This window comes from Hoplias malabaricus, chromosome X2, assembly GCF_029633855.1.
Source record: "Hoplias malabaricus isolate fHopMal1 chromosome X2, fHopMal1.hap1, whole genome shotgun sequence".
Classification (NCBI taxonomy): domain Eukaryota; kingdom Metazoa; phylum Chordata; class Actinopteri; order Characiformes; family Erythrinidae; genus Hoplias; species Hoplias malabaricus.
Genome location: NC_089819.1, coordinates 15210797 through 15282009, shown reverse-complemented (window position 1 = coordinate 15282009; position 71213 = coordinate 15210797). Strand labels below are relative to the sequence as shown.

The window sequence follows — 71213 nt, the reverse complement described above, 5'->3', positions numbered from 1 at the left end:
ATTGATTAAGTCATCTCATGAATTCCTATTCCAAAACACAACACACACACACACACACCAGCCATATTGTCTCTTCATCTAAACAAGTGTGGCCAACTCTCAACGGGACATTGCCAGACTATTTAGACAATGAAATAATGTCTTCTTGGCTGCATTTCCGAGGCATTCAATAGTGCTTGTTATGCACTTGCTTGTGCTTTCAACATCTAAATATTTCAAGAGCTGCTGATGTGAATAATAGTAAATATCTGGCTAAATTCACCTTAAATTCAGCTACAAACTTAAGCCTCTTTTGCATGATGTTGCCTCTGGATAACAAACCCTTTTCTGCGCTTTACAAATACACGCTGCATTTTTAATGTCAATCCAATGATTAAAATTAAAGAAATAAAAAGCAAATAAAATGCTTGTGCTGGGTCAAACAATACTGCTGGGCATTTAAATCCTTTTCTGTCAAGGTACATCTTTTGTGACATATTTATTCAATGATTACCATTCATCCTCTGTTCAAGTGTGAAATGTATTTTTGTAACATTTAGCATATTTTAAAGGATTTCATGATAAACTGCTGTAAAATGTTATTTGTCAAAAGCAACATGTGACAACAAAAACGCATAGAATGGATTTACTACTAGCAACCGATATTTTTTACTTCCTTTCACCCTACATTTGTTATTTTTAATTTTAATTTAATGGTTATTTTTATATTATTTATTATTATTTTAATAATTGGCTCAGTTCTATGGAGGGAAATGCAAATTTATTTTTGCTCTCATAATCTATGCATTAGATGACTAATTTGTTGTTTGTTTTTTATTAAAATGATTGATTACATATAGAATTGTGACAACTCCAAGACTCATTTGAGCACATCTTTGAATTGATCTCGTCCTCTTTATGATTTGTGTGGTATCTCTATTGAACTTTTCTGGTACTTTTTCCTGTGAAAATGTTTGATAAGAATGTAATAACAGGAAAATATCTTTTTGGAGCAGTAGATATTTTAGTGAGAAAAGCATGTGAAGTACTGCAGAATTTTAGCATTTCATGCCAATGATAATTTTGTCGGGCAACTTCATTCTGGAAAGAAATCTCTGTCAAACATTTGAAAGGTGCAAACAATGACTATCAAGACCTGTCAAGAAAAGAAACAATTGAAATGGTAGCCTTCTATCGCCAACAGTGTCCTACAGATCTGATTTCCTCTCATCTTTATTATGGGTGACAAGTGCAGGTTTGTACTTTCTAACTACACGTTGACTTTTCTCAAGTCAGCCTTGAGGAGCATGAAAGGTCTTTATTATGTTAATGCTTTTCGATATGCAGATTTTTTTTTTTTAGCCCATTTCACCTCTTGTAAAGGAAGTCATTTTAGTGTATAATGAGACTGAAGCACCTGGGTGGCCATCTCTCTCTCTCTCTCTCTCTCTCTCTCTCTCTCTCTGTCTCTGTCTGTCTCAGTCTCTCTTTTTCTCTGTCTTTCTGGCTCCACTCATGTATATATAGCTTTTAAAAGTGCCATTGGGTCCCTATGTAAAGTGCCTAATGAAGGGGATAATGCATTTAAAGTAATGTGACATTAATTGTTTGAGGTTCATAATAACAGCCCTCAATCATCTGGAAGATTGCTTCAGGCTTTTAATGAGAGCCGTTTTCTAGGCGATGGACTCGAATGAGGGAATGACAGAGTCAAATTAGCTGGTTTGCCATTCACACTCACTCTATTGCCTGCTATTTAAAAGTCATTGACCATTTAGGGATGGGCCATTGGTCGCAGTGAGCGAGCACGATGCTCTGGTGCTTGTGTTTGTGTTTTGCAGGGGTGGAGGATGGATGACTGGGCGGCAGCTCCACCTATAATAATGCTTAAAAAAAGCAGTAGAAATGTCAGGTCCCTTCTGTGTGGAGGAGAATGGGGCAAACAGAGGCGATTTTCAGTGGGCCCCCGTCCCTGCATTAACATAAGAAAACAGGCCAATATGGATGGAAGTCAGCCGGTCTGGGTGCTGTCAGTGGTGGCTTTTGGCCACGAGTGATTAATGTCTTTACGATACCACACGCAGCCAGTGCCACCACCATCCCATCTTCATCAGCTTGAGCCCTTTCTCTCTCTCTCTCTCTCTCTCTCTCTCTCTCTCTCTCTCTCTCTCTCTCGTTCTAACTCTCTCTCTCTGTCTTTCTCAGCTGTTCTGTGTCTCTGCAGTGCTTATATTCAAGCCCAACTTCCACAACACAGCAGGTTTATAGTATTTACAATTGCACACAATATGATCTATCCATATGCAGATTCAAATAGTAACATGCCCAAAAAGGAGCTTTGTATGGATTCCATAGAAAAGCTGTTTGATTTAAGGATTTTATAGTCAGCGTATATTTACTTAAAAAAAGGTGTGATCCCATAGTAGAACAAATTTTGAAGCAAAATTTTCATAAATGATAGATGCCAAAATGGTCATTTTTGTGAGTGAAGTAAGTGAAGATTTTTTTTTAAGTTTGATAACAATCCACCAAATATACAGGATTTATACCATTTAAAGGGACACTAGGTAAGGTTTGGTACTTTTGCTCCCGGGTCCCCCTACAGTTATAGAGTGTAAGTCACTTTTACAGCACTGTCCTGAAATCAAGATGGGAGAGAGGGGAGGTTGTTCCCTAACCTCCTCCAAAAGTTACATAATGCAGTTTCTGCCGTGCTGAGCCTGGAATATCAAAAACAGAGACTCTGTTCTCAGCATTACAGGTCAATGAAGCATCACAAAGATTTTGAAGCTGTAATTTTAAGGTAAAAATACTATGTAGTGTACATTTTATGGATATATTTCTAGAACTGAGACACATTTAAGGAACCATTACTTGCTCATGTCATTTGCTCATATGTTTGTTTGCTTTGGTCACTGGACTTTGCTACCAAGTTATTGCCTGAGTACCGTGAGATTCTTGTTCTAACAAACGTTAGCAAATGTTTTGTTTCTATGGCATTTTTTAGTCAACTTTGCAACTTCTTTATTTTTGCAGCTTTGAGAATTCCTTTACATTCAGCAGTGGTCATCTTCCCCCTCTTACTGGCTGCTTTAAAAACCTGTTGTATTGAGAATCTCTTATTATGTCCTCTTGCCAAGGCCCACTCCATGAATTGAATAGTCAGTGTCTTTATTTCTCTCCTTCTCTGACTGCAGACCTCATAATAGGTTCATTAATGCAGAAGTTGCATTTGCTTGACAATGGGCTAGTGGCCTGAGGGTAGTCTATTGGCACCAGGAAAGGGCCAAAAGTAGGAGGAGACTTTTTTTGCGGCCCTTTCAACGAAGGTTCAACAGGGGTCAACCGAGTGTCACCCGAAAGTGAACAAACATGTAATTGATGTTCGGACATCTCTGGCTGCCTCTTTTGAGGCAAGGCTGAAAAAAGGGGGCTGCTGTCTGGGCTTTGAGCATCCTTGGCGGAAAAGAAGGGAAACTGATTTGTGAAAGCGTGGGATGAAAAGAGGTGCAATCTGCCAAGCCTGGAAAAAAGGAGGGGATACGCTTGAATTTTTCTTCTCTGTCTCTCACAGAAATGGTTGTGTTTTGCCTGGTGGTTAATTGCTACCCCCCACACATAGGTCGTGAAGAGGGGAGGCATGCACGGCTGGTGTTCCTTTCTCTTCTGTACTGGGACCAGTGTCTGGTTTTGTCTGGTGATTTTCATGGTATGTTAGGAGAAAATGCGGAGAGGAGTTGTGGTCCTTTTATCATGCCATGTCTACGCAGCGCCTTTTCTATATTCACCTCTGCATAACAACAGACAGCAATTTGTACACAAGGGGAAACATCTCGTATCAGTGTGAGCCTCTAAGAAAAAAAGGTGACATTTGGAAACAAAAAGTGTTCTTTGGAGAAATGCCATAGAACAAGCTAATGTGATGTGTGAGTATCTAGATTCTTACGTTTAAGGTACAGACAGGCCTCTCTGACTTGTAAATATAATGTAACCTTGTTTTGGTGCTATATAGAAATATATATTTCTAATTGATGAATTCAAAATGCGGTTCCATGTATTCACATGGTTCTGCCAAGACCCATAAACACTCAAAGAACCATTTGAATTGGTACTTGTTTGAAGTGTTTCTGGTTTATTTTCAATCACTACAGAGTCAACTTTGAAGCCAGCGTTGTAGAGGAGTGGAAATGCTCTGCTAATTGGTTTGAAGAACAATGCCATAAAAAATTTGTTTGCTTTTAAAAGCTGAATGCCGTTTGCAATTTTCACAGAGGAACAGCTCCATTTAATTGTCACAGAATTGACCCCGGACTTCGTGAATGTGTTTTTAGCCTCTGATTTTCTTTAATGATGCTCAGGGATCATCCACCACAACCTTTTGAAACATTTTGGAAATATCTTAAAACAGGGCTGAGGAAATTACTGAGTGAAAGGTTATTGTACAAAATAAGAGGTCAGGAACATGAAGGCGGACAATTTTTTATTTTTTATTTTTATCCCTTATTTTTTGTAACAGAAAGCAAATGCATTTCCCTACAAAGCCATCCTCCTTTTCCGCAAGAACCCCACAGAACGTGTCCCATGTGCCACCCTACTTTACCCTGCGGTCAGAGCAGGGATGATGTCAGCCGGCAAGCCCTTACCAGTAATTACACATCAGATGACAACAACTTAAAATTGATGTTCAGAGCTGGAGAGCTAAGTGGGCATTTTAAAAGTTAGAGACAGGAAGCCAGAGAGAGGAGAGAGAGGGGCCATGTTATGAAAAAGGCAGCATGGGAATTGCTGGGGCAGCTGCACCGTATGCACACCACGCTAATAGACACGAAGAAGCCATTGCTAAAAGCGCATTTGGCATCAATAGCAAATGAGTATTTATTCGGTAATGACCCAGAAGGTGTCCCTTAATTGAATAGTGAGAGTGGTGCCAAGCCATAATAAAAGCAGATAGATTAGGGCAGGAAATATCTTCTTAAGTGGATCTGTAAATACATATGAACATGCATTTATTTCTCTGACCTTGAGCAGGATAACCACAGATTAAAAATTTAGCCACTGATGGGCTAAATAGGGATTTTGCTTTTAGTTCTTGAAAGTCCTGCACACAGTAGACCTCTTTTGGCTGGCTTTAATATTGAATTGTGCCTTTTAAGTGCATTAGACATTAAATTGGCCTGTGCTGAAAAACTTGGAATAAAGCCCTTCAAGTGTTTTTGTGGAGCGAGAGCTCTTTTGTTTTGAGATCACATTTGCTGCACTTTCTGTCTTCTAAATGTCACAATCACACGGATGATAAAAATTACCAGAGGCTTCCCATCTCAGATAAATGATATATAAATTGTGTAAATGGTGGTGGGTCAACCAGTGCCACACCTTTACCTTTTCCATGTAGTGCTCTTGTTATTAAAAGGTTCCTGGGCTAGTTCTGAAAAGCTTTAAAGTGCAGTTTTCTGTGTAATTTAACATGAAGGGTGTTGTTTTATTGCAGCTAACATTACAATAGATGCTACAGTTATTTTCCTCTATTATCTTCAAACTTCTTCACCTTGAATCCCCTTACACCAACATGTCATAGTTAAAGCTGTCAAACATAAAAAAAAATTATAATAAATAATAAAAATATTTGATAATAGTTTGGCTCCTTCTGCTGCTCAGTCTAGTCTAAAAGCATTCATCTTTACAAAGCTAGTTTTTGCCTACACAAAGCAAGACACTTAATGAAACCTGTTTTCAAAGACCATTAGAAATGTGGGCTGGCTGTTAATAAGATGTCCTTCATTAAAGAATTACTGATCGCTGATGTTTTTCATTTTGTTGATCATTCAGATTTGTGCAGTCAGTAGTAAGCTTTAATTAATTTCTGCTGTTTTGTGCTGCTTTATTCAAACTGTTAATTCTTCATAATTAAGTCATTGTAAATCAGATTGTAAATCAGATGTGAAATTTGAAGTCAGAGCCCATCCCAGAGTTGGTGGTAGGAGCCAGATAACTTCAAAGCAAAATTCTGTGTAAATCTTGGGCAATTACTAAAGGTGTTTAAGCGTGTCGCCTGGTGCCTGAGACATTGTTATAAAATAGGTTTAATTAACAGTTTTGCTTTTGTTGGAGCAAAATGTCTTACCTCCAAGATGCTTTTTTTTTATCGAAAAAGTCAGTGATAACTGTCCCTGCAAATCTGATTTCAATCTAATTCTGCGTATTTTTATCTGTACCCTGCAGCTCAGTATTAAAGTCGAATCTGGTGGAAAATCTACAGTTAAGGCTGAGCTGAGTAGATGCAGGTGTAAATACAGAGACGCAGAGAAACCAGTGGCACATTGTAACTCTAGTGAAACAACAGGAGGGTGGAAAATCACTTGATAAAGTACTGAAGTATTGTTCGTAGCGCACATACCACAGAGGAATATTCTGCCAAGGAAGGTTCTTTCAATTAATTGGATTCATAATTATAACATCCAAGTTTCTGTAGAACCATTCATTGAGGTTTCTTAAGGAATCCATGTGATTCTTGTCATTGCGCCGAACACGTGTGATTTTTGCTTTATTTATGTTCTATTCTGAATTACTTTAAAAATACATACTACTTTCACACAAGAATGGACACATTCAACATTTTCCAGACATCAAAAAAAAAACAAACAAAAAAGTGTGTAATAAAATGTTGTGCTTCCTTTTCAACTACACACTTAAAAATGATGGTTCTACAAGAGTTCTTTAGTGAATGACATGGTTCTATACAGAATCCTGCACAGCGAAAGAACCATTTGCATGATTATTATGTTGTTTTCATCATGAGAGTGTTCTTCAGATGGATGGGAAACGTGCTTTAGATGATTCTATAGAGCACGGTTCCACCATGGTTATGATGTCAAGCTTGAAACAATAGAGGAACCATTTTTGGTGCCATATAGGACCCTTTTCTAAAAGGTACTATCTATAGCACACTCTCCATCAGTCTGAAGAATGCTTTCATGATGCAAGGAACTCTTTAATCATGCTAAAGGTTCTGTAAGTGTTCAGGGTTCTATATAGAACCATTTCCTTTAATAAATAACCCTTTATTGTAGAACCTTTTAGAAGTTTTCAAGTGTGTACTTTTATATAGGGCTGTAAGTTAAAGGCACAATAAGCATCTACAAACTAATACAAACTAATAGAAACTCACCACTTTGAATTTATGTAGGTGTCTTATATTGTTTTTGTTGTTATTGATGTTGTTTTACATTATAATAAAACCTCACATTTAAGCTTCTTATTAGCAAAAAATGGTTCTTTAAAAAGCAGAGTTGTATAGTTTTTTGAGCGTGTAAAAATCTGGCATTTCTTTAAGGAACTGGCGCCTTTGGCAGCTTGTTTTAAAAGTATACCCATTCACTTCTCTTTTTTTTAATAAAAGGTGTCATACTGATTTTCCAAATCCGTCCACAGTGAGCTTTGTGGTGTCCACCTACTGAGCTGCTCTGTCTCCATCTCCCACTGACTCTGTCAGCAGCTGTTTCCAAATCCAGCTCCTCTACAGATACAGCCTCACCACAACTCCCACGATAAAATACAAAAACTAAACCTAACTCAGCTGCATCAGAGATTTTTCTGCATCAGAGATTCACCTCTAGTCTGTGGTCATTGAGTTCAGTTGAGAAAGAATTAAATGATCAGAGCCTAAAAGGACACACCTCAGTGTGCTTCGGTGCCATGCTGAGCGCTGGAGGTTTATGATGGGAGCTGATTGCTTAGCCTACAGGGTCATGCATTATTGCTCAATAATACTGCGTGTCAGAAATAACATGGAGCACTGGCACCAAATGCATCTAATTAGCTCCCACTTTACTAACCATATCAATTAGTCAGAGCCGATTAAACCGCCCTGGTGGGTCTTGATTAAGGCTGCTGGCTGGTGGGCTGAGGAGGAGGGGGACCAGCCGTATTCTTTTAGCCTCTGTCTCCATCAGTCAGGTATTTTTAAACATGACTTTGATGATGCACTTCAGGTTTAAGAGAGAGGGAGTGGACCTACAGCTGTGCAGGTGCAGAACAACCTTAAAAATAAACGTGCCATATAGAGGTTATTTGGAGTGAAGAACCAAACCTGTTAATAGGTGGATCTTAAAATATAAAGAACCTCTAAAGAAACAATAAGTGGTTTTATTCTCGTGTATGATAATTAAGTGGCTGCAGTTTCAAAATCAGAAACTCTAATGAGAACATGTCTTCAGTTTTTTTTATCTGATAACATTCTTATTTTTGTTCATTGAATCAATATATGGCCATTTTGTTTCGAGTTCATTGTAAACGTGCTCTGTGATGTCAGTGTGATTTTGTGAACTTTATAGCACTTCACTGCATGTAAATGTTTGTATTGGAAGAGCAAATGTTAGTAGACGTTTATGTAATATTTATGTATTTATATAATATATAATGTCATACAAACTCTCACAACTTTTCATTAAACACTGTATGGTAACTCTCACCTGCAGCTGGTAACAACATCACACAGAATACTGTGACAGAACAGGGCAGCATAGTAATAATCTGTTATTCAGATTTAATAAATGAAGGTCATGAGATAAGAACCCTTCTCTACTCCACCTCTGCCCCAATACCGTTCCTCGCTGTATTTATTTATCTGCATCACAATGCTTTTTCCTTCACCCGTTGACACCAAAATACTGTAAACCTCAACTTGCACCACTGTTGCGTTACAATATATTGATTCTCTATGGGTTCATGAACATGTATAATATTTAAAAAGGATTAAAGTGTAGACCAGTGTAATGAGTATATCACAGTGTATATCACAGTTCTATATGTAACCTTTACCTTCACTTAAACCCTTTAAACATCTTTAAAGTTGTATTAGGGTCAGGTGTTGAATTAAAAGAAGATTAATATAAACCTCATTCATATTTACACTGACAGAAATAAATATTTTTGTACAGGTACATTGTTGTTCATTAAAGTTACAGAGAGTGTAAATGAACAGTTAAAGACATACATTCTTTTGTCCTGATGAACAGGTACATGTTTATATGTTTTATAATAGAACTATTTTAAAAGCTAAACAATAAGTGGTGTGTAATAATGTAACGCAAAACCTTCTTTATGAAAGGTACTGAACGTGAACACAGGGACAGTTTGTAGCTGAATGTGAGTTAAATGCAAAGTTAAGTATCTCCAGTTTGTTACTGAAATAAGGTGATATCCATTTAATTGTTATACAATATTTACATCATGTGTTTCTTTACACCTTTACACTGCAAATATTCCCATTGTTATTTTTAAATGAAGAATAATATTCATTCTTTAAGGGTGGAGCCAAAAGTACTTCTTATGTAACACATTTCAAAAGATCCCTCTTTTTTGGCACCAACTGCACAGTAAATCTGCCATATGAGCATTATTAATAAAGCTAAACTCATTGTGGAACTTTCTTTTATATTTTTTCGTAGAGCTGTATTGATAGATCATTGCAGTTTGCGTTTAAAGGCTCTGACGCTTTGCGCAAAACCTCCTTCATCCACAGCTTCTGATGTGTTCCCAATGAACCTCAATAAAAACATCTCTTCATTAACTGATTACACGCCATTGTTTTGTTTTGAATTATTTTTATTTGTTTGTTTATTTTCTCACAAACCTTTACAGCAGTAATTAAATCAATGGAGTCACACTTGACCACCGGCCTCTCCACACACACACACACACACACACACACGCGCGCACTCGCAAAACACACACACACAGGTGCCACTTCTCAACACACACTTCTCAGCACACACACTTCATTGCTATTAAGAGAATAAACCAACACACACCCTGTTCACACTTTTATCCGCGCGCGCTTAACGGCAACGATTAAGGGCCAATTAAGGCGCGCGTTCTAGCCGGAGACCAGATGCGCTCATTGAAAGCGCACACGTGTTGCAGCGCATAAAGCTGCTCTCGGAAGCGATGCTGTCGCCTTTATTATAGTTTAAAAAAAAACCAACAAAACAAACAAAAAAAAAACTCACATGATGAATATGCATATGACTCGCGCGATGCTGCTTGATGTCCTTTTTGGCGATGAGCTCCGCACCGCCATGTGCGCGCGCTCCCAAGAGCGCACCGGACTCTCTTTCTGTTTGCTGCTCAATCCTCCACTCCTCCTCTTCTCTTTCTTTCTTCTCCATTCACTCTCTCGCTGAGTGGGCCAAACCTGAAGAAACCTCTATTTATTTTTGCCTCTTTTTTCTTTTCTCTCTTTTTCCTTTTTGTTGTTTTGGGGAGGTTTGGTTTTTGTATGCCCCCCTTTCTCTCTCTCTCTCTCTCTCTCTCTGTCTCTCTCTCTCTCTCTTTCAAATAATCAGCTGTGTGCCAAAAGTGTCCCCCTTGTTTTTACGCGTGCCAGTCACCTGCCGTCTGCCTCGCTCCTTCCCCCTTTTCTCTATAAAAAAAAGAAAGAAAAAGAAGAGAACACACACACACACACAAAAAGCAGAAGCTCCCCTTTCTCTTCGTGCTCCTTTTGACTTTGCGCGCTTTGGATCCCCAGTGAGATTCAGACTGGGTACATATTGAGCCCCCCATTGTCTTTCAAGGGCTGTACTGCGCTAATTAAATTTCATCCACCCATTAAAAAAAAGAACAAACACCACCTCTTCTCCGCGCTCCCGATTCAGCTTTTCCTTTCTCTCCCCCAGACCAGCTCTGTCCTCTCCGCTTGGTTTAGGGCTGATTATTAAAGAAATGAAAAACGAAAAAAAGAGAAAAGGAGAAAAGAAAAGGGCCGTCCAGTGTGCGATGAATCAGAGGAGCTGAAAAACATTTGCACGTCTTCATGATGGTGGGATTTCTGACCTTGTTTTGCACTCAAAGCCCCCAGCAGCGCCGTGAATACGGAGCGTTACGCACAGGGGGCTGCCCGTGCTCCCATGCTCTCTTCCCTCTGTTCCCTCTCTGTCCCTCTTCTCCTCTCCTCCTCTTACACTTTTATTCCCTAACCTTCATCCTCAGCTGAGTTTTAAGTGAAATGTGAATTGGAGTCTTATTACAATGACGCCACGCGCACTTAACGGACGTCTCTTCTCTGTCTTTGCCGCGCAACTTCTGATGCAACTTTTATCAACTAAGCACCGTTTAACAAACGCTCACTGTGGAATACACGTAACTTTAAATGTGCTTTGTTCGATGAGTTCTGGGTTCTTTGCTCTTGACATTTCTCGCGTGACTTGAAGGGGTTTAAAGCAGGTGGATTAGATCAGATTTCCCATAATAAGCTGTGATCGATGTTGTTGGAGATTTGTGAATCAATAAGAGGAAAAAGGGGCGCACGGCGTGGTCAGGGCCGTGAGTCTCGTGCTTTTTTTTTTTTTTTTACTTCAGCTCGAGACTCCAGCGTGGAACCGCGCGTTTTACGCGTCAGGAGAAGCGGTCGGATTTTTTGCTTTGGACTGAATTAATATCAGCTTCAGAATCATGAAGGAAATTATTAAATCCATTTACAAATTTGACCTGGAGCCCACTTTCATTCTGAGAACTTTCTGTAGCATTAAAAACGAGGGCCACGCTGTAGGAATTAGCTACAACCAGTGAATCTAATAATCAATAAATACATTTTTTTAATTATGTATGTACGTGCTTGCCTTGCAGATGGTCTCTTTTCAACATTTTAATCAAATTAAATTAAGAAAAATCTTTTGGACTTTTTCTATGCCGTTTTTTTTTCGTTTTCTTCAATGAAACCAAGGACACCGCAATAAATGTTTAAACTCCAATAAATATAAATCCACCTCAATGTGTGCAAATCCTCTCCACTAGGGAGGGGCCAATATTAATGGGACAAGAATAGAGGGAGCTAGAGAAACCTGAAGGGGGAACACACCCTCTCCAAAAAAGCAGCTGTTGAGTCGTATAATCTTTTTTCGTGCCCTGCCACTCACCTACACTCTCTCTCTCTCTCGCTCTCTCTCTCTCTTACTCCACATTTTTGTTTGCCCCCCCCCCCCCCCCCCCCCACCCCTTGTAGACGGAGTAAAGAAAAGACGAGTGCATGGATGTCAAATTGGCCTCAAAAACGCCGTGAAAGATTGATTTGCAGCACTCTTCATTCAGGCGACATTAGTTAGGAGAGAGTTGAGTAGGAATAAAGATGTCCTCCCTGTTGGAAAAGAGAAGGATGGAGGAGGGGTGCGCTGCCCATTTAGGCTCAGTCCATCAACCCTAGAAAGAAAGAGAAAAGAAAGAAAGAAAGAAAAAAGAAAGAAGAGGGGAAAGACGTGGGACTATTGAAAGAAAAGCCCATATTGCCCCTCTCTCACAATGCTAAAGGACTTTAAATTAATATCCATGAATATTAAATCACGTTGGCCTGAATAGGACTGAAAGAAAGATACACTTGACCCAGACGGCTTTGCATATTACCGAGCTCGAGCACATCATTAAAACCCGGTGTGGAGTCATCAGGAAAATCTAAAGATCATTAAAGTCTGCTCAGACTGGACTTGAGCTTCTCACTGCATTAAGATGAGCCAGCACACACATCGGCTCCGAGACTTTAATGCAGCGGTCATGTACTTTCAAACCAGCTCCTGTTTTTGATTGTTTTTGAAAATGGGTTTTAATTATTTATTCGCTTCAAAACAGGAAGGGGAAAATCGGAAAAAACCGCACCATAGGGAAATAGACTCATATTTCCGTTTATTGTAAGCTCTGTGTAAAATGAGAGAAACTGCAAAAATGTAAAAATGATTTCCCTCTTATTAACCTTTCATTTCTACGATCGGGTTTCATTTGCCACTTTTAATTATCGTTTTGTTTTGTTTTGTATCGTTTTTTCGTTTATTCATTTGACGCTTTCAGCAGTAAATCGTCATCTCTACACCGACTTTTATAAACAGAAAGGGTGATTTTCATATATTCTTGGTTAATTTCAACATTATATAAATCATATTCATTCTATTTCCCTTATTCATTTATTAGTTTTATGTGTTTTAATTTTGTTATTGCCTTTCTCAGAAAGTTCTCAGAAAAGCGCATATATCGTTCTCTTAAGATACATTTACCTTGGCATCATCAACATTTTTATTCCGTTTCTACAGCTTGTTTAGGCTGGGACCTTTCTTACTGTCATCGTATAAAATAATATTTAAGCCAAAAGCGTTCTAGATGTTGAGCCCCCCCCCACCCCCCAAGAGCCCCAAGGGCCCAAGAGCCCCCCCCCCTCCCTAATATGAATGGCCATTCAATAAAGAGCGTCTCTCTCTCTCTCTCTCTCTCTCTCTCCGTGCTAGAACAAGTGTATGGCACACAGGGGGTGTCTCATTAATAACTAATGACCGCAGGTTGGACCTCACGCATATAAAGCCCACCGGGACCCTGCGAGAGGGAAACGTTTCCAACTCCCTCCTTCGAGCGCAACGACAGCAAGATTGTCACATCTCAGGTCTTCTTCAGTCCCTCCTCAGTCTCTCCAGAGTTTCCCTGCTGCTCTAAACCGAGCTCTCCGTCTCCAGGGCCGTGCGCATCCATCTGCTCCGCTGTGTGTGCAGATTCTGAGAGGGTCTCCGGAAGGGTGCGTCTGTACCTGAGAGTGTGTCTGTACCTGAGAACACAACGTGTCGTGATGGGCTCAGTGCTGCCCGCCGAGGCGCTGGTCCTGAAGGCGGGACTGAAGCCGCAGAGTCTCGCCCTCTCCGACATCATCACCTCCGACATTCTGCACAGCTTCCTGTACGGCCGCTGGAGGAGCGCGCTGCAGGCGGAGCAGCTGTTCGAGGAGAAGAGCTCCAGCATCAGCCCCAAGACAGCCTTCACCGCGGAGGTCCTGGCGCAAAGCTTCTCCGGAGGTCAGCCGCCTGAACTCTCCCTGTTTTCACTTTGGTTTAATTGTTTAATTCACTTTGGTCCAGTTTAGATTATTGTGGTTTTTATAGTTGAGTTTGGGGTTGATTTAGTTTTGGTTTAATTAACTTTACAGACCACTGCTTTTAAAAGGACAGCTTTAGGACATCTTTACACTATAAGTTTTAATAAGTTTGTGCGCTCTTGGACCATTGCTTGCCTTCAGTGTAATTTGCTCTGGTTGTTCTTAAAGGTGCTGTTTTAAAACCCTGGTCTAATTTAGGTTGTCACAAATTTGAACGTGTTTTTAACACCTTTATTTTACTTGTGTTTTGACTATATATATATATATTTGGTTATTTATAAGCCTGTTGTTTTGAATGTTTTGTTACACCTCTTTAAAAACTTTAGTTTCTTTAGTTTGAGGTCTTTCATAGTTAAAAGCATGGGTTAATTTAAGTTTATTCGTTCTAATTTTTATAAGCAGGTTTTGAGCTCATTTAGAGGAAGCTCGCTCTGAAAAAAAATATTTTGAAAATCCAAGTTTGGGTAAAAATGTAGTTTCTTGAAAACACTTTTTCTCTTTGATTCTGAATTTTGAGAAGCTTTCTATTTAAATTTTTTTTAGATCAAACATGTTTTTCAGGCGCTTTTTTAATCTAATTCTTCTCAAGACATAAAGTTTTAATTAGAATACAATTCTGAAAAAAGAGTAACTCACACTATTAAATTAAAAGGATTTTGTTTTTGTAGTTAGCTATGTACGGAGAGGCCAGGCTTTAGTAATAATATATAAATAGTGTCATGGATATTTCCTGTATCAAAGTTTGTCTGTTTCCGGTAGCAAACTCTATGTTGATTTTTTTTTCTAAAACAATTTTGTTCACATGAAATGAAACTAGGCTCGACTAAATAACAATTCGCTCCGAGCTGCAGCAGTTCAGCAGCGGGAACCTGTTTTCAACAAGTTTCTCTGTGCCCGGTTTGTTGAATGTGTATCACTATGCGCCTAAAAGATCTGGCGAATCTGTCAAAGAGGATTTCAAGGTTTAGTCCTGATCCCGAGTCTAACCGGAGCTGACAGAAATAAGGGCTATTAAATTCATACGTTTGCAATGAGAGCAGGACTATAGACAGAGAAAAGCTCTATTATTCATTCTAGCCCCTCGGTGACGGAGCCGTACAGAGTCTTTTCTTTCTTTTCAGCGGCTTTTAAAGTTCGCTGCCCCGCCGTTACTGTACCGTGAAGACTAATTCTGTTTCTATTCACACCGTGTCGGCCTCTAATCTGCTCTCAAATTCCTCAGGCATCTCTCACTCTCCCTCGCTCACTCTTTTTAAGCCCTCATTTTTTTCCAGTGCAAATTCATGGCTCCTAACTTGTGAAAAGGCTAAATGAGTGTGGAATGAGCCACTGCTCTGAGAGCATGTCTGACCCGTCCTTTTCAGGCCAGAACTAATCGGCCCTTTCACTGCTTTTAAGACCTGTTTACCATTCATTTGGCTCGTCGCGAGGCGCTGGGCTCACGACGCTGATACACTCTTACTCCCTCACACTGCGCTTACTAACCCCAGCTATCCTACCTATGGTTATAGATACACTTGTTTCATTTTCTTTTAATTCATTATTTTATTCTTGTTTTATTTTTTAAAGTACTTTTTTTCCTTAGATACATATTCTCTAAAATGTTCCACTCTTAACGAACGCACACAACAGAGCGCTAGCATTGCTACATCAACTGTAGCTTCCGGCTGGATCTCCAAAAACTTTTATGCAAATAGTGTAAAAGTACAAAACAATTTTTTGTTTGAAAGACCACATTGTAAAATAAAAGTCCCCCAAATTTTCTCTACGCAATTTTTAATTCCCTGACAAAAAACTTTCAACGAGCGGAACCTTTTTCGTATTATGGGACCGTGAAGAAACTCATAAAAGTTTGAAGAACATAAACATAAAGGTTTTAGGAAGATGCCTTACATTTATAAAGGACCTTCACTTGTTGTAAACCTGTAACAGCAGAGTAGCTCCCAATCACCCAAAGATAGAATAAACCTCACAAAGTCATTTTAAAGTACTTTTTCTTTTAACAATAAATCTCTATATAATGAGAAATTGTCTTTGTTTCTCGAAAAGCCATGTTTGGAATAAATTATATATTTCAACCACCCACTAAACCCAATTATTGTTTTGTTTGTTATTTACAGAAGTGCAGAAGCTGTCGAGTCTTGTTTTACCCAGTGAGGTGATCATTGCTCAGAGCTCTATTCCTGGAGAAGGTCTTGGCATCTTCTCTAAGACGTGGATCAAAGCAGGTACTGAGATGGGTCCCTTCACTGGCCGTGTCATTAGTCCAGAGCATGTAGACCTCTTCAAGAACAACAACCTGATGTGGGAGGTGAGAGCAGGGCAGCAGGTGTCTCGATCAGTTCCTCACAGCTTTGTGTGCCGTCTTCATATGTGAAGGTCACAGGTTTAACCAAGGCTGTGGTTTCTTTTAGGTCTTTAATGAGGATGGGACAGTGCGCTACTTCATTGATGCCAGTCAAGAGGACCACCGCAGCTGGATGACTTACATCAAATGTGCCCGCAATGAGCAGGAGCAGAACCTCGAGGTTGTGCAGATTGGAAGCAGCATATTTTACAAAGCTGTAGAGGTCAGTCTGATAACAACATCAAGAAGAACAACTAAGTATTGATCAGGAAATAAATACTAGCTTTTAATCAGGAAATTGTACTATATTCCAGTGTTAATTTTTTTTATATATTTATAAAATGCAGATTTTTTTTAAGGCAGTGGATAAACTGGAGATTCATGACAACTTGACTTAACTATTTGAAAGCTTGATAGGTTTTTGTATTGTTTTGTGGCGATTTAAAGAGCTTTTGAATGTAACATATATATATAGATCCACAGTTGTTAAAAAACTTTCTTAAATCTTAAATATACAAATAAAGTACATTTTTCTTTGACAGTGTAATAATACGTAAAATAATATAATAATGATCACAGCACTTTTTCTACGAATGTTGAAAATGACAATTCTGAAACTATTTCTCCTCTTCAGACAATACCCCCAGATCAGGAGTTGCTGGTGTGGTATGGGAATTCTCACAACACTTTTCTGGGTATTCCTGGGGTTCCTGGCATTGAGGATGAACATCAGAAGAAGCATAAGAATGGTAAGTTGCCTCAGGCCTACTGGATTAAGAAACAGATGTGTGTTACAGAGCTAAAGCTGAGCCTCAGGTGACAGTAAACAACACCTTCTGGCTTTTCAGATCTTTTCACTCTTATCAGTTAAGGTGCTACAATTGGTTCATTGAACTATGCCAAAGAACTTTTAGTTCCATAAAGAACCATTATTTGCTAATAGATGTTAAATTGAAAAAGATCTTGTATCAGATGAAGGTTCCTTAAACCTTTAAAATGTTCTTCCCACTCACGTCTCTTTAACAAACCTTGTTCTTTACCATAAAAGCACCTTTATTTTTAAGACTTTTAAGTTGGTCACTGTGTCTGGGCCACCATTTATGAAAAGAATGTTCTGAAGTAATGGTGTGTAATGTCGGGTAGTCACCGCGCTGTTGCTTTGACGATCACGTGACGACTTTATAGCCTGGATTATGAATGTGTCACTTGTTCTATGAGTCGTATGCGAAAGTTTGGACACCCCGCCGTCAAATGTTTAGTTGAAATTCTAAGTGAAAATAAATTACATGGATTGTAAAAGTGTGTGTATATATTGCTAAAATAAAACGCAACCTGTGCAAACACAAAGGCGAAACAGACTTTATATTTTAGCTAAATTTTACATTTTTGTCATAAATTGTGCAGGATATTTACGTCTGTTGTTTGTAGAAGACCAATTACCACATGCATTTTGATCAGTTGTCCCCAAACTTTTGCCAATGTCCACCACGTATTAAAGGACGGGAGGACTGACCTCTTTCCTTCTCTCCTTGCTTTTTCCCAGATGACTTCCACGCGTGCGATACGTCCACCACGAACGTGTCGCTGGCCACGGCGGGACGCATGCGTTGTGTCATCTGCCACCGAGGCTTCAATTCCCGCAGCAACCTGCGCTCACACATGCGCATCCACACGCTGGACAAGCCCTTCGTGTGTCGCTTCTGTAATCGCCGCTTCAGCCAGTCGTCCACGCTGCGCAACCATGTGCGCCTGCACACGGGCGAACGTCCCTACAAATGTCACGTGTGCCAGAGCGCTTATTCGCAGCTGGCAGGCCTGCGCGCCCATCAGAAGAGCGCACGCCACCGGCCGCCCAGCACAGGGACCGTGGTGGGGCTCCAGGGGCCTTCCTCACCTCCTCCTCCTCAAATCACAACGGTGCCTCATCCGGCCTCCTTAGTGCACCACATCCCCACCATGGTGCTTTGAAATGACCCCCACAGTAGTGACCACCAGGTTTAGGACTTTTAGACCACACCAGAAAGCACATCGGCACGAGCCTGAGCACGTTGGCAGTGTCTGTGGATGCTGTGTGATGGCTCGAGCCTGGCAGTGTTCCTCTATGGCTAACTGACTTCATGCCCCTGAGAACCCAGATTGTGCCCGTTTTTGGGCCAAATTCTAAACCTCACATATGTGCAACATGGGAAATGGTGACTGGCCAAAATATAGTGACTCCAGAGCAGGCAGGGGCAGTTGGTGTGTTTATGCTGAATCTTCTCAAGGGACAGAAACAGCTGATTAAACGAAAGTCCCTACGCCAAGCCTAATGCATTGAGAGATTCTTCAGTCAACCAAGTAGAAAAACACAGTACAGTACATTTTATGCATGCAAAAGTGATGCAGTCATGAGGTAAATTCCCTCCCTGCACTGAAAGCATGATGCATTAATGCTACTCCAGTCAATTGTGCACATAATCTCCAAGTACATGAAGCACACTAATTTACTTGGGGTTGCACAAAGACATCAGGGACGCTATCAGCATTTCCGAATATCAGCTACAAAATATATCACCACCAGAATCATATCTCAAACCAGTTGTATTTGCTGTACTCCAGAGGAACAGAACATTAATTTTACATTGGGCTATGGTACTAAAATATCTGCATTTTATTAACTTTTCTGCATTTGTATTCCTTCAAAAATAATGGCTATGTAGCCATAAATGTACATTTTAAAAATCTTTATATATCTGTATAGATTTTTCATGTACAACAAACACATTGCACAGACAATTGCCCAAAGTACGTACACAGAGAGACAACATTGGGCTGGTGTAGTTTATTCAAGTGAAAACTGTGCTTTTGAATCAAGTAAATTCAATGCCTTTTCACACGCACAAGAGAGCTGCTCAAAGTGTACAACTGATTTATCTTTGCATGCACAGTTTTTCTTACACTGGAGCAGAAACCCGCAAAAACAGTCCCCAAACTTTGTCCCCTAAACTCAGATCACAAAACCAGGATGCATATGAAATTTATCTTAATGCCCTCTGAATACAAACATATTCATTATAATCTAACCCCGCTAACCTGACCGCTCTTGGTGGTCCATGTCTGAACAGGCCACTAGCCTAAAAGGTACCAGTTTCAGTGGCTTTCCTAAGCGCCACCTAGTGACCCCAAGAGCGTAAAGCCTCAGAGCACACTATTGTAAATGATCAGTGTAAAGTAATGTGAATATAATTTTAAATTTTACTTCCACGATTTACTGAAAAGTCACTTTATTTGTGTATGTATGTAAAACCTAAAGTTAAATAAGAATATTTGGCTCTATTATATTATGTTTGCAGAGATCAACTTCTTTGAATATTCTTCTCTTATGCTAATAAATGATTACTTCAATACGTTCCTCCTGTAATTTTCTTTGTTTTTCCTGAATTTCTTTCTTTGAGAGTGTCCTTGTTAAGATTATACGTGCAAAGTGCAGATTTATGCAGATCATTGATTACACCATTATACAGAATCAAATAAAAGTCAGGGAAAACATTATGAACTTTTTTAAAACGCTTTTATTTCAGCAAAAAAACAATGATATCTTAAGGTTAGTAAAGAGCATATAAAATAGAATCTGTTTGTTTTTATTTAGCACATCCCCTGAAGCAAAATCGATGCTATGCTTGGCCTGATTTACCAAAAGTTGCTAACCAAAAGGGCAGCTCAAGGTAGTGTGTTGAGCAATGAAATAATGCAAGTTTGTTCACACAAAACCAACTTCAACTTCTGCATTCAAAGCTGCAGTGCAGGTACATTTAGACTGAAATATCTAGTCAGACATACAGTGACAAGTTCATCTTCACAGAGTGCACTTACATAAATATGTACAGTTCTGTACAAACAAAAGAAATCTGCAGAGAGCCCAGTTGTAACCTCTGAGATTTTGAGTAAAGTGAATACATTTAAAATTATTTGTAAATGAGCACCACAATTAAAACAACATCTATTTGTACTGCTATAGCTATTGCTGTATAAAGATATTACTACATTAGTTTGTCAAATCCAGAGACCTTCAATGACTGAATTTCCAATCAACAGCGGTATTTGCATATTTTTCAGAAGATAACCATTTCAAGTTCCATTTTTGCTTCAGATCTGCATAAATATACAAGCATTTATGTACATTCCTCAGTGAGGTGGTAACTAAGAAAATGATATAAACAGAAAATTAGAGCAAAAATTAAAATCATACACAAAAGCTGCTCTTCTCAGAACAATGCACTGATCGCCTCCAGAACCCAGACCTCAGTATCATTAAATGTGATTGAACTGGATTGCAACTTTTACGACAGAACTTCGGAGGCATGGAGAAAATGTCCTGCAGAAATAGTGCAGGCTACAATAAAGGCAAAATATAGACATGTTAAGTTAACCAATAAAAATGATCAGTATTTCAAATGAATGAGGCGAAATTATGAACAAGAGCTCTGCTTAAAAGGAATTTGGTGCATTAGGCCTAGGTCCTACATTACTGTATATCTGTGTTTGTGCTATAGATCTGTGAGCTCTGACAGTATTTGACTGATTTCAGAGGTCAGTGCTGGGGTTGATAGAGCAGACCAAGGTCCACCCTTCTCTCCACAGCTGTGTTTTTGGGAAACTCTTGCACCATGAGACATTTGAGCTGATGATTAACTGAAGACAAGCAGAGCAAATCCATCAAGAACTCTGAAGTCAGAGCTGTAACCCCAGGCCTCAGAGGAGCAGACAGTAAATGATGGGACTTTTATTTCTGCTGTGTGTTTTGCATGTGCTGTGCTGGACAGAAGCTCAGGAGAAAATGTAAGAGTTTACGAGTAAAGTCTATTAGCACATAGAAGCTCTAACATTGCTCTAACAACTTTTGTGTACAAACAATTTTGTTAAATACAAATTCTGTAATTATATAAAAATGCACACTTTAAAAAGGTCTGTTTTTATCTATTGTTACAGTTTTACATAAACATCACATTGAACATTTTCACTTTAATTAGATGCACCAAATAAGCAAATTTGTGATTGAAATAGTGAAGCTGTGCTTTAACAGAAACGACATTTTGATTTCCATTTAATTTGATGCAAACTAAATAAGTAAATATAACTTTTCATATACCTCATATTTACTGTGTTGTGTAAGTGCTTTCAGTTCATTTATATACAGCCACTTACTGCTGGAAGGTCTAGCTTCAGACATTTTGCTTGTTTTACAGGATCTTGTTTAAAGTCTTCATTTGCTGCAGTTCACATAAACATATTCACTGTCATTTTTGCTGTTATTTATTTAAATATATCCTAATGTCATGAATGAGCCATCTGTTGCTGGACACTGAACCTGTTAAAGATTTGTCATGTTAATGTCAATAGTGTGTCGTCTCTAAAATCATTTACATTGTTGAATTTAAACAACATCACTGTTACCCGCTGTCCGAGTGGTTAATAATGTAAAATTATGACCTAAGAACAAGATGGAATGAATCATTTGCTGTAGATTTTCTTAAGTGTTTATAGTTGGGTGACCAGACGTCCTCTTTTACCTGGACATGTCCTCTTGTTTTAGACTTAAAAAAATGTCCGGGCGGAATTTCACAAACGTCCGGGATTTTGTTTTTCTAGAGCTTACATAGAACTTCGAGAAGCGTTTCGTTCACAAACTAGTCCCGCCCTCCCCTACTCCGATTGGTTCGCTTGAGTGAGAAGGGGGCGTGGTGAAGTAGTCTAAAATCTTCTGATTGGACGGTCTGAGTGTAGAGCTACCGTTATTGGTCGATAACCTTCTCTGTAAACATTTAATTGGTCAGTCTGCACGTCAGTAGTCCTTGTTTACGTCAGGCAAAGCTCATGTACCCACCCTCATCTGGAGCAGCTATGCCGAAACGTAAATTAAGTTCTCGGATGAATTAAAAAAGAAATTCCCATGTTTTGTGTAGCAAAGAAAGGTGTAAAGGACCTAAAAGCACGCATAGGTTCATCTGGTCACCCTAGTTTATAGGCCACCAGAAGTGCTGCAGTCTGCAGGCCTTTGGACACTGGCCGCACTTAGAAAACTTAGCCTGGTTTTTAGTAAACTGAACCTGTGCACAAAATGTGGAGGTGCACAGTACTACACAGTAAATTCACCAGTGTTAAACCAACACTATTAGTGTTAACACTGAGAATGTTAAATTATTACACTAACAGTGTTAATTTAACACTAATAGTGTTGATTTAACACTGGTGAATTTACTGTGTACGTTTTCTCATAGCAAAACCAGGAGTGCCATAACTTTAGCATAAATCTGTATATGACAAATGAAATATACTGATGGACTGAACGATCTGTCTGTTTTACAGGTATCTCATCACAGCACCAAAACTGTGGCGAGTGGATGCTATGGAGACAGTTGTGGTGCAGCTTTTTGGCTATGATCAAGAAACATTAGTGACCCTTAACCTTAAGGAGTCACTTGCCAAGGACGCCAAAGTATATTCAACAGAGACTCTAAAACTCAATGCGCGGAACCAGTACCATGTTTCAGCTACTCTACGGGTACCAAAAAACTACTTCTGAAGCCAGTACAGTTCTAAATACATACTACAGTGCTACCAAATACTAAAGACCAGAGAATCTAATTCTTCCTTATATATTGTGCAACACTAGCTTAAGGATTTTTATAATGAATGCTAAAATTAAAAGGTGCCAGGTGGAGACCCATTGTTACAAACAAATTACTAAATGTAACAATGTAGTTATGCCCTTAAATATAAAAGGAAAAAAACGTGAGTGAGATGTGATATAATTTCCCTAACATTAAGAGGATTTGCAACATTCCCATTCTATACGTTGTTGAATTAACCATTGCAGTGTTAATATGTAATCTATATATTTATACAGTGTGGATGTTAATTCATCACTGAGGTTTTTGCTGTGTAGATATTTGGTTAGAAAACACTGGAATGTTCCTTGAAAAATTTGTCTTTTGATATTGACATTGCTCCAAAGTAAGTCATTTAATGGCATCACTCCAAACAGCTCTTTATGCACCTTCATAGTTCTTCATATACTGTGCTGTGTAAAATGTTTTACAGAAGGTGATTTTACCTTTGTTTATTATTTATTTATGTTTATATTTGTTTAGTATTATTCAGAGTCTCAGGCTATATATTAACTATATTTTCTCAGATATTCCAGCATCTCCACAAACAGGACCATGTCTACCTAGAAGCAGTGTCCAGTTCCTTCTCTCAAAGTGAAAAGATACCAGTCACTCCTCATAATGGCTTTCTCTTTATCCAGACTGACAAGCCTCTGTACACACCAGAACAGAGCGGTGAGTATGATGGGAATTGTGTCAGATTAAAGCAATAATGCACGTGAGGGAATGCTACAATATGAGATATTTGCACTGTGGTGCCTGTATCTCTATAGCATAAACTTTGAGGGTATTATTGTTGTTAGACCACAGTTCAGTTGTTGTCATTTATTGTTATTGACATTGTATGAATTGTTTGTTTATCAACATCAAACGTAAGATAGCTTTAGTCTTTCACACATTCATTTTAACCCCTAACTGTTTAAAATTAACTGCATAAATGGGAGCCAAACTAGTTCCACATTGGTGCAAAAGACCTTGCGTAAGTTATGTGTGTTTTGTGGGGTAATACCTAAAGATCTTCACTGAAGGTGAGACAGAAGAAATGTAATTGGTTGCCAGCCCACAAGCACGGATCAATGTGACTGGCTAGCACACACTGGGCAGAGATTTTCAATTATGGCACCAATCTGCTGCACCAAAAAGTGTAACCAGTTACATTCCTCCTCCCTACAGACCCACTTTGAGTAGTGATTTTGGCACAGGTGCAAGAACGTCTGTCTGAATTCCATTATTGTGCAATATTGGCAATTCTGGAATGTTTTCCACACTGCAGGTCGAAACAAACTCTGGTTTAATTGTAAATGAATAACTGTTAAAATCTCTTATCGGCCAACGCAAAATCATTCTAATTCTATATAAATGCAATGTAAATGTTATATGTAATGCTGTGTAATGTAAATGATTTTATTCAGTTTTTATTAGCATACTTGTCATTTCATGTCTTTTGTTGCACTTTGTTTCTGTAGTTGAGGTGCGTGTGTACTCTTACAACGAAGAGTTGAGGAAGACTAATAGACCTGTCTCCCTCACATTCATGGTAAGACTCTCCTCTCACTTAAATTATTAAGTAGGACTGGATGTTATTGGAAAAACCCAGAGAGCAGTATTTGTTTTTCTGTGATACTTTCATACTGCAAGATTAAAAAGGTCAATCATGACATGTTGTCACTCACATCATATAGGAACAAACCCTGTGTATCCAAGACTGGGGCAGATATATCCTGCCTTTTGTAAATTTGTCATGAATATTATTCATAATATTATACTATTGCTCAGTAAGAAAAATAATGATGGAGATATGCAGATAAATGCAATGCCATTCTCCTCCAAATTGTCATCTTATGCATACACATACACACACACACAATTTATTATAAAATCTCCATTTCCACTTGGTCTGTTGACACTGAACAAAAACTATCATGGTGTCTAACACCTGCACTTTCCACAGAAGCTGACTTAAATGCTCTTATCTTATCTGCATACGCAGACTGTAATTAAGATGCTAAAACAATATACTGTGCAGCCCTAATATCATGTTTTTGGGGGGTTTGTACAGTTTGCACTCTAAAAAAATCACGCAATATGACTGACAGAAAAGCACTGATTAGCAGCTCAGTTGAAAGCATGCTGTGAAACATGAGTGAGTGTGTTACAAGCTAGTTCCATGATGTGCTTCACAACTACAAACTATTAAGAGGTATAGATACTTTACTTTAAATGTATATTCTTTACTTTAAAGAACCCATATTTTACTTTCTTACATGCATTTTTTAATTTTTCCATAATTTGTTTGTGTGGGTTTATGTATCAAAAATAATTTAAACTTTTCTATCACATAGAGTTAGTTAAACAGCATGTAAATGTGCCTTTAGAGGTGGTATTTAAACAAAAAAATTAGAGAATGTTTCTTCACCATTCGCTAGCTTTGTGGTCTGTTTGCGTGATGAAATATTCTCCTGTGTTTGCATGCAGCCCTATCTCTAAACGGGGAAAAAATACTAAGGGTCTCCATCTGAAATGGCTCAGGTTTTTCCTCTATGAGTCACTGGCTAAGACCTTCAAACTTTAAAAACAGGAAAAGAGATGAGGATGTTGCTCTATTTCTGAAGTATGTTTGCTGTTGCAGATTAATAAAAGGTGGAACTGACTCCAATTCAGGAGACAGCTAACTGTATGAAAGTAAACACATACTGAATGTGCCTAAAAAAAAAGCTTGAATTACAAATGAGTTTCTGTGGTAATTTGAACAGTGAATTAAAACTTACAGAGAAGTTAAACTTAGCAGTGTACAAGCTAAAGTTGGTTTATTACTCAAACATACAATTTCACCTTAAATATGCCAAGCTTTGAATGAATGAAAATGTTAAAGCTAAATTGCATAGGCTGAATAGATGTACAACAAATACATTTAGTGTCAATGCTTGTGGAGCAATTCCTAAACATTAATGAGCATGTATGTATGTTAGTATGTAATTGAGTTACAAGCCTGTTCTCTGGGAGTAGGAGTGGATCAGACACAGCAGTGCTGCTGTGCCAACCAACAGGTGTCCTGTGGGCAACATTCAGTGACCACTGACGGCACAAAGTGTATAGCAACAGATGCGCTTTCTCTGACTTTACATAGTACTGCTGTGTCTGATCCACTTGTACCAATGCAACACACATTAACACACCACCACCATGTCAGTGTCACTGCAGCACTAATAATAATCCATCACCCAAATAATACCTGCTCTGTGGTGGTCCTGTCTGGGTCCTGACGAATATAGAACAGAGTGAAAAGAGGCAAATGGAGTATGCAGAGCAACAGATGAACAAAAGTTTGTCATTGCAGAACTACAAAGTGCTCCAAAGCAGTCATTGGAGCAGGGAGTATGGACAGTGACAATAGAAACAAGGAGGTGGTAATAATGTGATGCCTCCTTATTGTATAAGTTTTAAATTTTGCAGTTTCATTTGGCAGAAATGGGGCATTTATATGAAGTGCTTTATTATTATGTTATTTACAAAACCAGCCCTAAAATGTTCATGTTACCAAAACAGCTCTTCTATGGCATTTCTCCAATGAAAAATCATAGTGAAATATAACATATTTGTTTTTGTATATAGGACCCTGATGGTATCAAGGTGGAAGTTATTGAGTTGACAGATATAAATGGAGTGAAACCACTACTTCCAGCATTTAAAATACCCCTGAAACCCAAGTAAGATGAATTTTGTATTTGTGTGTGTGTGTGGGTGTACATCAGAAATATTTTGTTTTATTATATGCTGTTTGAGGTGTTTTCAATTCTGTAAAACTCAACCAATAAGTTAGTTATAGAGGTTATGATTAATTTAAAATACATTTACTGATTTTATGGTAGTGATAGGAACCAGGGGTCATAATGTCTACATAAGCAAATAGAGCCATTTTATTTCTGGTCAAAACCTTTTTTTAGGGGTGCTATTTTGCTTCAAAGGGCATTTACCATTGTATTAAAGGAATTAATCACAAAATCCATCTCAAAACTATTATGAATTAATATCTAAAATGTCAGGCAGAGTGTTCATAACTGTTTTATTTACTAAAGTGTGTAAAGTCTGAAACTCCATCTTTAGGTTTGGAGTCTGGAAAATTGAAGCTTCATACTCTACTTTCTTCAGTACCACTGCTACCGCTGTATTTGAGGTCAAGGAGTATGGTAAGAGCCACACTCATAAAATACTTACAGAAACTGTTAAATGGACTACCATAACTGGTCAGTTTTAGCATTCTCCTTCAAGCATGTATATCATTTTTATTGGCTTAACTATGTTTAGAACATTAAGTTAGAAAATAAACATTTTATTACCTTGATTTTTCTGAAAACATATTCTTTTTATGCATGAAATGATCTGTTACATTGTTTTTTCCTCTATTTTTTGCTTTTTAGTACTGCCCAGCATCTCGGTGCAGATCCACCCAGAAGATAACTACATCAGCAGTGTGAACATTGCAGCCTTCAAATTGAAGATATTTGCCAAGTGAGTTTCCATGACTTACTCACTTCTGATTAGACCCCACATCTACCTATTGGAAAAAGACTGGATTGTTTTTCAGAAATCTAAAGTAGCTAAGTTTAATGCTGTACTTAAGGGTTTTATATGTTCATATGTGTGTGTGGGTTTTTTTCTGTGTTTTTCTCAGATATGTCAGTGGGGCACCAGTTGATTCAGCAGAAGTCTTCTTGAGATATGGATACATCAGTAACAATGATGTAGTCATGTTACCTGCAACATTAAGACAGTACAGAGTAAGTGATATGTTTTTTATATATATATGGGTATAATAAATTACTTAAGGACTAGCGCCCCCTCCAGAATGTGTTCCCACCTTGTGCCCAGTGATTCTGGGTAGGCCCCGGACCCCCCGCGACCCTGAACTGGGTAAGCGGTTTCAGACAATGAATGAATGAATGAATGAATGAATTACTTCTCACCCAACTTTAACTAGGTTATTGCCTCTTTCAGATGAACAATGGAGAACTGGACATTGAATTAGACATTGAACGTGCTCTGTCCATGATGAGTTCTGGGCCTAAAGACCTGCAGGATATGCACAACCATTTCCTCCGTGTAGTTGTTTTGCTGCAAGAGACAACTGGTCAGTCTGCAGAATCTGCTGTTTAATATATAAAAAAAACAAAGATTAAGTAGTTGATGAAAGTGATTCCACTTGTTTTCAAAGGAATGGCATAGACAAAATGTAATTTTTGCAGAGGGGCAAACGCTATAATTATGTTAAAAACATTATTGTAACCAAAGAAACTTGAAAACACACATTGCAATTATTTTACCCTTTTCTCCTGACTACATTTCTGATGAATGCTAGTTAATACTTTCTTTTATCACAAACATATACTTTATTGTTTACTAAAATCACTGCAGCATTGTAAATTGTAGCCTATGCACACTGAACTGAGCTAATCTAAGTGGACCAATATAGTGCTATTTGTTTTGAGAGCATTGCTGATGCCAAAATTGAATGGACAGTTTTATTTATTCAAGGTGAAATAAAAGTATGAGAATGCAGGACAGATTACATTTTGTAACATTTTTATATTGAAAATATATTGACAAGTACAATCTCATACTTCTTTACTGTCAGGTGGTATCTCCCAGGAAGCAGTTCTTTCCCATGTGAAGTTTGTTAATGCTCCATTTTCCTTGAGTCTAATAGCTACTCCTGCTTTCATCAAGCCAACTTTACCATACAACATCAGAGTAAGTTCTGTTTGCAGATTACTAATAAAAAGCACAAAGGCAATATATTTGAGTACCAATTCAATTCATTTCATTCAGTAACTAAACTTTAACATTCTATCACTTTTTTGTCCGTGTTCTTCCTCTAAAAATGTCCATTTCTTCATTTTCAAAAAGCCTGTGTATTGTTGCTGTAAAACAATTTTTTAAATTTTGAGTTAATAAAATTTAGTAAAAAGAAGGACTAATAATATTTGTTTTGTAAAAAATCAAAAATATGGTGATATTTGTTCTGACACCAATCCATTTCTAGTAATTTCAGTAGTTTATTAAATGGAAATTTGCCCTAAATTTAGTCAGTTTTATACTATTTATTTATTTATTGTTTTGACTGCAGGTCTTAGTGAGGGATCCACTAGGTGAACCAATGAAAGGAGTTCAAGTGATGGCAAGAGGAACATTAACTAACTCTAATCAACAACAAGAGCCCCTCAAATTCCTTGGATACCAAGATCAAATCACTCAGATGTCCCAGGGAGATGGTGTTGCATATTTCATTTGCAATATTCCAAGTAATGCTGAAAAGGCTGTTTTTACAGTGAGTAAAGATGTGTATTTAATATATTAAAAGTCCATACAGAATATGTTTGTGATCCTCTAACATGTGTTTTTTAATTGCAATTATGTAATAACATAATTTTGGAATAGGACCAAGAACAAAGTCGTCCCCTCAGTCCTATATACACTATATACTATATATACACTCTGTGCACTCACGTGATTTCTGTGTCAGACAAAGTCACTCCACCTCCACACTGTCTCTACCCCTTTTGTCTTGTATTTATCCATCCAGTTGGGGTAGGGGGTTGGCTTTATACATATTCCGAAGCCATCCTGCCCAAAAATACATCTCTGAGTTCACCTTCCCTAATCAGCCTTTATGGGCGTGGTCCGAACTTGCATAGTACCAGTTAAAGTGCCATTAGCAAGTTAACTTATTTTGTATTTTTATTACTAAGTAACCTGTAGATTGTCATTTGCAGATTTTTGTTATTCTTGTAAAATACGTTTAAACAGAATATAGATCCCTGGATATTGTTTTTAAAAAATGTAATATCTTGCTCCTTTTTAAAACTGGGATGCCATTATCTTCCACTTGACTGAATAAGGAATGCTGAATGATTTTGTGTTTCAGTTTGAGACTGCTGACCAGCGATATCCTGCAAATAGCCAGGCTCAACTTCAGCTCAGAACTGAAGTTTACCAGTCAGTCAATCAGCGCTACCTATACATTGATTTGCCCTCTCACTCGTCTTCTTTTGATGTAGATGACTATGCAAGTATCAAGATCCACTTTTCTTATCGTGATTATCTCCCGCTCAAAACCTTCAGCTACCAGGTAACAAACACACAAGTGGACTGATCAACTCAAACATTTACAGGAAGTAGTTAAATTTACTCCATTGTCATGGATTTGTGTATTCTGAGTATTTTCACATTGCTATATTTTCATTGCAAAATATTGGACCTATTTGACCTATATGAAACTAGACATGACTCAGTAGGAAGCAGTGTATTCATTGTTTCATTTTTACCTTTATGTTGTTTTAGGTGATTTCAAAGGGGAAAGTTGTAAAATTTGATACACTCAGCCGCATAAGTGAGAAGTCTCAAAGCATCAGTTTTAAGGTGACTGCTGACATGGTGCCATCTGCCCGGCTGCTGGTCTATTACATCCTGTATGGAGAGCAAACAGCTGAACTGGTGGCAGATTCCGTCTGGCTTGACATCAGGGCCAAATGTGTCAACGGTTTAGATGTAATATCACACTCTACTTCATTTATTGTCATGTTTTATTTGTACTGTATAATCAAATAACAAAGATATCACTGAGGTTATGGCAGAATATAAACAGAGACTAATACAGATGAGTAATTATAGAGTTTTAATGAGTGGCCTGTTATGCCATGTTTTGAGTTTGTTAGCAGCTTTGTTAATAAAGAACTGTCTCAGGGAGGTAAGAATAAAGACTTTCAGTTAGAGCCCAGTCTCAACAGTCAGATTGTGACATAAAGGCTCAGATCAGATTAAATGGGTAGTTTTTCCATTTGGCACAGAAACATACAAATAGTTAGTTCTGATATTTGACTCTAAATATTTAAGAATATTTAGAGTTTGGTTTGTAGCAGTGTAACTGAAAGTGTAGTGCTAGAGAGGCAGCACAGATAAGAGGTCTCCCAGAGGTATCAACCACCCTACCATTAAGTATAGTTGCTAGGTAAGGTAATAAAGTTTTATTCTAACAGTATAAATATAATCACATTTAAAACCAATGTTTGACTTAATTATATACATCATTTTCCCTTGTCTCTTAGGTCAGCCTGAGAACCTCAGAAAAATATTACCAGCCTAAAGACAAGCTCCAGCTGTCAGTGATGACTAAGAGTGATGATCAGAGGCCTCTGTTGGCTATTTCTGCTGTGGACAAGGCTCTGTACACTCTGAGATCTGATGATAAAAGCCCAATCAATAAGGTCTACAAACTCCTATTTTTCAAAAGCAGCTTTGTTTCCTGATAATGATTATAACAGTAGAAATATTTTCATCACATTTCGGCTCAAATTGCTTAAAAGATTATGTTTTTCTTCTATGTAAGCTTTGTTATAAGTTCTACTTCTATGTAAGTTTGTTTCCATCACACTGTCTTTTAGTAGTAGACACAAAGATTTAATTTCCTATTCAACATGTTTATTGCATAAGTTTTCATGATATCCCATTCTAAACCCATTGATATTAATATGGAGATGGTTCCCCTTTTGATAATAGCTTGCACTCTTCTGGCAAGATATATAAGATTTTGGAGTGTTTCTGTAGGAATTTTTTGTCATTTGTTCAGAAGTGCATTTGTGAGGTTAGATGACGATAGGCTCTAGCTCACAATCTCCATTTTAGTACAACCAAAAGATTAACAGTGTCGAGGTCAGAGCTTTATGCAGGCCAGTCCAGTTCTTCCACATTAAACTAACCCAACCATGCCTTTATGAAGCTTATTTTGTGCACTGGGAAAAAGGGTAACCCTTGTAGTATTATTCCTCCTCTACCAAAATTCACAGTTTACAGATGCTATCAGGCGGGAAATGTTCTCCACAGTCTAGTGGAAGCTTATATTACACCCTTCCACTTTTAAATAATACCACTCACAATTGATTGGAGCATCTAAGAAATGTCACATGGTTTGTTGCAATGGTGGCATCTTAGTTAGATTACCTCATTGAATGATTGTAGACACCTGTGACAATGAAACTTAATGAAACACCTGTTTACACAATGATTAGGATGTTTGTCCCAATATATTTGTCCACATAGTACACGTCACCAGCTCAGTATCCCTATTTTATATTATATTTATTTTGATTATTATAAGTACAGCTATCTGTGCACAACTTAAAACTGTAACGGTTATATCAGAGCAATTTTGGGCTATTTGTTTTGGTCCATTCACTAAGAGTGAAACTGATATTGTCAAACTATGTCCAAATATTAAAAAAAAACAAAAAACACATGAATATTTAAGGTTATTTGTGTATGTGTGTGTGTGTATGGGTGGCTGGGTGTGTTTGTATGTGTGTTTGTTCTGACAGGTGCTACAGCATTTGGAGCACAGTGACCTGGGCTGTGGAGGAGGAGGAGGCCGAAATAACATTGACGTCTTTCGCCGAACTGGTATAACTTTTTTCACCAATGCAAATGTCAAGGCCGCCTCTGCAGGTAAATAATGTCAGGAAACATAGTCTATAGTTTTGTGTTTTTGGGGAGCATTTTTGTCTGATTAATAAGGGAGCTAATCCACAATGTCTACTACAAATGAATGTCACATATTCTGCTATAACCTTGTCTTGTCCTCCATTTGAACAAATAGAAATTTTATAATGTGGAGAACTGCAGTTCAACAGATTTTGCTTTTTTTTTTTCAGATGATGTGTGCACAGCTGTGGTCAGACCAAAGCGCTCCACTTTTTCATCCAAGGTGTTTTTGGAACAAAAAGGTAAGGCTAGACACACACTCATATTTGATCAAAAATGTTAGACTTCAGCTCAGTAATGCTGCTATAGCATGATTAAAATTACATTGCTGGAAAATCTTGTTAGATCAATGGAAATTTAAGTATTGTGTCTGAAAAAAAGAGAGTACTCCACTGTTTATTTCATGTTTATTTGTTACATTTACTTTAATTTTAGCTTAACATGTACATAACCCTTTAGATATCACCTACATCTGTGGAGCTAAGATGGATCTGGAAAGTGTTTAAACCAGTCAGAGCATGATTTTGACATTTTTGATCCAGTTGGAAAATCACATAAGGAGCAGGTATAAATTGTAATGTTTTGTTGTTGTTCCTCCAAGTAGAAATTCCAGATGACACTCATAAAAATACAGCCAGGAAAAAACGGTCTATTATCCCCCTAAATGATAAGTTTGAGGTAAAAGGTGAGTGTTTCTGAAATTTTGGGAAAGGGCATTGTATATTTTCTATATCAGTAAAGCACAAAATATTTAGTATATTTATTAGGGATAACACTTGTCTATATGCTTGATGTTTACAGAAATAAAGGGAGAGTCTCTGTGATGTAATTAAAATTTTCTCTGTCCTGCAGCCAAACAATATGGGGCTTATAAATACTGCTGTCTGAATGGAACGGACAGTACCCCGACTCTGGAAACCTGTTTGGATAGAACCAGGCGGTTACCTATAGAGGACAAAAGATGTAAGAAAGCATTTTTTGATTGCTGTGTCTATGCCCAAACTCTACGGGCAGAAACTGGAGACCGCATTGTCCTGAGTCGTTCAGGTATGGAGTTTTTTTTGGTTGCAGTTATAGAAAAGTGTACATTTTAAATTGTAAAAAAAGAAAAACTGAAAGATGTAAATGTCTCTGGACTGCAGAAGTGAAAGTCTTACTGGATGGGAACGCAGCACAGGTTCGCAGCTATTTTCCAGAGAGCTGGCTATGGGAGGAACATGAAGTGAGTGGCAGGTGAGAGCATCGCAAAACTTCATACTTCTCTAATAATTGTAAATCTAATATAATGCCTGTCAAAATATTTTAATAAAAATTAGCAATATTTATTCAAAGACATGTGGGAAATTTTACTACAGATGTAAAAATTGAGATCCAACTTTCTATAATGAAATTTTAGATGTTTTTTTTTTTAATCAGCATATTAAACTTTCTGTTATTTTCTATATGCGTGTTATACAGTAATATGGAAAATACAGTATAATTTATATATCATTCATTCATTCATTATCTGTAACCGCTTATCCAGTTCAATGTCGCAGTGGGTCCAGAGCCTACCTGGAATCACTGGGCGCAGGCAGGATCACACACTGGACGGGCCACCAGTCCTTCACAGGGCGACACATTCACTCACACATATGCACACATTTCAGTTGTCAATAAACCTACCAACGTGTGTTTTTTGACCGTGGGAGGAAACCGGAGCACCCGGAGGAAACCGAAGCACACCGGGAGACCACACCAACCCTTCACAGACTGTCAGCTGTACTTTAACCCCACCCCCACCTTGGCAACGACTTCTGTTTTTGTAATTTTATCTAATTATAATAATGAAGTAATTATTTTTGTAAATCAGGGGTCCTGCATCCTCTGGGCTTAAGAGGATATGGACCATCCTTATAAGCTCACAGTTTACAAAGAAAGTATATGCTTTTGGTATAGTATTGCATTTTCATTTTCATCTTGTTCAACTCCTTGAAGGTCTGGATCTCTAAGCATAACTAAGGATCTCCCAGATTCTCTGACCACATGGCAATTGAAAGCTGTTGGGGTCTTTAATAACGGTGAGATAACTGCTCTGTCTTAGCACCACCACGTGGTGAGTAAAAAAGCTACAGCCACACAGCAATTCAGGACAGATTTTTTACATGAGCTACAAATCAATTCCAAAAACGTTTTAAACAGTGATTCCTAAAGTTAATAATTTAATACGTTAAGCGTTCGAGGCCTTTCCTGAATTCTCCCTTGAAACCAAATAATCATTTCATCACCTGTTTAATGTTTTTGAGCATTTTACAATATCTAGTCTCACACACTGTACTACATTTTTGGAACAGAATTTTGTATTTATTATTAACGATGACATCTAATAGATATTTTGTTGTTTTATGTTGTTTCTGACTTCATTGTTAAGATGTTTTTGTGTGCAGGGATATGTGTGGCAGACCCTCTGGATGTGCGTGTATCTCAAGCTCTAAGTATAGATGTTCCTCTTCCTTACTCCATGGTGCGCGGGGAGCAGATTGAGCTCAAAGGCTCAGTCTACAATAGGAATGAAGTAGACACAACGGTATGATGATTTTTAAATTCAGTTACCAATTGAAGTAAAAAAAAAATGACCTGACTGGTTACTAAATCTGATTCTGGAGTGTCCACATTAAAGATGACTGAGATAAAGTGTCAGAATAGAAAAATTCTATTGGGCCCATGATTTCATGAGAAATGAAAACAATTGTACTGACTACTTAAATTAAAGTTGTTCACACTCAGTACATACAGTTCACATTTGGAATACAGATTTTTGTAAAGCAAAAATAATCAGAATATATACAAGTACCACACTGTTCACTCAGTTTAGCTATAAGCTTTCACTGTGAAATAATAATGTGAATTTCACAATGGCTTTAACTCACATCTCTGTCTTTCACTTTTATTTCTCTCTCTCTCTCTCTCTCTCTCTCTCTCTCTCTCTCTCTCTCTCCCTCTCTCTCTCTCTCTTTTTCAATGGACAGTATAGTGTAACTCTTAAGGCATCGGCTGGTGTGTGTGTTTTTCGGGGAACTCTGTGGACAGGTGATGGTGACCCACATGAAAACAAGGGGAAAATCAGGGCTCAGTCAGTGGCCCTGGTCAGATTCTACATCATGGCATTAGAGTTGGGCACTCATGAGCTCACATTCACCCTCTCAACAAGATCAGCCACTGACACAGTGGTCAAGAAACTCAGAGTAGTGGTAAGAGAGAATGAAATGTTCATCATTGTTTAAAACAATTCAAATATCAGGTCTGCACTCATATTACAACTATTAAAAGTCATATGGCACCTTGTCTCACACAGTTACAACTACTGCCTTACAGCCATTTAAGTACAAACCCATTCCCAAAAAAGTTGAGACAATGAACACAATGTAAATGATAATGCATTGATGTGCAAATCATTTAAATCCTATATTTGAATGGGAAAAAATGTACAGAAGCAACCTCAAATTATTTTTTTATTTTATGCCAGCAACAATTTACAAATAGTTTAAGACCAAAAGCCTAGTAAAATTATGGATGTCTACAAAATATTTTATGTGTTCAAATATGTTTTAAATCTCTCAATTGTCATATTCAGACAAATTAATTTTTTAGGTAGTTTTGTTGAATAAAATGATAATTGTCACACAATAGTTACCATGAAAAAAGAGCAGAAGAATTATGTTTCTTACACACACACATAGAAAAACAACAACAAAAGAAAATTAAAACTTATTTGTAAACCCAATAAATTAGGTTAATTATTAACAGGTCAATGACACGATTTGAATAATGTTACAGAACTGAAAATCTGCATACATTTCAACATTTGAAATAGTGTCTTTGTAATGTACCCTTCTGTGAAGGACTGGGCAAACAGAGAAACAATTCAAGAGTCGCATCTTTCAATGTAAAATAAAAAAGAGCCTAGGGATTCATAGTCTACAGTACACAATGTCATTGAAGGTTTCATATAATCTGGAGAAACATCTATAGGAAAGGCACAAACCAATAATAGCTGGCTGTAATCTTCAGGCCCTCAGGTGACACTGCATTAGAAAATGATAAAATTTAAACTTAAAATTATTTAATGACTACCCAAAATGTTGAACAGCTGAAATCCTATGTAAACATTTCACTTTCAAATCTACAGCAATTGGTTTCCTCCATTGCCCAATATGTTTATGTTGCTAAAGAATGTGTTGTTAAAGAAACAGTGAGGTAAATATGCCCCATCCCAACTTTTTTGTAATGTGTTGCTGGCATCACATCCAAAATAAAAATTAACTTTTATACATGTGGTAATATATCTACGAGCAAATTAAACAGAACCTAAATGGCTGACTTAATTCTCCTGGCATTTTTGCAGCCTGAGGGTGTTAGAAAGGAAATTAGGATTGGAGGAAGACTTGATCCCCAGGGTGTCTATGGTAAGAAATTTACACTGTGAGTTTACTGTTTATGGACAACAGTTACCAAATATATATATATCTGTTGGCTTTTATAAAAACACTTATTTTCCACCAGGTAAATCTACAAATCGTGTTGAGCTCAGAAACTCCCTTCCACTAAACCTTGTGCCCAAGTCAACTGTGGATCGCTTGCTTACAGTAAATGGTATGTTTAAGACGTAATATTGTACTATGTAGCGATGAATTCTACAAATGGACAGAGTTTAGAATATTTGGCCGTTTGATTGCAGTCGGTGGTTAGAGTGATATAAGTGTGAGGTTTACCACTGGCATTGTGCCCTTCTGTTCAGGTGAAATTCTGGGAGAGTTGCTGTCCATCGTCACTGATCCAAAGGGTATAATGCAGCTGATTAACTTGCCCAGAGGTTCTGCAGAGGTGGAACTGCTTGGACTTCTCCCAGTCTTCTATGTGTATGATTACATGGAGACATCTGAACAGTGGGGGCAGCTAGAAACAGCTGTCAGCAGCATTGGTCTGAAAAGAAAGCTGAGAGAAGGTATTCCATTACATTAGGCTTGAGTAGAAAAGACTAGATTGGGCATTGTTAGAGCAGACTAGAATAGAATTCAAAGAGGTCATATATTGAATATGGTGCAAATATACATTTTATAAGCGATAGTATATAGAAAGCATTATACTTTATCTGTTACATTATAAATTGTCTGTTTTCCTAATGGATGAAGCAACACTATTATGATTGCAACATTTATGTATAGAGAAGGACTGTTCAACCCTAGTCCTGAAAGCCTACAAAACCAGACCTTATTGTTGAGCCTTGCAGAGGTGTTCTGGGTGTAATTAAGTGAAAACGGACAAAGGGAGGTGCGTACCTTATGATTCCTGAGAAGGGACATCAACACTGTGGTTGCTGGTAGGAAGAGAGTGGGCTGAGCCCTATGTGAGGCTGTAATGTATTGGCATAAGAGACTGTACATTTAGCCAGAGTATAATTACAGTCAGATTCAGTCATAGCAGTTACATTACATTGCTTGTAATGTTGTTAACTACTTTGATGAGGTGGATCCATGTTTATATTAGATTTGGAATTAATCTCTGAAGTTTTTGTAGATACCAGGAACTTTGCTGAAAATTCTTTTTAAGGAAAAAAATTCTAAGTGGTGTTTTCAAAATTAAATTTTTGCCAAAGTTATTGTACTGTATTTATGTTGTAAGTGCAATTCAAACAAGTCTGGTTTATTGTGGAACATGTTTCATTATTAAGAATGAATTGAAATGCATTTGCATAGTTGCTTCTCCTAGGTCTTACCAGCATCATGTCATTTAAATCCGAACGGGAGCACAGTTTCAGTTTATGGAAGGACAAGGAACCCAGCACCTGGTGAGTTAACTGAAATGAACAAGATTCAAACGGTCAAAGCATTGTTTTAGAAATGTAGGTAATATAATTATATTCACACAGATGGCTATCCTATGATTCTCTTTATAAAAAAAAAACAATAAAAATGTTTTTAACTGAATTCCTGTCTAGGCTGACTGCCCTTGTGGTGAAGACTCTGGGTCAAATTGACAGATATATCACTGTGGATCACGATGTACTGTCCAGCACAGTGCGCTGGCTAATAACCAAGTGTCAGAATGCAGACGGTTCCTTCAGTGAGATATCTAACTACAAGCCAAGAAAACTCATGGTATACTCACTCAATATCAGCATCCTAGTCATGACTCTTATTTAATGTATTTGAGAAAGATTTGTAGTTCCACTTTATCTACTTTATCTATAGACTATGAATAAGACATAATGCAGTTTTGTGTGATAGTTTGGTTTTCCTAATTCTCAAGGGTGCGGGGGCAGATGTCACTGAGCAAGCAGTCTACATTACATCATTTGTGGTAATTGGAATCAAAAGTGCCTTAACAGTCCCCAAGTCTAATTTACAGGTAAGAATAGCAGGTCCATACTCTTAAATGCATTTTTAGTCATGTTAAATTTAGTAGTTCAATTCACAATGAGGTAATTGTTGATGCTTCTTTCCAGATATATCAAGATGCAGTGGTGAAGGCTGTGCAGTACTTGTCTTTACACGTGCTAAGGCTGAAAAGTTTATATGTGAGAGCCATAGCATCATATGCCATGACCCTCGTTGATGAAAACAATTGGCATGCAATAAAGTTGTATGAAAACCTTAAAAAAGAGGCCAAAGTTAAAGGTGAAATTTTGCTTCTTATTACGTCATCCAAAGCGCACCACACCACAAAGGACTACACTTAAATCTATAATTTAAACTTTACTACAAACTAATTTACAGAGAAGTTGGAACCAAAGATCTGTGATATGTTAATCTTGAATTGTATTTAAATTACATATATACAAAGAACATTTTCCAATGTTCTGGCTTACCACACTTCACTGCATGTTTTAAATTAAAATATAATACAATGGAAGGGCAGCAACGGTGGTGCAACAGGTAGTGTCACTGTCACACAGCTTCAGGGGTTGGGGTTCGAGTCCCACTCTGGGTGTCTTTCTGTGAGGAGTGTGGTGTGTACTCCATGTGTTCGCGTGGGTTTCCTTTGGGTCCTCCGGTTTCCTCCCACAGTCCAAAAACACACATGGACAGGTGGATTGGCGACTCAAAAGTGTCCGTAGGTGTGAGTGGGTGATGCCCTGTGAAGGACTGGCACCCCCTCCAGGGTGTGTTGCACCCAGTGATTCCAGGTAGGCTCTGGACCCACCACAAGAACACACAAATAAAAGTCAGAGTTCCTAGAATATTCAAATTCCTATACTAAAATATTCCACAATAAAATTTAATGTCAAAAAGGAGCTCACTACTGGGCCCAAGCCCATTTCAGATGTTCCAAATGACAGTGGAAATGTGTGCTATGAGTTTGTTTCAGCTTGTTTTTGGGGAAAAATGTTTTTTGTGCCAAAACAAAAGGAGCCATCCAGACTTTTATCAGTGAAAGTTGCAAAAGCCAGCATTTGTCATAATATGAGGGGAGCATCATTTCCCATTGCATGAGTGACTTGCATATGTAAAAATTATCATTGATTTAAAGGCATATATTTTGACTGTAGAGATACAAATGCTGCTAGGTGATATTTTTTGCTGTGAAGTCCATGGTTATTTCAGCAAGACAAGGCCAGGCCTTTTTGTGCATGTTCTACAGATCAGCCTTTATAATATTTCATGAAGAGAAAAATAAGACATTATGGCATTTCATAAAAAGAACCATCAAACAACAGTTTAGCTCAGTTTAGTTTTTTAGCTTTCATTGCATTTTACAAACAAACATACGTACAAATAAATAATCCCAGCTTTTCTGGAAACGTCTGTATATAAACAAGTACTGATTCGCAGCCCAGTATGGATAAGTTCCTAATTGTGAGTCAGTATGTTATATTTAGTGCTCTTTGTGAGCACTGTCTAACCATGAATGAGTGAGTGATTATGTATTTTTGGGAGAAATTCTATATTATGATTTTTCTTGATTTGTAATTTTTTGTTTTTATGTTTAATGTTCTGCTTAGGAAACCCAGCTGTTGTTCGATTCTGGCAAGAGAAGGATGCCCCTCAGGATCCACTGAAGCCAAACAAGGCCACAGCAATGTCAGTGGAGACCACCGTCTACATTCTGCTCACCACTATTCTCAGAGGGGAAGCAGGATATGCCATGCCTATTGTCAATTGGCTGACTCAGGATCAGAGATATGGAGGAGGATTCTTCTCTACTCAGGTATGCAGGCACACACATCCAATGTTGTTTTTTTCTGTTATCTCTTTTTTTTATTCTGTGGGGTCCACTTTGTTTGTTTGTGCTTTTATATATTAAACAAGACTAGTGCTCTGAGCACTAGTCAAGCCTAGTTTTGCCGGACCACCATTAGCCATTGTCACAGAGGTGCTTCTGGTATTTCAAAAACAAGAACGCCCAAAATACATACCCTTGTCATTGGAAGGTCTGGAGAAGTTTTGGTGCTTCATATCAGTTTATCATATCAGTTTTTTTATTTGTTTACAATAAAATTAACTAATAACAAACTATAGAAATAGTTTATCTTGTCAGTTGCTGACAGTGTATATATGATAAAGGAATGCCTGTCGGTTTCTGACCGCAGTGTTGTAAACTTGTCCTCTGTTGGTTTTAAAGTGAAGAGAGGAGACCAGTCCGGATTTAATACTGTTTACTGAGTGCTCTGGTTCCAGGATGAAGTCTGATGGTCTCAGACTGTCTCTCAGACTGATCTAACGGTCTGTGAGAGGCATATATCTTTATACCACATTTTGCAATGTTACACATGGATTGATCATTATCTAAGCAGAATCTAAAAACAGGATGAACTGTCATAACACATCACTGTCGTAAAACAAGCCATAGGCCATAAACATCATCTGAGTTCCAGGGGCACTGTCGTAAAATTAACCATGTTTGTCGAACAAGCTGAGTTTATCAGATGAGGTAAGATCAGGGAACGTGTGATCTCCAAACCAGTCCAAATGTCAAGAGAAATGGTAGTAAAGTTGGCTTGCGGTTAGCGATTCAGTTGTAAAGTCACGTACATCTACAAACACTGGTGCGTTTTGCTGTTCCTGATTTGTGAATTCTCATGACGTGGCATTCCACGCCGTAATCCGCCTAAGTTACACACCAGCATTTAATTTTCTAAAGCTTCTTATTTTGTCAGTCAGTGGCTTGTATACCACAAGAAAGAAAAATGTAAAATAAACACGATTTTTCATTTTGGCATATGATGTTCAGTACAAATGACATCCAAATTCCATGAAACTTTCTTTGAGTTTGTACTCAATCTGTGAAAACTTTCACAAACACAATTCGGTGTATTTTAATGTGCTTTACACTTCTATTCATGCTTTCATGTGTCACAATACAGTACTTCAACATTTTGGGCAAATATTTAGCATTAATTCATATAATGTTCATAACTGGCCATGTACTGATATTAAAGCTGATTTGTGAAATCTGATTTGTGAAATAATACACAAAGGTCTGTCAGCACTTTATTAATATTTGTGGCACTAAAAGTATAGTTTGAAATGTTTGACTATGACATATTTACACTAACAATAGAGATGAAAATTAACATGTTTTTGGCATTTTTGGTTGGTGTGTTTGGATGATTTATATGGTTGTATACACATTTCTATGTGTAGTAACAGATTTTGGGCAAATGCAGAGCATTAGTTCATATTGCTTTCTTAATTGGTCATGTATTGAGCTAAAATCTGAGAGAAATTCATTTATCTGATTTGTGAAATATTTCACAAATATGCTTTGGTCTATCAGCCCTTCATTTATGTTTGTGGCATTAAAAAAAGATGATTATATGGAGGTTTTAAATGTGAAATGTTATTTTCACTAAAAATGGAATGAGCAGGTAGTGTCGCAGTCACACAGCTCCAGGGGCCTGGAGGTTGTGGGTTCGATTCCTGCTCCAGGTGACTGTCTGTGAGGAGTTGGTGTGTTCTCCCAGTGTCTGCATGGGTTTCCTCCGGGTGCTCTGGTTTCCTCCCCCAGTCCAAAAACACATGTTGGTAGATGGATTGGCGACTCAAAAGTGTCCGTAGGTGTGAGTGAATGTGTCTGTGTTGCCCTGTGAAGGACTGGCGCCCCCTCCAGGGTGTTTACCTGCCTTGCGCCCAATGATTCCAGGTAGGCTTTGGACCCACCGCGACCCTGAACTGGAGACCCTGAACTGGTTACAGACAATGAATGAATGAATTAAAGTTTTTAGGCATTATTTGATTTGAGAAAACTTTCACAAACAAAGGTTGGTGAATCGCTAACTGCAAGCCAACTTTGCTGTGTTTATTTACCGTTAATACCAACTGAAGCACTGTGTTGAGATTACATTAAAGCAACTCGTTTACCAGAAAGCAGCAAAATTTAAGTTTTTAATGATGGAACTAGAACTAGACTTTATTACTGACTTACATTTCTATAAGGGTCTGACAGATAAAACAGTGCTGTATAAACTCACAGCCCCATTTATTTTGAGTAACACCTCGTTCTGGTGTTCTGGTTTAATATTCTGGAGATTTTGCCTGTTTTTGTGTAAAGTTGAATAAAAAGCTGTGCAGATGTAAATAACTTGTCAGAAAGTCAGTAACTGTGAGATGTATCCATGTATCTGTCTTATAGGGACAGACAAGATGACTTTCTGTTTGCTAAATATATAGTAGAAAACAAAAGGTTGGGTCACAGAAACATTCTCAAAACGTAAAGTAGAGAATATGATAAATATTACCTCAGAAACTTAACACATTTCTGTTTGAGGCTCCAGTAAAACACTTGGCTGCACAGCGATGGATGGTGGACCTACAGCGCTAAAGCGGCGCGAGCTTGTCCCAGTTCAGCTCTCAACCCCTTGAATACTTCAACCCTCAAAAACACCCTTCAAAAAAGTGAAAATTTTAATGAAGGATTTAGGACTTATAGCAAGAAATGGGATGGGAAAAAGCCTGCAGGTAGCAAAATGCGATTTTTATATCGCATTTTTAGCGATTTAAAAATCGCTAGATGCATTTTTTAGGTCCCAAAAATAGTACTTGTCCAGGAAAGAGGACGTTTGGTCACCCCTGAACAGTTCCAAATTTAGTTCATGAACTGGAATATGAAATATGGCTGAATGGTGCCACCTTAAATATTCTCTGTGAAATACAGCTGATTTATTCAACAGTTCCTACTCCTATGCAGTCAGTCAGTCCGCGTAAATGCCTCTTCTATCCCGGCAGGTGGTCTGGCAAAAACAGTCATGAAAGTGTAATTAACCTCTCATTATTCAGAATCAATAATTAATTTAAAATCATTCATATAGTTTCAACTTGAATAGTTACCACATAGACTGATGAGTGAATAGGATATTTTATAACTATAATAATGTTTACATAATACTTAATTTATTTATTTATATTTTTTGAAAAGTTGACAATTTAATTTTTTCATTCATGAGCTCTTTCAAAAAGTGTTCCATGAAAATAGTTCTACAAAAGTATAAAAGGGGAAAAAAGAATCTGCTAGTCTGCATTTAAACCACCTGATGCTTGCTCTTTGCTACAGATATATAAACAAGATCCTGCATGCAGACATTTTTAAATGAAGTTATTGCATGTGTGTGAAAACTAGCTTCATTATCTTTAACAATTCTGAAATCTTTTATCATGTTCTCAGGATGCTGTTTTAACACTAGAGGCAATGATCAAGTACAGAATCATGGGTAAGAAAGCCTCACTAGAAATGGAAGTTGATGTGTCCTACAGAAGGGAAGGCACAATTGGCCGTGTTAGTTTGTCCCAAAATAAGCCTATTGGGAAACCTATAGAAGTAAGATGTTCTTTCTGCTAAATCAGCAACAAGTAAACATTCAAATGTATTTGCTTGAAAAAAAAAAAACACAACTATACTTTTTTTACACTGAAAAGGTACTTTATGCTGATGATGTCATACTGAAAACAGCATTCTCTACTGGAGTGTCATTTGCTAATGTAAGTGGGTTTTATGTAATAATTATCTAATTGCCTTTCATACAAAACCATTGTTTGAAAACGTTTCTATGCTTTTCATTTCACAGTTAAAAACGGTTTACTATGAAATGATACAGAGCGACGATGACTGCCACTTTGATTTATCCATAGACGTTCACCCCCGTAACCCAGCATCCAAAGGTAAATGGATATATTGAATACGTTTAGCAATTTTTCTTTCATAACAGATGCAGTTTAATGAAAAGGCTGTCTTTGGTTTTCCCAGAACCAATGCAGCTTTCACCAAGGATTGTTGCTTGTGCCAAGTAAGTACAAAGCTGTATATTCCACACAACACTATATTCTATAGTTTTTAATACACAGTAATGATGCTAACACCAGCAGTATTTGTCTCACAGATATAAACCACAGGAAAATGAGGTAGAGACAGAGGCAGGACACACAGTTATGGAAATTAAATTACCCACTGGTGTGAATCCAGTTATAGATGACCTGAAAAGGGTAAGACACTCTCTTAGTGTGTGTCCATGGTGGTGCTAGTGGTGCTAGTCTAGAAAAATATAGAATGTGGAAAAAAAAATCTAACTAATCTCTATACACTTTGCAGTTTAGGGATGGACTTGAGAGCCGTATCTCTGACTTTGAAATAAATGGTGACCTCCTTATTCTCCAACTAGACTCAGTATGTATAATGCCGTTAAATTTATTTTCATCATCATTATTATTGAGTACCAGTAGTATTAGTGATATATATTTCTTTCAATAACTTTTCAAATTGACCAAAATACTGATGTGTAACTTATGAAATGCCTCGTTTTTGTCTTGTAGGTTCCTTCAGAGGAGTTCTACTGCGTGGGTTTCCGAATTCAAGAGGTGTTTCAAACTGGCATGAACAGTGCTTCAGTGTTCAAAGTATATGAATTTCATGATCCAGGTACAGTATTTCCACAAAGCCTGCACTGGTTATTGCTGTGCATACCTATACTACAAGATATATATATATACTACACTATACTAATATATGCTATTAATTCATGCATTAATATTTGACATTGCAGACATTCTTCAAAACTGGGATCTTTTAAAACAGTACTGATCTATAAACATTTGCAAACAATAAACTAACGTAATTTCATTCCTTATGTAACATATCTTCAAATGTTCCCCGAAATTATACATTATACGTATAGACTATGGGTCGCGAATAGGTAGACCATGGCCCGGGTCCGGACACAAACACTGTACAATTTTAATTTTTTTTTTGAACAGAGTGTTTGTTTAAGTGGTGTTACTCTTCTAGTCATTGCGGTTTAGGTTTAGCCTCCAGGAAAATTCTTATGCTGTGTTCAAGTGATGTTGGAAACTGGGAAATGCCAGTTTTCTGACTTGTAAATTGCACCCAAATGCCGGACAAAGTTGTTTTTACCACTGGTAAACTCAGGATTCTAGACGATACACAAGTTTGAGATATGACATATAGCGTGACCCAGGGGCACTGCTAGGAATCTTGGGCCCCATGAAAGATTACAATTTTGCCTCCAGGATAATGTGTGGTAGTGGCAGTGAATTTTTCAATCATAATCTAACTTAATTCAAGTCTGCTTTTGGCTGACTCCAACCATTTCTATTGTCCTTTATATCTTGATCCCACCTACTTACATGCAGCATACCTTACTTTACTGTAAATGTCAGTATGAATGTATAACTGATTCTGTATTATACACATTATGGATACTTCATACTCCAGGATACTCCAGGGCCCTCCGGCAAACATCATCAGTAATCAAGATTTCAAAAACCAGTTATTAGAACCAGCACCATGTAGGCTAATATTTTATCTTACGTATTAGCCTAATATCACATAAGTTCAGCTAGCTCTGCGCAGACCTTCCACTTAACATTCCTCTGATCTCCCATGGCAATAAAGGTGGTGTATTTAAATAAAATGACACTGCATTGCTTATTCATTCATTTATTCATTATCTGTAACCGCTTATACAGTTCAGGGTCGCGGTAGTTCTGGAGTCTATCTGGAATACTATACAGCTTATTGTAAATTGTTATCTTAATTATCCAACCAGGTTAATTCGAAATATATGTATCAAATTTTGATAACCTGACTTCATAGTTCACCTCACCACCACCATCAGTCCTGCTTAGCTACAGCTCAAGTGTGTACCGGTCTAGTGGTAGCACCCATGTTAGAACAACTGACAGCTGAGCATTCCCGGGGCATACACATTTCACGTGTCCTGCTCTGCCAGAATCAGACTGTACCATTCAGTAAAAAGAGAGGGGTGAAATGACAATATGATAAATAATTCGAGAAAATGTTATAGCAAATCACAACCATGTCTAATTTACTTATTTTAAAAGATGAAATTATGTTTTATTTTAAAGGCCTACACAAGGCAATACTATTAAAATAATATTATTAGCCCTCGAAGGCCCCCTGTCAGTGCCAGACCCTTAGAATCATCCTAACTTTTCCCTCCATGGTGGTGCCCCTGGCATGACATTTTCTCTCTTCCCATTGAGAAAATAGTAAATGCTATTGTGAGTACCCAAATACAGCATAATCACATGCGTTTCTGCATATCACATGTGAGGCTACTCAGCCAATAAGGTCTGTGCATTATGATGTGTGCTAATGACACACACAGGGCAGGGCTCCAGACACTACTGTCCTGGGGCCAGTAAAAATATCCAGAGGGATGTAATCTTTGTGTGACTGTTGTGTGAGGTAAAACCAGAAAATGTAATAAGAAAGGAATGATTACGGTTGAAATTCTCATAATGCTGAACATGGATTCTGTTTATGGATAAAGTCCCATCCTTCAGCATAAAGAGCCAATCAGCTTGCTGTTAACGTATAAAATTCAAAAGCATTGTTTTATTTGCAAATTTATTTGAAATGAGAAATTGACATTTTATTTAAAAGATATGTTATTTATAATTATTCATAAATCTTGCTGAAATATATTGAAATGTAATTGAAGGTGTAATTTGATTTGACATTCACTTGTTAACTACAATAAAATAATGCTATAGTTATAAGCCCATTTAATCTACAGGATATGACACTGATCATAATGCAAGTTATACATTATGTTCCGAAACTTGACTTGAGAAAAATTTCTCTAACTAGACCTTAATGAATTTTAATTAATCACCCCTGCTAGATAATAGACTATGCACTTTCAGTGCCACAATAAAACCTTTTTTAAAAGAATACCAGAATACTGCTCTTGGTGTTAATGCCTTAGTCCAATACAGGAAATTTATTTAAGATTTATGCTGTATTTATGTATTTTTCTTGGTTTCTATAGACAATCAATGTACCAAGTTTTACTACACACAGAGCCGTAGACTTCTCAGACTCTGTAATGATGACCAATGTCAGTGCATGGCAGGTAAGCCTCATTAGGATTGTTTCAAACTTTGAACAAACCATTGATTAAGATTTTGGAGCTTATCAGTTTAAGACAAAACTCAGTCTCAGATTTGCAGCCATGTATACTATCAAAAAATTACAACTCCATAATACCTAATGTAATTTATTTTGATGCATAGTTATCTTATACAAACCGGATTCCAAAAAAGTTGGGACACTAAACAAATTGTGAATAAAAACTGAATGCTATTATGTGGAGATGGCAAATGTCAATATCTTATTTGTAATAGAACATAGATGACAGATCAAAAGTTTAATCTGAGTAATTGTAACATTTTAAATGAAAAATATGTTGATTCAAAATTTCACAGTGTCAACAAATCCCAAAAAAGTTGGGACAAGTAGCAATAAGTGGCTGGAAAAAGGAAATTGAGCATATAACGAACAGCTGGAAGACCAATTAACACTAATTAGGTCAATTGACAACATGACTGGGTATAAAAAGAGCTTCTCAGAGTGTCAGTGTCTCTCTGAAGCCAAGATGGTAAGAGGATCACCAATTCCACCATTGTTGCGCAGAAAGACAGTGCAGCAATACCAGAATGGTGTTACCCAGCATAAAATAGCAAAGACTTTTAAGTTATCATCATCAACCGTGCATAACATCATCAAAAGATTCAGAGAATCTGGAACAATTCCTGTGTGTAAGGGTCAAGGCTGTAAAACTCCACTGGATGCTCGTGATCTCCGGGCCCTTAAACGTCACTGCACCTCAAACAGGAATGCCACTGTTAAGGAAATAACAGAATGGGCCATCCACCGTGCCATCCGCCGTTGCCAGCTGAAACTCTACAGTGCAAAGAGGAAGCCATTTCTAAGCAAGCTCCACAAGCTCAGACATTTGCACTGGGCCAGGGGTCTTTTCAAATGGAGTGTGGCAAAATGGAAGACTTTTCTGTGGTCAGATGAGTCACGATTTGAAGTTCTTTATGGAACATTGGGATACCATGTCATCCGGATCAGAGAGGACAAGGATAACCCAAGTTGTTATCAACGCTCTGTTCAGAAGCCTGCATCACTGATGGTATGGGGTTGCATGAGTGCCTGTGGCATGGGCAGCTTGCATGTCTGGAAAGGCACCATTAATGCAGAGAACTATGTTCAGGTTCTAGAACAACATATGCTCCCATCTAGACGTCATCTCTTTCAGGGAAAACCCTGTATTTTTCAACAAGATAATGCCAGACCACATTCTGCAGCAATCACAACATTATGGCTACGTAGGAGAAGGATCCGGGTACTGAAATGGCCAGCCTGCAGTCCAGATCTTTCACTTATAGAGAACATTTGCCACATCATAAAGAGGAAGGTGCGACAAAGAAGGCCCAAGACGATTGAACAGTTAAAGGCCTGTATTGGACATGAATGGGAGAGCATTCCTATTTGTAAACTTGAGAAACTGGTCTCCTCTGTCCCCAGACGTCTGTTGAGTGTTGTAAGAAGAAGGGGGGATACCACACAGTGGTAAAAAATGGCCTCGTCCCAACTTTTTTGGGATTTGTTGACGCCATGAAATTTTGAATCAACATATTTTTCCCTTAAAATGTTACATTTATTCAGATTAAACTTTTGATCTATCATCTATGTTCTATTACGAATAAAATATTGACATTTGGATCTCCATATCATTACATTCAGTTTTTATTCACATATGAAATTTCATTTGGGTGTGGGAATACATGAGTCAATTGATAAAAAATATATACATTTAATGTATAACCAAAAAAGAAATACCAAGGTTACATGTTGTCATGTCCAGCAATAAACCCTTTTGATAAAAAGATAATTACAATGTATAGGTACATGTTTTTTTTTTTTCATTTTTGCTATCATTAATTGTTCATTTTTGGATTCTGCAGCGGAATGTTGCAGTTTAAAGACCAGCACTGATGATACAATCACTATTAAACAAAGAAAACAGGATATTTGCAGAGACAGCATTAAATATGGTAAGAAATTGAGTCTATGAAATTATATATATAATAAATATTTTATATTTTAGATTCATTTGAAGAACTTCTAATTAAAACTGATATATTTCCCTCAGGTTTTAAGGTGAAAATTACATCAACGACAGCAGAAGGGGATTTCCTCACATACACAGCAATTGTTGAGCAAACACTTAAAAAAGGTTGTTACATTGTTTTACTACATTATGAGATATCACTGTGTGATAGAAAAACACCAGTGTGCAATTAGAACATATAGTGTCATTGATATGAAGCACTGAATTTGCAGCTGTTCCTAAACTTTAGTATGTGAGTGATTGAGTTACAAGCCAGTTCCATAAGTTGCTTTGGATCAAATAAAAGACTAACTGAAACTGACTCATACCCAAATTCCAACTCAACTTTTTGTCCACAGGATCAGAAGACATTAAAACAGGCTCAGAGATTGGTTTTGTGAAAAAGGCAACTTGTAGCTCTGTAAATCTGGAGATTGGAAAGCAGTATCTGATTATGGGTGCAGAGATGATGCAGCTTCGTGTTGACCGCAGTTACAAGTGAGTTCATGAAATGTACATATTATTATGAAGAGGAAAAAACATTTAAATTGGAACATATATTTTTTTTCAGAGATGTATATAGAAACATATAATAGCATTATTTATTGTTGTAATCATTTTTCATCCTGTTTTATAAGGTATAAATTTCCTCTGGATTCCCAAGCCACTGTGGAGTGGTGGCCATCTGAATCAGATTGCTTTGGAAGCCCCTGCAGAAAATATGTTGATGTTTTAAATGACTTTGTGTTAGATTTCATTTTAGATGGATGTGATGGTGCATAAATAGTATCACTTTACAGAAAAGCTTTCTGCATTATTTGCTGCATTAATACTGGATTTTTACAGAGTTTAATTTGGTGTATATTTGCCATTCCTGAGGGGTATTCAACAAAGCAGAATTTATCATTCAGCCAGTCAACAGAAGCCTCTGGAATATGGGGAATATTCCTGTTGGGCAGTCCTCAACCTATGGTTTAAGTTATCTAGCTAACTCATCCCCATATCACTGATTAGGCATGCCTGGTGTTTTTGAACAACATTATAAATTAAATGAAATCCTGACTCAGTTGCAATATGTATTTACAAAGGAAATTAAAAATTTAATAGATTTATGTGTTTTTTGGTTATACTTGTGACAATAAAATTCATAGAAAAAGAAGACATATCCTGTGACAAAAGATTTACCTACTAAAACATCTGTGCCTGTTGAAACAAATTTAAACAGTGACAATTGCAACCTTCAAGAAAAAATATGAAAGACATATTCACAGTTACTGCTCATGTCCTATTATATGTGTCATGTATTATAACACATCACATTTTTGAAGATTTCAGTGTTATTTATAAGGTTTGTAAATTTGCACAGACCCATATGTGAACCCACTGTTCAGTTTGGTTTCTTTTATTTTGATGTGTAAGGTATTTAGAAGATGGTCTTATACAGAGCAATTTACAAAAAGGGCTTTGTTATTTAAAGAGAGAATATTTGAAAACCACTGAAATGCATACAGCTGGATAAAGGAAACTGCTATATAAAAATATAGAAATGCCAAGTGAGATCCCAAGCAACATTTGGTGCTGATGTGAGAGAAACACAATAGTGCAATACAAAACATTTCAGTAACTGCAGAAGTGATGAGTCTTCAGTCTACTTTTGACAACACTGAAGGACTCTGGCTGTTCATACAGCCAATGAAAGTTTGTTTCACCATCTGAGAGGCAGGACAAAGTCTTGATGCCTGTCTTCATAGAATATGAATGGTTCCAACAGAATCTGATAACATTTTAAATTACAGCCCACTAATTTCTGGGTACGTACAGAGTAAGTACATGTAAAGCTGTAAGATAAAATAAGTACTGAGTAAGTAAAAGGTTGATACTAGAAATATGTTGTTATTACTCGGTATCTTACAAACATTTTTCAAATAAGGCAAGCTGTAAGTACAGTGTAAGTACCTGTTAAGTAAGGTGTAAGATAAAGTACAGAGCAAGTAAAAGATAAAATACTAGAAATATGTGTTTATTACTGGGTATTGTGCAAACATTTAAAAAAATAAGGCACATAACTACGTTCTGGATCCATTGTAATTCTAAGCATAATTATAGATTATAAAATTTAATTAAAAATGATTATTACTGTGCCCTGTGAAGGACTGGCGTCCCCTCCAGGGTGTATTCCCGCCTTGCGCCCAATGATTCCAGGTAGGCTCTGGACCCCCCGCGACCCTAAATTGGATAAGCGGTTACAGATAATGGATGGATGGATGGATGGATTATTACTGTAATTTTTAAAAATAAGGAATGCAGCTACAATTTTGAATTCACTGTATTTCTGAATGTAATTATAGATCCTCTAAAATTATTTACAGTGCACCAGAGAAGGACATGGTCTTTTACAGAGAAGGACATGGTCAACTACTTTCATTACAGGCACTAGCAGATTTTCATTGTGCTTTGTACTCATTGGGTTCAGGACATGATTTACCACAGTAATCATCATCACATTCTAAGGAGAGATTTTACACTGTTTTGCCTATATGTATTGAGGCATTAAATGTACATAGCTGACTAATGATAAATGGGTGTTTCTCTTCTGCTCACATGGGTATGGCAGGGAATATGCATCTGTGTTGTTTTCCACTTTAAATTACAGCCTGCAAATTACAAGTATGGAGTAAGTAAATGTTAAGTAGGGCATAACAAAAAATAAGTACAGAGTAAGTAAACTATATGTATGCAATTACTACTGGGTATTTTACAGAAATGTTTGCAAATAATTTAAACAGTAAGTACCTGTTAAGTAAGACATAAGATAAAGTAAGTAAATAGTATTAAAGGGTTTAATAATAGAGTAGTTCTTAAAAACATTTTACATAGACAAATAGTAAGTACCTCTTAGGTGTATAAAATAAGTACAGTTAAGGGTATGACAGTAGATGTATACCAGAGGCGATTGCTCTAAGACTGCAAGGGAAGCTCATCTTCCCTTAAAATGTCAATAGTGAAGTGCAGCGAAACAAGACGAGTCATTGGATAAATGCTGGGCTTTGTCCCGCCCATCGGACGCTCAGCGTCTCTGGGGGTCTATGGGGTAGTGGGCTGGCCTCGGCTGGCTCGGACGCTCAGCTTCTGCACGATGATTGGATGATCTGTCTGAGGCTGAATACCTTTTTGATTGACAGCGAAATGAGCAAATCAGCGATCATTTGGTGTAAAGATCCGTGGGAGCATTACATTTTCATTCTGTTCTGAGTTGAACCGGAGACTTTCTTAATCCTCTTAGCGGCATTTTCTTTGTTAAAAACGACTAGTGACAAATCGAGCTTCTATTTCTGGTGGTTTTTTGTAGCTGCTTGTGTTTGGAGACTGACTTCTATCACTCTTTCTGACTTCTATCGCAGTTTATAGCGGGTGGTGCTGAGCCCCTCCACCGTCACAAAGCACTCACAGGCGGACACACTTCACATGGGCCAAGGCCGTTTAAGCAGCCTAGCTCTGCTGGCCATTGAGAGGACACTAGTCAAGTCCCTGGAAAAGACGCCTTGTTGGTACGACAGGGTCACAGATCATTTTCTTGAAAAGGACCGGAGGGTAGAATTTATGTATAAATAAACCGACACGTTTTATGATGTAGGCCGAAATTGAGCTTCCCCTCCTTGAAAGACCAGCATCCGCCACTGATTTATACATTTATTACCAGGTATATTACAAATATTTTACCAATAAGGCATGTAACTACAATTCCGAATCTACTGAAATTCACACTTGAAAAGGTAATCGTTAAGAAACCTTAAAACAACGTCTGCTATTCAGTAAGTTAATGTTCTTGGCACTCTGTATAGATCAGCTGTGTAAGAGTGAAGGAGCGACTCAGAACTGAAGAGCTGTATATGATTCCTGAATGAATCAATTGTTCCTACACAGAGGATCTGCAGTGGTCATGTGACCAAAGCCTCTTTTAGGAGTGAATCTGATCCGGGATCTGCCATGATTCAGACGAACAAAGTGAGCATGTGAAGCGTTAGGATAATTGAACGAGTTTTCTCAGTCTGGGTGTTTTCTGACACTGGTGGGATATAATTCATTAAAATATATAGCTTTAACACACTGCAAGTCCTTATTATTATAGTTTGTTATTATCTTTAAGCAATATGCAACCTTATCTACGTCCAGTGAATAATGCTAGACTAAAGAGATGTTTTTTAATGATTAAACATGCTAGTTAACATGCTACAACTGTGATATATTTGACAATTTTTTGCTGTACAAAGTTTATAGCAGAGTAAATTAAAAGTAGATGGGTGTACGATTGAAATGCTCAAAGTAAACAAAATGAGTTAGGCACTACAGGCAACCATTTAGGAAAGGTTGCAGGCAATGGTAGGCCTGTTTTGCTAGGCCTGAATTGAGCTGTGATGTAGTGATGTGTCGGTCGCGAACGAACCGGTTCAAAGAGCCGGCTCTTGTAAGTGAACGATGAGAGCCGGTTCCCGTCTAAGACCGAGCCATTTTTTCTAAGGTTTGTCATATTATGGAATCAGATTTGTGCCAAAAAGAATCGCACAAAAAAATTCATCTCAAACTTAAAACTTATAATTTTCAAACAAAATATTCAGCTCTGACCTTTGTGCTCCATGGTTTTAGTGCGTGCTCTCTGAGTTCTGCGCGTGCTCTCTGAGTTTTGTGCGCCAGCTGCACGAGTTTTGTGCGCGAGCTCTCTGAGTTTTGTGCGCCAGATCCCTGAGTTTTGCGAGCAGTTTTGGCACAAAGCTCTCGCGTGGGCGGGACTTCTCATTGGTGCCTTCCCATTGGCTAATGAGTTTTTGAGTGACAACTTAGTGCCCTGAACGTCGTTCACGACTCTGAGTGCAGGAAGCGTGTGTATTCGGCTTTGGGATTCCGCTTTTGCAGAATATAACGCATTACACACACACTCTTGTATGTGATGTCTCTTTTTTCTCTGAGACCTCCTGTAACAAAATGCACATAAGGCATTTGTTAAAAACAGATTAACTGTGATGTTAGTACAGGATAGGTTTCTGAACAGAAAATCAAGCACTCATAAGTAATATTTTACAAATAAATGCTCATTTATTCTGTTTCACGCTGAGCTGCAACGAATGACGTGGGCACTGAGTTGTCACTCAAAAACTCATTAGCCAATGGGAAGGTACCAATAAGAAGTCCCGCCCACGCGAGAGCTTTGTGCCAAAACTGCTCGCAAAACTCAGGGATCAGGCGCACAAAACTCAGAGAGCTCGCGCAAAAAACTCAGAGAGCACGCGCAGAACTCAGAGCTCACGCACTATCTCAAGATGTTTTTTTTTGTGCGATTCTTTCTGGCACAAATCTGATTCCATAGTCATTCAACCAATCAGAGAACAACAAGCAAAGGTATCAATCAGCGAAGGGTTATACCACCAATCAGGGAGGGGAGGGGTGGGTGGCAAACAGGAGGAAAGTGAAGAGGGAGAGCCGAAGGGAGAAAAATGACCGAAAGGAATAGAAGCAGTATTTTCAAAAACTGGGCAGATAAGGACAGAGAGAAGAAACCGGATCAACCCCTCCAAGCTGAGACACTTGGTTTTCCTGAATGCCAATCTGCCTTTTAAAAAATAGTTGAAGAAAATGTTAAATCAGTTAAATGTTTGTTGACAGTTGTGGTTTTTTTAATCACTAAAGTTGAATGCTGCTGTTTTGCACTTTGCAGAGTATTTGTTTATTTTATTATCCAGAAATGGATGATCATTTTAATTTAATAAGCTATTTTGTAATACCTACCTTTTGGGTTCCACTGGCTATACTTCAGAGTTTACAAGTGATTTTTATTAAGGTGTTTAAATAAAAATCCTGTTATTTATACAATTGAATGTGTGAGTGCAATCAGTGAGTTATTACAAGACAGCATTAAAAACAAATGGCCATTGCAATACTATTTATTATTTTTAATATTGAAAAATAATGTTTTGTCCATACAGTCATGTAAAATGTAGGTAATATTGTTCTGTACCAGTGGAAAATTGTGGTAAAACAAAGAGCCATTTAGGAGCCGAAAGAGCCGGCTCCCCAAAAAGAGCCGAAATTCCCATCACTACTGTGATGAGTTCTTTCACAAACGTCCGGGATTTTGTTTTTCTAGAACTTACATAGAATTTCGAGAAGCGTTTCGTTCACAAACTAGTCCCGCCCTCCCCTACTCCGATTGGTTCACTTGAGTGAGAAGGGGGAGTGGTGAAGTAGTCTTAAATCTTCTGATTGCACGGTCTGAGTGTAGAGCTACCGTTATTGGTCGATAACCTTCTCTGTAAACATTTAATTGGTCAGTCTGCACGTCAGCAGTCCTTGTTTACGTCAGGCAAAGCTCATGTACCCACCCTCAGCTCGAGCAGCTATGCCGAAACGTAAATGTAAGTTCTCGGATGAATTAAAAAAGAAATTCCCATGTGTAGCAAACAAAGGTTCAGCTAAGCGTACAACGGCAGCGAGCAGTTGCTTTCCCATATTTCTTTTTTTTGTCCCTTTCCTGCTTCTCTTTATTTTTCTGAAAACCAGATTTAGCTTTCTTGGGCATCATCTCCCATAGCACGGATAAAACACGCACTGCTGCTTCAGAACAATGAACGCTAAGTTAATTGCGCCTGTCCTCAGGCACTATATGCGGGGCAGTGGGCAGCCCTAACCACGGCACGGTCGGGGGTTAGGTGCCTTGCTCCTGAAACCAGGTTCAAACTAATCAGGCTGATTTTTGAAAATTTTCATTCTTATAAATGCTCTACTTTTGAAGTTATAAGCTTTAGAAAATGAAACGCTGGTGTGTAATATAGGCGGATGACAGAATCTGAATTCACAAATCAGGAACGGCATAACGCACCAGTGTTGGCCGATGTCCGTGACTGCATTACGGAGTTAGAAAACCGAATCGCTCACGGTAAGCCAAGTTTACTGTGGTAAGGGCGAGTCACTTCTGGGATTGAAGAGGGGACTATAAATCAGAGCAGCTACTTTAACACAAAGAGTGTGATTAGGCACGAGTATATATTTTACATTAAGATATTCTGAATGATATTATTTATACCATTCTTGATTAATGAAACACTGCTGGAATCCTCCTTTAAGCCGTTTTAGAGAAAAAACGACAAAGCTTATTATTTATCGGCACTGTGCACAAATATACATTTTATCATAATACATTTTTAAACTTAGCTTTGCATTAAAGAAAACCTATTGCACAGGAGAATTGACCTTTCGGCTCGCCATAGACAGGGTCACGTGACAAGCATGTCCATGGACTGTTGTGGTTTTAGTTGTCGATTAAACTGTTGATAAAGAACACGCCGAGGAGGCTCACTGACCAAATGAACCCTATTTGAACACCACTGCGTGTATGGTGTGTTTCCATTACTCTATGAGAATGAGGGCGGTGATATTTCTTAATTCAGAAAGCCGAGGTTTAAAACGGTCGTGTGTTCTGTGTCTCAGTTACCATGGAAACGGCATCGGGAGCTAACCTAACCAGCAGAGCTTCGCCAGAGAGATACTCCTTACTCCTATGAATAAAGTTAGACTGATCAGTTATCTCGGGACACGGAGGGGAAATGTGTAAGTACATAGAACTGCGCTTTCAATCAGGCTATAAACCTTGGAGCCCCTGGTATTCTCCTCTCGGGAGGAACGACATAACAGCTGCCCTGTTGGCATTAGCTAAGTCTTCTAGCTCATACAGCTGACTTGCAGATAATTTATTCCACTAACCTTAGCTTCAACCTAAAGCGTATGATTAGAGTGCCGTTATTATGATATTATCATTTACTTTTTCCTAATATGTTTAATTGCAGACTTTTTTGTAGGATATATAGTGATACCATAGCTGCTTATTATCACTTAGACTGTTGACTTAAAACCAACAGAATACTGTTTTTGACTAAGGGGGTTATATCTGTGTTGTTACACCACTTCTCTTTTTCAGCTGTTTATTTTGAAATTATTGAGCAAGTCCTATAGAAATGTACTATGGACAGACAGAGTGCCCACAAAAGATTGTTAAAAACAGGCTCACCTTCATTTGGTGACCACAGAAGTTGTTTGACGTCCTCGTGTGTTAAGTCGGCCAGTCATCTGGATTTGACTAGAGGAAATGATGGTGCAGTTAAGGAAGTCCTCAGTGATGATGGTAAGTCACTGCATTACATCTTTATTTTCACTGCATCTCATATTTATTTCCAGTTTCTTTTTACTCTTCGGAACATTAACAGACCTTTCATGTCTCACAACATGGAAGACCCTAAACTCTTAAAAGTGAAGAATTCTTATGCATCACACAGTGACCCTTTTGAGCTTAAAATGATATTTAGTACCTAAGCAGAACTGTATATTTAATGGAAATATACTGGTCCTCATTCATAACAGAATGTTCATCTTTTGATTTGTAGATGAAAGGAAAGGCATGGGTACACGATACATTACAGAAGATCTGATTAAGAAGTTAACTAAACAGGATAATTTAGCCCTTGTGCGATCCCTGAACCTGTCCAGCAAACATGGAGATAAACACTTCAGGGTAATTAACTACATACATATCAATATTTCAGAGTAAAACACACACATATATGTATGTCTATAAGTGTTTATCAGACAGTTTATCAAAGTACTTGTTCAGTAATGTATTTTGTCATATGTATCCTTTTTATTTGTTCTAGTACATTGAGAATTTGGACAGATGTGACTATCTTCAGGTTCTCAACCTCAGTTATAACAGCATTGAAAGAATAGAGAAAATGGAGACGCTTCATAAATTGCAAGAGTTGCATCTTTCCTATAATAGGATACAGTAAGTGGTTATAATTACTTTGTATTGTAAGTATAAAACCATGTCAGGAAAATTTTATGAACTTGTGTTCGTATTTTCTATCCTGTAGAAAAATTGAAGGCCTTGAGCACATGGCAAGCCTGCAGATTCTGAATCTGGCCCACAACAGCATCGAACATGTCCCTCTGTGGTTATCTAAAAAGCTCAGATCCCTTCATACACTGAACCTACAGAACAACAAGATATTTTCGGTTGGTCTGGTCATTTGCAAAAATGTATCTTTAATTTGAGGTGGACGTTCTTTGACTTTTTTTTTTTGTTTATTTGTTTAATGCCTGTAGTGTGTTGTTAAGACTTTAATTCTTGTTGTATGGTTACATATAAATCACATTTTCCGTGTTTATAATCCAGCTTCATGAACTGTCTAAACTGAAGCCTCTGAGAAACTTAACTGAACTGATGGTGGCAGACAACCCGGTATATGACCTACCCCACTACCGCCTCTTCTTAATCTTCCATCTAAGATCACTAGAGGAACTTGATGGAGTGCAAATCAGTGAACATGAGAGAGAAAAAGCCAATCAGCGCTTTCACACTGGTACAGGATCGCTGCTCTTATTACCTTTCATGTAAGCCTCAAAAGTGTATATTTGTTTAGGTGACCTAATCCTTTGCTTTCTGGTTTGCAGAAGAGATAGATCGTCTGGAACAAGAGCTGGAAAAGAGAGATGCAGAGATAGAGCAACTTCAGAGGGAGAAAGCTGAAGCCCTGAAGGAGCTAGAGAAGCAGGAGGAGCTGCAGCAAAACCTGTGGCAGCAGAGTGAGGAGCAAATGCAACATCAGGATGAGCTTGAAAGGGAGCTAAACACCAAGTCTGAACTGGTGGGAAGTAAATTTTGTTTATCTTCTCTGGGGCTGATGGCAATGTTAGTAGCTGCTCTGTAAATCAAAAATGCTTGTTTCTTGCTTAAAAATAGTTGAGACTGTATACACACTGCATAGTAAACAAAATATTGTTTAAACAAAAAAGGAGTACAAAGACATGACCGTTATTTTGCTTTTTCCACTGTATTGTGTGTTGTAAGTAAAGACACATTTACATGTGTAGTTTGTAGGTTACTGTGGACCCCGTGGATATGCTTCAGACTTCTGTTACTTCTGAAGAGAGAGCAGTCTCAGTGCTTCAAGGAATACTCATATTTTTCAACTTTATTTCTAGATGCCAAAGCAGGTTTATATCCATAGTTACTAAAGGCAATAACTGAAACATAATAGAAACACAAACAAAAAAGGTATATTGGCTTCTAATATAAGCTTTTTTTAAGTGATATCTGTACAATTCAAATGTGACAATTACAGATGATTTTGAAAAATATGATAGTATTTCTTTAACTAACCAGAGCTTGCTTGATTCTTTCTCTTTTGCTTTCTTTCCTTTGGACTTTTAGCCACTGTCCCCTTCTATTCTTCCTCCTCACCCTTCTGTGCTCTCAGCTATTTTAAAGGTAGTATCAGTTAACCTATAGAAAATGTGTATTTTTTAAAGTATTTTTGTCCATCATCTTACCATAATTATTGCCTCATATATTAATTCCATTAGCTGTCTATGGAAAATGTGATGTTGAGGGATTAGAAGTTAATTTACCTCTGTCTATATATCAGATTTTGCTTTTTTTGTCAACTTTACTTATAGTTTGTGCATTCTTAGATAGCGCTTTGTAATATTTCTGCATGTGCCTGCATGACTTCTTATCTGACTCTGCCCTTCCATGCTGCATTATTCTCAGCCTCCATTACCTGTACCACTGCTGGATTCTTTTTCCAAGGTATTTTCAGTGTCCAGTTACTGTTAGATCATACCCAGTGTTATTGTAAATTCAAACATGCCTGATTTTCTCCTGTGCTTCCAGGTGCTTACTTAAAGGGGGATGTTAATGGTATGGCACTGCCATAATCATAAGCATGCTCCAAAAGATTCTGCATGTGAAAATAATAATGTATACATTGTGTACATCAACATTTGTCTTCATGCTTACATCTCGCACTGAATTACAATTTGAAAAACTTGTTTGCAGTGGAATTGTATTGAAGCTTTTAAGCTGAAATATTGACTCTAATAAGTATTTAATGTGTTCTCCAGCTAAAGCAAAAAACCACTGAGCTGACGCGGGCCTGCCAGAAGCAGTATGAACTGGAGCAAGAGTTGGCCTTTCATAAGATTGATGCTAAGTTTGAGCCACTTTCATTTCATCCAAGTCATGTAAGCATCATCCAGAATTTCTAAAGATTAACAAAGAGTTCCAACATTTACACATCTGGCCTTTACATCTGTATGAATTCAAGTAGTGTCTCTTTGCTGTTTGTGGTGTTTAGGAATTGGAGGAGGACACTTTGCCAGGTGAGAGTCCCTACATTGGAAAGGCTCGTCACAGAAGGAGAATACTTGCACTGGACAGCATAGAAATGGGAGACAAACGTTTGACTACAGAGGGTTTGTCACAGACAGACAGCACAATGGAGAATGCGTCCAGGCATGCCCTGGAGAGAGGTACTCTCACTTGGTAACTTGACCTTAGTATGACCTCAGTTTTAACTTCCTAAGGAAGTAAAACTAATTAATTCTAGGTAATATCGTATGTACTGTATAAAAATAGTTGTTAAACAGTGACAGTGATATTTATTTTAGTAGTATTGATAAACATTATGCGGCACGGTGGCGCAGCAGGTAGTGTCGCAGGTGGGAGGTTGAGTCCCGCTCCGGGTGACTGTCTTTGAGGAGTTTGGTGTTTTCCCCCGTTTCTTCCGGGTGCTCCAGTTTCTTCCCACGGTCCAAAAACACACGTTGGTAGGTGGATTGGTGACTCAAAAAGTGTCCGTAGATGTGAATGTGTGAGTGTATGTGTTGCCCTGTGAAGTACTGGCACGCCCTCCAGGGTATATTCCTGCCTTGTGCCCAATGATTGCAGGAGGCTCTGGACCCACCGCAACCCTGAACTGGATAAGCAGTTACAGAAAATGAATAAGTGATAAACATTATCCAACAGCCCCCTCCAGGGTGTATTCCTGCCTTGCGCCCAATGATTCCAGATAGGCTCCAGATCCACCTTGACCCTGAACTGTATAAGCGGTTACAGACAATCAATGAATTAATATATCAAATGTATACTAACAATACCTCATGTAAAATCTATTTGTTGTGCTTAGTAAGAGAATCAAACAGAGTAAACAATTCTAATCAAAACAAGCTAAGTGGTCATGGTTATTTATCAGTAATTATTGGTATGTTAGCAGCTGAAGAGCGGTTGCAGCAGCTGCAAAAAGATATAGAGAGCACAGAGGAAAAGCTTCTGAGAGCCAGTGAGGAGCTACGCCAGTTAGAAGAGGCAACCTCACAGAAAAGAGTGAGATAATCTTTTATTGTTTATAATTCTTCCTTTATTAATTCGATTACAAAATACTCCTGAATATTTCTTGTATTTTCTGACTATAGGGACAGACATTGTAAGTACAAGACCTACTGCTTGTGAAATTTTTTACAGATGTTAGAGGCAGAGAAGGAGCACCTGAGTCATCAGCTGTGGGGAAAAGTACAAAGGCTGGGGGAGCTGCGAAAGGAGGCTGAAGCCCTTGAGAAACAGCAGGACAAGCACAGCACTGAGCAGGATCAGACTCAGGGGGAGCTAGAGAGACTCCAGAGCCTGCTGCACACCCTGGAACCTGAAGACCCGAGACATGTTAGTAACAGTGCTCTCCCCATGTTACATGATATTAATACTGTTACTCATTAACATTTATGTTATTAGCAAAAACACTGATCATAACATCTTCTTGTTTCTACACTCACTGTGCATGCTCTCAGATTCGCTGGCCATACAGGAGCACTTTGTAGTTCTACAATTACAGAACATAGTGCACTCTGCCTACTTTGTTTGCTTTTTTCATTCTCTTCTTTAATGGTATGGACTCACGCAGGACCACCATAGAGCTGGTATGATTTTGTGTTGGATCATACTCAGCACTCATGGTGGTGTGTGCTGGTATGAGTGGATCACACACAGCAATGCTTCTGGAGTATTTAAACACTGCTTCATGAAACCTTCAGAAAAACATGAGAAAAATGTACTTTCCTGAAAAGTTTTATTGCTCTAAAATGTTGCATAAATACAAAAGAATGGACCTCTATAGTCAACAGTGAGATACCACTGGCAGCTAATAAATCTCTATCATCTCTAAAGTTCTGTTTGCACAGCTCTGTCTGCTGAATCCAGCAGCAGTGCAAGATCAGCCATGTACAGGTGGCTATTAAAGACCCCAAACTCTTTTAGTGAAATTAATTTAGTAACTGATTGACCAGACAATTATCAACACAATTATTTAGCACACATTGTCCTCTACAGGCTGCTGAAATGTGCTCTGAATAACAGTTTATATTTGGAGAATTTTATTTTTAATGTACTTATTATATTGTTATTACTGTTTAATTAATGTATTCATTTTAAAATGAATACTAATTTGAATTAAAACGCAGTCATGTCAAATAACACCTTCAGGGTCTTTTGAACATGCTGGAATTGGTGTAATATTTGTTTGTAATTATGAACATATTGAGACTACGGCCACATTAATGAATATTGACATTTACAAAAAAAAAGTGTTTTATGAACAATTTACATGCAAATTTATTCTGCTTGTGTTTCATGATTAATGCCCGCTGTATCCACTCACTGTCCTTTCTATTAGATACACCTATATTGTTTGTTCATCTGTTGTTGCACAATTTGTGTTGGTTCTCCTCTAGTCCTTCTTCAGTGGACATAGGGCGCAGTTAGTTGGATGTTTTTGGTGGATTATTCTTAGTCCCGCAGTGACACTGAGGGGTTTAAAAACCCAGCAGCACTGCTCTGTCAGGTCTTTTTCTGCTCAATGGAGGTCCTGACCTTTTGAAGGACAGGGTGAAATGTCTAAAGTGATGGACTAAAGTCTGTAATGGTAGAACTACAGAGGGCCCCTGTATGGTCAGTGGAGCCATAACGTTATGGTTGATCAGGTTGTGTAACAGCTCACATATCCAAACTGAATATGTTTGTCTTCTATACGGTTTGAATACAAAAGCTGCTCTTTACATGTGAAAAATAATATTACAAACATTTTCCTCATTCTCTGAATTACCTTTTTTGAAGATAACGTACCGTAGTTTGTTCTTCACCTCACTGTTTTATTTATTTGTTTGTTTGTTTGTTTGTCTTTCTGAGACTTACACCAAACAGCCTAAACAAATATTGAAACCTGCTTAAAGTGAAAATTTGTATTTGTTAATTGCACAACATTTTAGGGCATAAAGTGATTTCCTGCTGTAGGTGTTTACATACCGAAAACTGAAACAAAGGGTTATTTGGGTCCTGTTGAGTTCAAATAGATGTGGATGCGAGCTTGACAAAAGCAGATACATAGTGTTGCCCTGGTTCCAAACTGACAACAAAGCTAATGCATGGAAAACAACATGGTTAGAATCCATCCCCATGGAATACATGGTTAGAGGTGTCTAATAAGTGTTTTATCAGTGAAGTGAACTTGTCTCTTTGCATGTCTCTTTAAGAAAATGGGCTGGCACTTTCTCAGAGGAATTTGGGTGGAGTGTAATGAAGTTGCTCACTCCCTCTTAGCAGGAATATTGTTATAGTCTCAGGCAGTGATTGGTGGGAAAGGGAGTTTCCTGTGTTGATTCAAAGCGAGCGCTAGAAGGAGAGGGGGAAGAGCTCAGAGGATAGCTCTGTGTGTGTAGAGGAGGGGTTAAGTTCAAAGGAGGGGGCATGTGTGCACTGTGACCAGAGCCTGCTGGCAAAAGCTTCATGGCTGAAAGTTTACGTGGAGAAGAAGAGGAACTAACAGAGGCAGAAAATGTTAGAGTTCAGGGCGGATCTCCCTTTTAGCTTTCCCTGAGTCAGTTAATGTGCAGAATGGGATTTATGGTGATGGGAACCAAACCATGGTGTTTTTGTAAGTATTCCACTAGAGCAAGGGAGGGGCGCATAGTTTGTTTCGTACATTATTTTCCCATGATTTTCACATCTGCATTTAATACACATCTGTTCCTGTGCTATTTGTTTGCTATGTTGTGTTATGTCATAATATAGTTAACATTTAGATGTATGGATTGTAAATTTTTAGCAGGCCTTCTGTTTGATATGTACTCATTATTCCTTGGATGTGAAAGAGATGATGTGAAAATTTTAGTTTGGCGATAAATTGTATTTACAAATGAAATCTTTTAGGCATTGTAATCTATATGATTGTCAGTAAGTGTGTTTGTCTTTTAAAAATAGAAAATTGGGCCGCATTATAGGTGTAACATCATGGGGTAAGCATGAAAAAATAAGACAAAACCTCCCTTTATTTGTCCAATACGCAGCATAGTAATGTGTTTGTTCCTGTAGTGGGAGTCTGACAGGATGGAAGTAGCAGAAGTGGAATGGTGCAAACTCAGAATAAACCGTACAGTTTAGAACTTTGCATTTCCGGTCTGTCTGGAAATTAAAGGAAATTTTGCTTATTGTGATTTTAAGCAGTATATTGTCAATGTCAAAAACATAATTTTGATTTTACAGCATTTGAAAAGGTTTGCTATCCTTTTCAGCATTTTACAATTTTCTGATTGATAGAAATGGTCCTTTTCCTTCTTGTGATGTTAGAATTATGGAGATACATTGTTGCACTGATAAGTAAATTGTAAAGAGTATGTAGTGACCCTTCTTATGCACATTACATTTTCATGTACTTAGCAGTTAACTATGTGCTTTTGTTTGATATTTCTACATAATGTTCTCCATAATTATGTTTAACCACCTGTTGCCTTAGAGAATCAGAGTGTGAGTTGACAGTGAGTGTGACTGAAATAGCTTTACAAAAGCATTTCTAGTGTACCTAAATAAATTGTATTTGTTTGTTTGTTTTTTTTCCCACAGACTCATGTGAAAGGTCAGGTGGCCAGTAAGAGTCAGCTGCTGGCCATCATGAACAGGAAACACCGTGAGCTGGAGGGCCGTCTTGATGACATACTTACGCGCATTACAAAGGAGGCACAGGAAATAAAAGATTTGGAGCAGCAGCTCACAGAGGGTAAGAGGCTGGCAAAACATCTAAAATTTTGTTGAATGTCAACAGTTAGATTAATTCATTGCAAAAACCTTGTGAAGTCAAAGTAATATTTTTGCATTAAAAATAAAACAAAGGCATATTACTCAAGGGCAGCTATAAACACTTGCATAGGATAGTGTATGTTGTCCTAAAAGGTGTATTGGGGTAATGTAACCTTACAGAATCATCCTGTAAGTAAAGTAAAACCAGAAATGCTGAAAGAAAATAATAAATTCCAGAGAGTTTATGTAAATGCATTGACAACATATAGGTAGGTAAACACGAGGTAAACTCGTGTTTAATTACATTTTGACTGTTTTCAGGTCAGATAGCAGCTAACGAGGACTTGAAGCAAGAGCTAGAGGGCATAATCGGTGGACTTCAGGAATACTTGCATGGTGTGAAGAACGAGGCTCGACGAGCCCAGTCTGACTGCCTGCGTCTGCAAAGGGAGAACGACAAACTGCACCATCGTCTGCAAGACAAAGAAAAACTGCTTAGCCAACTGCAGCAGGAAGCAGTGCAGATCAGTAAAACAACCAAAGAGGTGACAGAACAACATTTTCATTTGTGTTTTTAGTGCCAAACAACTTTTATTTCTGGCCCAGTAACTCCTAGAGGGGATGAAAAAATATAACATGTTCCTACTTTTCCAAAATGCACAGTATTATATTTGAGACTGGATAAGTTGGTATCAACAAAAAATGAGCAGTGTCAGCATAACATCCAAACTGGGTTAATTCTACTCTATTTTGCATACAGTTGGTCAGTGTTTTTATGTGAATATTTGTAAAGGAATAATTTTCACTGTAATGTTTGATATAGCTCAACTAAGGTTTATTTGTTATTTGTTTGTAAAGGAGCTGTTGCAGCACCAAAAAGAGATGGAGGCTCTAAGGCATGAGAATGTGGAGCTGAGACAAACCCAGAGCCAGGTCAGTACTTACAAAGACAAACTGGAAGCTCAGCTGCAGGAGAGTCATATTGAGGCTGGTCAGCTGAAGGAGGAGTTGGGACGTCTGCGGCGGCTTATCCAGGTAATATAATCGTATCTTGAAAACAATGTTCGATTTTATATATCTTTATACATTGTTGATTATCTTAACATGAAAGCCTGTTTTGCTATAAAGTCTAGTGTGGCATGCCTCTTCCTAAGCTTTGTTATTACTTGTAGCTGGAGCACTCTGCACTGCAAGCAGAGCTACAGAAGGAGAGGCAAGCTAAAGAGAATGCTCTGGCCCAGCTGCAACTAGCTGCAGAGAGAGAGTTGGAAAACAACGAGCTACTGCAGCAGTTCACTGCACTGCAGGTGTGACCTACACAGATGTATCAGTCCAAAGAATGCACATTTATATTTTATGATTGCATGTAATATCACATATGTTTACACTGTAGGCTCTTTACTTTGTTAATGTGTCAATATATTACTGCAGGAGGAAAAAGGCAAACTACTGGAGAAAGTTAATAGCCTGCAGAACGACCTTCAGCAAGTCAGGAGTGAGTTGTTATGTCCTAAACAAGTGGTCAAACGTTTGGAGGAGCTAAAAAGAAGCATAGCCAAAGGGTCAGGAAAATTGAGGTATGATTGCATTACAACAATCATTACAGTAGATTAAACTAGAGGAGTATACACTGATCAACCATAACATTATGTCCAGCTCCTTGTTTCGACACTCTGTGTACATTCTTTGAGTTCCCCTGATCATGCAGGAGCATTTTGTAGTTTCATAATTACAGACTTAAGTCAATGTGTTGCTCTGTATACTTTATTTTCCCCCTTTCACCCTGTTCTTCAATGATCAGGACCACCACAGAGCAGGTATGAGTGGATCAGATACAGTTCTTTATATCTCTGATTTCACAGACATTAAGGTTGACTAAATTAGTATAACATTTATTTATAGTGTACTAAATGAACTAGTGGGCAGCACGGTGGCGCAGAAGGTAGTGTCGCAGTCACACAGCTCTAGGGACCTGGAGGTTGTGGGTTCAAGTCCCGCTCCGGGTGACTGTCTGTGAGGAGTTTGGTGTGCTCTCCCCGTGTCCGTGTGGGTTTCCTCCGGGTGCTCCGGTTTCCTCCCACAGTCCAAAAACACACATTGGTAGGTGGATTGGCAACTCAAGTGTTTGTAGGTGTAAATTTGTGAGTGTCGCACTGTGAAGAACTGGCGCCCCCTCCAGGGTGTGTTCCTGCCTTGCACCCAGTGATTACAGATTACAGTTTTTTGTTAAAAAAAAAAAGGGCAGAATTTCAGTTAAAATTTATTGTAACATTTTTAGCTTGTATGTGTTTTAATTACTATGCTGAGATTTGTTGCGTTTATTACATTAAAATTTGTTTTTTTAATCATAGAAAACTTGAAAAATGAAATAAATGGCTAAAGGTATAACGTAAGTGTCACTGTCTGCATCTTCAAGCAGAAAAGTATTTTCTAAGATTGGAAAACCCTGGCATTATATATTTATATATATGATGGATGATGGTGTGTGTGTATATATATATATCTGTACATATATCTGTATATATATGACGGTATGAAGGAATATGATAGTGACACGAATAGCTGATTTTTTTATTTTTTTTTCCTTGTGATTGTTGTTTCTCCTAACAGGTTAAGTGAAGATGGGGACCTGCTGGGTGAAAGCTTCGCTGAATTGCAGGAGGAGCTGCATTGCACAGTTTCTGCTGCTCTCAGAGACAGAGATGAGGCCCAACGCAGTCAGGACCGACTAGCACATGAAGTGGCCTCCCTCAGAGACAAGCTCAGGAAATATCAGCAGAAATACCAGAGTGCATGTGAAGAGGCTGAACAGGCCAGGGTGAGTGGTTTGTTTGTTTATTTGTATTTTTTGTACCAGTTGTCATTTTATGTACTGTTGGCCATTGAGAGTGTTACATATTCAGGGGCTGCACGACTAAGTAATTTTTTTACTAGTCAACTAGTTATTCTGAAAATTAGCTCCTTAGTAGATAGCACTATATGTTTATTTTTGAGATGGCTGTGCTTTGCGAAAATGTTGTTATTGTACTTTACACTTTAACTTTACACATTGTGGAGCTGACTGTAGAATTGGATCCCTTTGCATTCTTGCTACAGTTTTTAATTTTCTCCTTCCATCTATTCGACAGCACCCCACTCTGACAACTAATTGGATGTCCTAGTCAAATAATTGATTAGTCTGCAACCCTAACACTAGTTTTATACAATTTTGTCCTCCCCTTCTAATAAACCTGGTTCAGTTTTTCAGCCATTCTTTTTAAAAATTTGGTCAGACATGATTGATGATCAAATAAGATACATGTTTCAAATATATAGCCTACAAGCTAGTTTGTAAGTGTGATACAACAAGCAGTTTCTATTCCTGTAACAGGCAGCAGAGAGGTGTGGGGAGGAGGCTGAGCTGCTCCAGGTTAGGAAGGAACTTCAGGAGGTGCAGGAACAGCAGTACCTGATGCTGCAGCGTCTGCAGGAGACTGAGAGTGAGAGAGACCATCTTCTCATGGAGCTCGAAGAGCAAGACAAACAGGTAGGAGCAAACTAAAAAGTACAGTTTTTGTTTTCTGTGGATACTTTCATATGTGATGGATATACATTCTCAAAAATGCCCTCAATCATATGTGTTATCTCCAAGATATTATATGTATTTGTGTGAGTAGATGAAAGCTGAGGAGGCTCACACTCAAGAACATCTGCAGTCTCTGGATCTGGAGTTACAGGCGCTCAGAAGATCCTTCAGTGCTGCAGATCGAATGGCAGCCCAGCAACTAAATGCTGCCAAGGATCAGCTCCGCTCACTTCACAGCACTGTGCAACAAATCAGCCAGGAAAGAGCAGAGGTACAGGCAACAAACAAAAACAATTCAAATAATTTTGCAGTCCTGTTGGCATCTGACAAGCTCAGATGTTCAGAGATAATACTGTTTGTTTTGTTTGGAGGACGCGGAGGAACTTAAAGAATCAAAGATACAAGCTGCTCAAGCCATGCAAGATCTAACTAGGGCAGAGAATGAAATCCAGGTTCTGCAGAAGCTACTTAAAGACAGGGTAAACTATTCACTGAGAACCCCCCCCCAATACTATTTGAATAACTTCATTCTGAATTTCTTCAGTCCCCATGGACATTACCAAATTAATCTGCATCCATATCTATGTGTTGTGTTGTAGGCTCATATAATGGATACGGATGGCGCTAGTGTCACTCATTCCAGCATTTCCCAACAAGAGTTAGCCAGACTAAACCAAGCTTTGAAAAGACAAAAGGTCCAGACCAAAAGGCTCAAAGATCAGTTAGCCCAAAGCAAAGAAGGTAACTATTTCGGTTAATAGAATATCAAATATTCTATTTTATCCCATAGTTCATTCCACATGAAACAGTTATCTGTTTTGTTAATTCTGTCACTTGTCTGTGTAGACAACAGTGGACATTTACAGGATATTCTTGAGGAGATAGAAGCACTCAGAGATACGCTGCTCCAGCAGAACAATTATTTGTCTGGTTTTGTGAATGCTCCACGCAATGAAGGCCAATGGTACTACGTGCCACCAAATCAAAATGTAAGCACTTACAGAATTTGGGTGTTTTGGGAGTTTACTATCAGTGATTTTAAACTGATAAATCTTTTAATTTGTTCCTCTAGCCACCCAGCTTGGGCTCTCAGGGCACTTATGATTCTGGGTTGGGTTCCCAGCACCTCCCATCACCTGACAAGGGCAGGCATTCTAGAGGCAGGTGGCGTAAGGAGACAAAACCTCCTTCAAATGCTGGATACTGGGTCTACTCTCCTTGTCCCCATGACACACACACTCAGGAAGGAAGAGGTAACATGTAACACTGTAAACGCGAGTCTTAGGCTAAATATTAGGAACGTCCCAGCATCCTTTGATGTAACTCATGAGTTTTAGTCAGTATTATCTGTTTTCTTTTTCCCCCATCACTATGTTACCGTCACTAAGAGCCCTGTGTAGGGCAATGTTCATAATCACACTTAAGCTACAACACACTTATCTAACCTTATTTTGGCAATGTGTTGTCTTGTCAAAATATTATAAAACTTAGATCAGGTTACATCAATTTGTTTTTGTTAAGTTGTGTAAAAATCTTTCTGGGATGCTTTCTAATATAATATCACCATACTTAGACTGACTTAAGCACCAACATAAGCCAATGCAAGTTTGACAGATGATAACGATTGGATTTTGTAGTGACATGTAGCCTTTTCAACATTCTGTACTAAAAGTTAACCATGTGTAATAACTCATTGCTGAAATGCATTTATAGCTTTTGTAAATGTTCCACATTAAGATGAACAAATTGAGTTGCACTATAAATGTAATTTTGTTCTAACCCCCTGTTTCCCATTCCTGTAGATCCTTCAGTCAGTGATGGTGAAAGTGAAGATGATATTAGAAGAACTCGTTTTACTCCACCACCAGGCTCAGTCATTTATACTGTG

General features: G+C 38.0%; 3 protein-coding genes and 1 long non-coding RNA gene across 13 annotated transcripts in view; 3 read left to right on the top strand and 1 right to left on the bottom strand.

Moving 5' to 3' along the window:
* Positions 1-13576: 13576 nt before the first annotated feature.
* On the top strand, positions 13577-19507 carry LOC136677272 (PR domain zinc finger protein 12-like). The gene is made up of 5 exons (XM_066654765.1): positions 13577-13799; positions 16000-16190; positions 16294-16449; positions 16861-16975; positions 17770-19507. The coding sequence occupies exons 1-5, from the start codon at positions 13577-13579 to the stop codon at positions 18192-18194; spliced, it is 1110 nt and encodes a 369-aa protein (XP_066510862.1). The 3' UTR covers positions 18195-19507.
* Positions 19508-20942: 1435 nt separating this feature from the next.
* Positions 20943-52337, top strand: LOC136676785 (complement C5-like). Of its 2 annotated transcripts, none has more exons than XM_066654005.1 (42): positions 20943-21044; positions 22572-22767; positions 23401-23548; positions 24340-24410; positions 26486-26580; positions 26978-27060; positions 27292-27382; positions 27546-27651; positions 27869-28001; positions 28506-28621; positions 28998-29198; positions 29796-29999; positions 30212-30418; positions 30976-31134; positions 32242-32368; positions 32575-32646; positions 33009-33089; positions 33257-33451; positions 33547-33637; positions 34382-34464; positions 34831-34970; positions 35413-35634; positions 36789-36849; positions 36947-37036; positions 37182-37388; positions 38153-38231; positions 38382-38541; positions 38693-38791; positions 38889-39060; positions 40386-40591; positions 44045-44197; positions 44296-44358; positions 44445-44538; positions 44624-44663; positions 44757-44859; positions 44966-45040; positions 45187-45292; positions 47688-47771; positions 49672-49761; positions 49860-49943; positions 50177-50315; positions 50456-52337. In XM_066654005.1, the coding sequence occupies exons 1-42, from the start codon at positions 20977-20979 to the stop codon at positions 50598-50600; spliced, it is 5139 nt and encodes a 1712-aa protein (XP_066510102.1). In that variant the 5' UTR covers positions 20943-20976; the 3' UTR covers positions 50601-52337. The 2 variants fall into 2 exon arrangements, with proteins under 2 accessions (XP_066510102.1, XP_066510101.1); XM_066654004.1 differs by having other exon boundaries at positions 33006-33089.
* Positions 36200-54534, bottom strand: LOC136676787 (uncharacterized). 2 transcript variants are annotated; one of them, XR_010796317.1, is made up of 5 exons: positions 54441-54534; positions 38160-38240; positions 37723-37796; positions 37156-37378; positions 36200-36468 (listed from the first exon to the last, which is right to left on the bottom strand). It is a non-coding gene; the product is annotated as an uncharacterized lncRNA (long non-coding RNA). The 2 variants fall into 2 exon arrangements; XR_010796318.1 differs by lacking the exon at positions 37723-37796.
* Positions 54535-56655: 2121 nt separating this feature from the next.
* LOC136677294 (centriolin-like) overlaps positions 56656-71213 on the top strand; it is a 24674-nt gene continuing 10116 nt past the window's right edge. For 3 of the 8 annotated variants that reach the window (XM_066654795.1, XM_066654793.1, XM_066654789.1), the window contains exons 1-25: positions 57067-57204; positions 57297-57416; positions 57784-57987; positions 58247-58374; positions 58514-58644; positions 58733-58874; positions 59035-59221; positions 59313-59506; positions 60765-60884; positions 60998-61172; positions 61913-62025; positions 62164-62358; positions 65587-65740; positions 66082-66305; positions 66619-66795; positions 66933-67067; positions 67192-67337; positions 68371-68578; positions 69131-69286; positions 69417-69596; positions 69697-69804; positions 69925-70066; positions 70172-70314; positions 70398-70578; positions 71128-71213. The exon at positions 71128-71213 is cut by the window's right edge and continues 204 nt beyond it. In XM_066654795.1, the coding sequence (XP_066510892.1) occupies positions 57828-57987; positions 58247-58374; positions 58514-58644; positions 58733-58874; positions 59035-59221; positions 59313-59506; positions 60765-60884; positions 60998-61172; positions 61913-62025; positions 62164-62358; positions 65587-65740; positions 66082-66305; positions 66619-66795; positions 66933-67067; positions 67192-67337; positions 68371-68578; positions 69131-69286; positions 69417-69596; positions 69697-69804; positions 69925-70066; positions 70172-70314; positions 70398-70578; positions 71128-71213 (3585 nt within the window). In that variant the 5' untranslated portion in view covers positions 57067-57204; positions 57297-57416; positions 57784-57827. Of the gene's footprint in view, positions 56746-57066; positions 57417-57783; positions 57988-58246; positions 58375-58513; positions 58645-58732; positions 58875-59034; positions 59222-59312; positions 59507-59577; positions 60130-60388; positions 60562-60764; positions 60885-60997; positions 61173-61912; positions 62026-62163; positions 62359-65586; positions 65741-66081; positions 66306-66618; positions 66796-66932; positions 67068-67191; positions 67338-68370; positions 68579-69130; positions 69287-69416; positions 69597-69696; positions 69805-69924; positions 70067-70171; positions 70315-70397; positions 70579-71127 lie in introns of those variants that run through there. The other 5 variants (XM_066654791.1, XM_066654792.1, XM_066654790.1 and 2 more) reach the window with 5 other exon arrangements.

Coding starts and splice junctions, on each gene's coding strand:
- LOC136677272 (XM_066654765.1), top strand. CDS start 13,577: ATGGGCTCAGTGCTGCCCGCCGAGGCGCTGGTCCTGAAGGCGGGACTG. Junction 16,191..16,293: donor ACAACAACCTGATGTGGGAG/GTGAGAGCAGGG, acceptor GGTTTCTTTTAG/GTCTTTAATGAGGATGGGAC. Junction 16,976..17,769: donor TCAGAAGAAGCATAAGAATG/GTAAGTTGCCTC, acceptor GCTTTTTCCCAG/ATGACTTCCACGCGTGCGAT.
- LOC136676785 (XM_066654004.1), top strand. CDS start 20,977: ATGATGGGACTTTTATTTCTGCTGTGTGTTTTGCATGTGCTGTGCTGG. Junction 44,198..44,295: donor CTATTGGGAAACCTATAGAA/GTAAGATGTTCT, acceptor TACACTGAAAAG/GTACTTTATGCTGATGATGT. Junction 44,539..44,623: donor CCGTAACCCAGCATCCAAAG/GTAAATGGATAT, acceptor TGGTTTTCCCAG/AACCAATGCAGCTTTCACCA.